This window comes from Malurus melanocephalus, unplaced genomic scaffold (assembly GCF_030028575.1).
Source record: "Malurus melanocephalus ecotype Western Australia unplaced genomic scaffold, MMel_1.1 scaffold_4, whole genome shotgun sequence".
NCBI classification, from domain to species: domain Eukaryota; kingdom Metazoa; phylum Chordata; class Aves; order Passeriformes; family Maluridae; genus Malurus; species Malurus melanocephalus.
The window spans coordinates 5,930,462-6,002,246 of record NW_026623236.1 but is presented as its reverse complement, the minus strand read 5'-3'; the positions used below and the strand labels follow the sequence as shown (position 1 = coordinate 6,002,246).

The following is a 71,785-nucleotide window of genomic DNA, read 5'->3' as shown; positions in this document are numbered from 1 at the left end:
TGTTGGACTGTTGCACACACTGTCAGATAGCATTGGCAATCAATGAGGCATTCACACTCTGTAAATTTTAAGTTAATCAGAACTTTTCATTTTATTCAAAATTCAGAATTCATCACTTACATTGGCTTCTTTTGTTTCCTATACTGGTTGTTCCTTATCTACCTGCTGTAGCTATTTTCATTTCTTTTGCATACCAGATTGCTTTGACTCTGTTAATATGCTGAGACCTGCTATTTTTATAGGAAATGAGTTTATTTTTTTTTTTTTTCTATAAGAACATTATATAAAACACCTGGCAGCCCAAGAATCCCAGAGATGCATTATGTGCAGCTGAAGTAAAAGGTCTGCCATTATTGCAATGGGCAGAAATTATTTTGGGTGCAATGCTAAGGGTAAATTATAGAATATGTTATTTTGCTTATGAGATAAATGAAATCCCAATAATGTAAAAATAGATAAAAGCATTTTTTTTCCAACAGCTTAGATGACTTGTTTACTGTTTCTTTTTGAAAAGTTAATGTCTTTGAGCATTTGCCATTTTTGATCAGGCAGTTTTTATCATGTTCATTTTTGCTAAAGTAACATTTCTCTAACCTCAGATACGGCACCTATTAAACTACGATAGACTTAATAATAGAAAGGGAATAACTCTGCTGGGTCAGAACGSATTTAAAATTACAGAAGCTGCTTGAATTTCAATGCTGATTCTACAAACAGCTCCATATGTTACATTCCTTTTCCTAGCTGCATCCCAGAAAGGGAGCTGCACTCCAAAATGRRCACTATASAGAGTCTATACAGAGACAGACTATTCTGTCTATACTGGGACATAAAGAGAATCAGCCCTGTACTAACATTTTTACCAACTGAAATACTTCTACTTACCCATTATTCTGTGAGAGTAACAAAATTCTAGATCCTTGGTATAATGCAGTGCTTATTTCTCAACACCTTGAGATAATTTTAATTTCTGATAACAGGTAATGAATAAAAAAGAAATGCAGATATTGTTTTTTTTTWMAAAAAAAAAAAACTCTCCTGTGTTTTTCCTCTGGAAGGCACTGATTCCATTCAAGCAGAGTTAGTGCTGAGATCTTTTAACCCATTCTTCTTCCTTACTAGTTTCTCACATCCATTTCTGGACTTTTCTGGGAATCTGGCTAAAGTTATTCACTGGATTGCACCACTTAGGTCAYACCATTTTATTAATGATGATGATGATGATGTTCCTTTTTGGCACTTTGGTATCTGAAATGTATCTACAACTTCCATGGCTCTCTGATACACCCCTTCTGGGCAAAGCAGCTCTTCAGTTTTTAAAAAGCTTCTGTGATAATATGCAAAGCATCCTGGAGACGTCCAACGTTATTCTTTAACTCACCATAAAGAGCAGCCTCTAGACAGTGTAACAGATGTATTTAGTGTTAATGTTTCACAGTAATCATCAGATTTATGAACTCAGCTGAATCAGGTTTTTTTTTAGTATCATCATTTCTCACAGGATAGCTTCAAAACTTACATTTTGAACAAGCTGACTGCTATAAATTTGTGCAGGCTTCTTTTTCCTTCTTTCATTGTTTTATCTAAATCCTTCATAAGGAATATTGGGATTTATCTTGCTTTAGAGAATTAAAATGTTGACATCATTTGGCACAGAGGGTAGATCTAATAGGAAATAAAAAAGTAATCTGAAGTAAAATGGCTTGTGAAAGGGGTCATGTCTGTAGTGCTTTGAGTCAGTCCCATTTCCTTAGCAGCATGTAGGAAGTCTGACAAACACGGGCATATACAATTATTTTTAAGCTGCATATATGTAAGTCTGAACTATGCACAAACACTATAAAAGCCTACTGCTGCATGTACAGCTGTAAAGATGAGTTAAAAAAGGACCAATCAGATACATTACAAAGTCACAAACCTGAGCTTTTTCTAGCAGCTGTAGTTTTATGGGGAGGCTGTCTTGTCCCCAGGAGGCAAAAGAATGCTTTCCTCTCTCCTTGGGGCAGCTGYTGATAGCCTGGTTTCCTCATTGAGAGGCATTAATATTTTTAGTACTCCTTTTTAATACTCTCACAGCATGAGAGATGCACTGGTAGCATTCTCTCTTGCACTAAGAGAAGCAATGACCTCYCTACCAATTTTCCAGGTGCATGAGGCAAATGCCTAGCACTTCAGATATATAGATATAGGCATTGCATTGCTGGCTGTGCCAGGTAAGTGTGCTATAAAGTGAATTAGTGCTGTTTGCTGGAGTGAGTGAGCACTTTGTTGAAGGCAACAGGATGACATTTGTTCATATGCTTTCAGGTAAAACTCCTTAAAACATTCTAATGGACTTTCTTTCATTACATAGCTAGCTACATTTTAGGATCTGGGAAAAGCAATCTTAGATGAAGTACACGAGGTCACTTCAGAAGTTTTTTTCTGCTTTCTTGGCTGATGGGAGAATAATCGTTTTGTTTATCTTGTGTCCTAGCAGCTGGTAATTCCTATAGCCCTTTCATCTCTAGATTGTTTTTTCCCTCCTGCAAGACAGATTGGAACCACAGACCTAMTCTTCTGCTACTTTATATCCTATCCAGCCACTTACAGGTGTCTGTATAGTTCACCTTACCAAAATGACGCTTTACAGAGACATAAATTAGAAGACACAAACAGTGAAAGCAATATAAAGAGCAAGACAGGAGATAATCAGGTCCCAAGGAGACAGAGAAACTATGTTTAAGTCTTATGCCATCTGGACACAACTTTTTGTGAGTGCTTATGAGTTTAAAATATCTGTAGGTGCTGAGGCATCTGAAAGTTCAGCAACATACACCATTTTTATGYGATGAGCAGCTGAGTCCCAGATCAGGGATTTACGAGCTGCTAAAGGGAGATACTCCTTAAAAGATRGAGCAGACAAATTAAGCTTCTTACTTTTCAGAAGCTGCTTTTATACAAGAAGTTTTCTGTATTTCCTTCCCGTTCAGCTTGTCCTTTGCATAAAGCTTTGCTGGCTTTGGTGTTTGGCTATGTGCAAGACATGAAAATGCTGCTGTGGAAGGGTATTGCCTGTACTGGTAATACAGAACTCTTTGTTGGACAGAGTTGAGAAAAATCTGGCTGTAATCTGTCGGGCTGAAAAAGACTGAATACAAAGATTTAAGTCATAAAGAAGCAGGCTACAGAAAGAAAAGGACCCTGAGGAGGGCTTGTAATAGCAATGTCCTACAGAGTAACCAGTGAATCATCACATTGGCTACATGATATAATTAAATCCATCTATTTCGACCTGTTTATTACAGAAATTGTGTTTTGTGTCTCATCCCTTTCACAGCTGTGCAACACCAGTCACTTAAAATTTCTTATTGGGTCTCTTATCTCAGAATACCACCTCTGAGTATCTTTTCCCCAGACTTGTTTTTCTGTGCTTTGGAGAAAGGATAGCATAATGCCACTGAGCATAAACCGTGCCTGCATTGGTAAGAACATCATAAAGGTTTTGTTGTGCTGCCATATAGCTGAGCCAAGACATAAGACAACGCTGAGACATTGCTGCAAACTCTTAACTTAGGCAACTAAAAGACAGAAATAATTTTTCACAGTTTGGCTCTTTAAGGATGCTATTGAATTACAGGGAAAACAGGCTCCTTCTTTTTTTTTTTTTTTTTTTTTTTTTTTTTTTTTTTTTTTTTTTTTTTTTTTTTTTTTTTTTTTTTTTTTTTTTGCTTGGGAGCTGAACCGAGTTTGCTTAATGAGCTTTGGCATGAAAAATGATCTTTGTTTCTTTCTTTCTATTATTTTCTACAAAAATAGAGCTGAGAGAGCAAGGAAAAGTACCTGAAAAACAAATGGGTATGTTCGGAGAGAAATGTCCAGTTTCCTCAAGATAAAGCAAATGTCAGGGCACTGTGGGGCTTGGGGCYAGAGTGGCAGGGTCCCCCTAGGGCATGCAAGGTCTCATAGCCAGGGATCACATGGCCACAGCCAGCCAGGAGGGCAGGCTCCTGGGGTTTTCTTAACTGTGTCACTGATAGGTGAACTGATACCCAGCTCTTACAGCTGAGAGTTGCCTCTGGTCCTTCTTCCTTTTAAAARMCATTTTAATCTGTGATTTTTTAAAGCATATTTTCCTGTAGTATTCTGCAGGACAAGGAGTCTGTACTCCTATTGGTCCCTATTGCGTTTACACTCTCATTTATGTGAAGGGCTGAAATTGAACTAGTATGGTGAGCCAACCTGGAGTTTCCTGTCTGCCATGGTGGTTTTGAAGTATTTTACCAATTATTTTGGAAATKTTACATACCTATGCTAAAACATCCATTTGCAGTCTGAGCAGCATTGTGGTRTCATTCCAGTGTTATTTCTGATAAGAAAGATGTTAGAATTGTGCAATGAGCTATGAACAGACTGTGGTGTATTCCATGGGGTTTTTTTCATAGCTGGCCTAAAAAATTCCTGCCTCTCCATCCTATTCTTTGTCCTRCACATTCATTCCCATGTCTGTGCTGAAGCTGTTCTGTTGGGCTCAAGMAGGTTTGTGAGGCTCTGCTGAAAACAAGATCTGGTCTGATTTGGATTAAAGAGTACTTTTGAAATACACATCACTTTAGGATGTAGCGTAGATCTAGTGATGTGGTCTACAATATCTTCATTGATCTGAGCAGATACTTACTGGATTAGTAAAAATTTAATCCAATCCTCTATGCAGTCTGCCCTGACAAAAATTTTATTCTGTTAAAAAAAAATTAAAAGCAGCAAGTAGAAAGCTGATAAGGCTGTTTTTCAAGAAGTAACAGCCACATGCTCTGCAAACAATTTACTGCTGACCAAACTCTTCAGCAGCAACAGCTAGGGAAGATGTATGCATGGTAAAAATTACTTTTAAAAATGAAGAATGAATGAATGAATGAATGAATGAATGAATGAATGAATGAATGAATGAATGAATGAATGAATGAATSTTTTTGCATTTTTTAACATCATTTTGAATTTCAAATACTACAGGTTTTAATTCATTTTTCAAAGTAGTGAGAATTCACTGAATTGCCACTTACAGATTCTGAGCACAATTCATTTTTTTCAWTTCCAAATGATGTCAAATTAAAACAGTCCCGTGTTTGCTCAAAATGGCATTGAAAATACTGCAGGGTGTCACTTTTTCTCAGTTGATGCTTCAGGTCAGTCTCCTGTTCTGCCAGCCTATCCAAACCTGGAAATGGTCCTGCTGTCTGCAGGTACCTTGGCAGGTACTGAACAATATTTAGCACAAGGATAGCTTTTCAGGTAGCTACCAAACCAAATAAATGTGGGCCCATGTGATATATTCTGAGTCAGGAGAACTGCACAYGATTAAGGGATAATTTCTGTTTCCAAGATCTAAAAATAGGATTGCAAATTTGCTTTAGTTGCAATCAAATAGCYGGATAGAGTCCTTCTACTCCACACTACACCTTCAGAGTAATGGGAAACTTTTTATTTTCTTCATTATCAGAAAAAGAAGGTGGAAGAATGGTCCAGCTTATCAGTTCCTTTCTTTTACTCCTGGCTGTTGGTTATTAGCTGTCTTTGATATGAGAAAGAATAGACGTTTCTCAGCTCAGTGAGGAAAGCATATATATTTCCAGATAAGAGAACTGGCAAAACTAGGGAAGAACTAACCATTCTTCTTGGCTAAATTAAATAGGAATCTCACATGCCAACTTCTCTCCCTAGTTTTGATTCTATAATGTTTGAGTAGGCATGTAATTAGGTGACAGAATTTTATTCTGTTTCTAAATAGTACCATAACTATTTAAACAACTAAATACAAAATTAATTCATTTTCTYCCTGCAATCTGAAAAGATATTTTCCCAATTCTGCTTCAGGAAACTATRCCTTATTCACAAAAAAAAAAATTAGTTTCTTCGATTGTATTTTCCCTCACGTTTTAAGAATAAGGCAAAGTAAGATCCAAAACGCAACTTAAAAAGGTATCTTGCCATTCTTTTTATTTGGTTTTCCCGGATACCTTCGGAACAGCGGGATCAAAGAACAAACGTGTCTCGACAGTGGCATCTAGTGGCTTAATACGTGCGATGCCCTTGAGAGAGCCGCAACCTCTTCTACACACTGATTAATGTTTKGTCCACAGATTTGTACTTTGGGAGGCCGCCCTGTGGGCGACTTGAAGGCTTCTCCCATCCAGAATAAACGACAGAACACTTCTAGCAGTTTGCACAGGAGAYGATGTTGTGGGGGAAGAGGTCCATGCCTTTAGTTCAGTTGCTAAGAAAGGTTTGCCTTTTGCACATCYGAAAATATTTCCTGTGTAATGAAACCATCAAGGTTTCATCTCATCTTCTGAGAAAGTATTTAAGCTAGTCTGACACAGCAAGTCAAACTACATAAGCATAAGGACTACGAATTTGTGCTGGGGAACTGCTGATGAATGTCTCAGCAGAKMACCMTSKGTGCTTAGAAAAAAGTGGGGRGAATTGCTTTTTYCMCCCTTTTTCCTGTTTCTAAATAGCTTCACTTTACTCATGGTTGTGCTGCTGTGCTCAGGTGTGTCCTCTACATTGACAAATCCAGCCTACCATCATAAAGATGTGGATCATCAGCTTTATTCATGATCTGGCAGCATGAGAGGTATCCTCTCAGTCAGAAGAAGAGAGAGGAGCATATCCTATAGACAGCCATGGTTATCTATAGGGATATAATCTGTATGTAAGCCCAGCACTGAAGAGTTTAGAATGACTGTATAGGAGCTAGCATGAYTCTTGAGAGCAAACTTCTACAAAAATGAGATACAACTATGAGTGCTGTGAGATRCACTACAATTGTATTACTTGGACTCCTGTTTTTGGAGGTCTTAGTCCTGGGGCATGGAGCCAGGTAGCCGAATTTACTGTCCATTTGGGAAGGAAAGTAGGAGAGAGTTGAGTGGTTTTTGTAGTACTGTTGTTCAATACATGCTGTCTCCTAGACAATKATGGTTTTTTGGGCTACAGTACTACTAAAACACCCCTTGTACCTGCCGTGTTGTACTGGATTTTCACATTGCACAATCAATGCTAGAAGAGGAGACAGAAACCTATTTCATACCTGGAAATATAAAAAKTTAAACATTCGTCAGAAACAATTACATCAAACTTGGGATTACTTTATTGAAACTTAAAAAACAGCATAGTGTATGAAATTCCTCAAATATTGTGCATCCTCTTGGTGAAACTAGAACAAATAATAAAAATTATCTTTTCCATTTATGTTCATTACACTGGCAGCTCACAGAAATGCTGCTGCTTAACTTTTTTTATTACAATCCTTAGCAGAAMCTCAAACAGATATATTGAAGTTGCTAGACCTAATGTTGAAAACTATGAATGAAAAAATCCCTAAACCTTTCAATTGTAAAAAAATTCTATATATTTTCTGATATATTCTGTCTGAAATACAATGCATGCATGCATGATCTATTTACTGTGGGCCTAAATGACAGCTGGGTGGGTTGGAGTTATCTATAAGAAGAAAAACTAACATTTCAGTTTTCMAGGATTTGTGGGTTTTCCCCCTACAACTTGCCATCTGTTGGACCTCTTGGAGTGAGTCCAGAGGAGGATGATCAGAGGCCTGGGGTACYTCTCCTATGAACAGAAGCTGAGAGAGTTGGGGCTGTTCWGCCTGGAAACGAGAAGGCTCCAAGGACACCTTATRGAAACCTCCCAGTACCAAAAAAGGTCTACAAGAAAGATGAAAAGATATTCTTTATCAGGGAGTGATAGGAAAAGGTGTAATTGTTTCAAACTAAAAAAGAGTCGGTCTAGATTAGGTATTAGGAAGAAATGTTTTACTGTGARGATGGTAAGGCACTGGAACAGGTCWCTCAGAGAAGCTGTGAATGTCCCATCCCTGGAAGTGTTTGGTCAAGGCCAGGCTGGATATTGTCTTGACCTGGTGTAGTGGAAGGTGTCCCTGCGCATGGCGGAGGGCTRSAATGAGATGATGTTTAAGGTCTATTCCAGCCCAAACTATTCTATGAGTCTATWTATTTATTTTAAAAATTGTAGAAAAAAGAGGCTCTATTCACCCCTTTTACAGTTTTACTTGTTTCTTCATTTGCACTTTCATCATACACTAAAACAAAACAATCTCAAATGTTAGGTATTGAAATATTTACTATTTCTTATACAGCCTTTCCTTGATAGGTTTCAACCCACTTTAGATAGTCCTGTTTGCGTCCCACCTTCTATTTTCCTCCAATACCTGAAGGGAGCCTGMAARAAAGAAGGGGAGAGRCTMTWTAMAAGGGCATGTARCGACAGGGCAAGGAGGAATGGCTTCAAACTGAGAGATTAGACAACAGGAAGAAATTATTTACTGTGAGTGTCTTGAGGCACTGGCAAAGGTTTCCCCATCACRGGAAATGTTCAAGGCCAGYCTGGGTGGAGCTCTGAGCAATCTSGTCTAGTGGAAGGTGTCCTTRCCCATGGCAGGAGGTTGGAACTAGATGACCTTTATGGTTCCTTCCAATCCAGGCCACCCTGACTCTATTTTGCTGTGGAGTCAGTGATTAGAAACAGCTTTGTACAAGGCACAATTTAAAACAGAAAAGTTAAGTTCTTGTTTTCAGCAGTCCTACTAGGGGTGCTTATTTAGATTGTGGGTGGAGACAGACCATGGTGGRAGTGAGGAAGGATGAATATTCTTCCCACTGACTGATGCAATATTTAGCGAGCCACTGGCACAGCTGAAACTAGGTCAAGAGAAATKCTTTGAGTCYCTAGYCTGCACTCCACAAGCTCACCTTGCAAAGGAAACTGCAGTGCCACAATCTCTGTTGCAGAATTGCCTGCGAACTGAACACCAGTGCTGTCAGCTGAGTGTTGCAAGACTCTATTGCAAGATAGAGTTTTCGACTCTAGATGGCACTGTAAGGTAAGTGCAAAGKTGTGTCCACTAGCTGTGGAGATTCCTTTCTCTTGAGATTTTTTTAATCTAGCAAACASTGATATCAAAAGAGCATTTCAAGACTAAAGACTTAAAAAGAAGTAAGGTAAGGCCAGAGGAGACCTGTCTGGAGGTTATGGAAAGGGAATGCCATGCTATCTTTGCTAACATACTATTTGTGTGCTAATGGGAACACCTCCTTCCCAACAGCAGTGAGTTGCTACAGGGCCATGGACACGAGTGGCGCTTCCAGTTGCTCCTGGCATCCCTGGTCATGCAGCTGGAGCAAGACAATTCCAGGCTCCAGGCATCACTTCAGCGGGGCCATGATTTCCTGCAGAGATCACATTGGTATACTCAGAGTCAGGCTGCCTCCCGCTGGATGTGTTGTGAGGCACATCCTGACCCCCAGCACCCTGCATGGCAAGGCCCTCTGCCACCCAGACCGGGTACAACAGGATCTGTCACACTGCCAACATGGACAGTATRTCTGGTGCTTAGTTCCAGAGAGGGTGTCAGATGCTTTGTTCAGGGATAGTACCAACATAACTGCATCTGGGCATGAAATGGACAGGAAAAAAATCAGCTGTACTATAAACAGGATGTTTACCTGGTCTTTACAAAAAATTTTTAGAAAAAGCAGTCTCTTTTTTTCCTGACATCAGAATAAGGCAAGAAAGGTAGTTCCTCTCTGTTCYCACAGGTTCAGAAGCTAGAAACAGATCCTCTTTTTCTCCTAATCACCATGATCTTGCCTCTTTCCTCTCTGTGAGACTGCCCCAAGACCAGCAGTTATTTGCCATGGCCATACAGTCTGAGAATTGCACTGGGAAGTCTGTATGAAGTCCAAGAGAATGTCCTTTATCCCCTCCCCTCCCCTCCCTTCCCCTCCCCTCCCCTCTCAATCACTTCATTAAAAGTCATGCTCACCTGAAAAATATTTCACATCACAACTGATAATACTACAATAACTTCACATGTACTGCAATCTCTGATTTAAATGAAGATTACATTCTAGTAACTGTCTCTTTACCAGGTCCCATAAAAATTCTTTTAGTATCTGTGGTATGCCAATATAATTTTTGTTCCATGTATCTTAGACACTTTACGGCAGGATTTTACACTTTTTTTCTTTTTTTTTTAATATGGGAATTCTGAACAAATGTGGGACAATGCATTCTCATCACATACCCAATCACATCTCATATCTCATCTCATCTCATCTCATCTCATCTCATCTCATCTCATCTCATCTCATCTTATCTCATCTCATCTCATCTCGTCTCCTAATATCACTGATAACAAACTATCCATTCTGTTATCTAGACTACTACAATAACAGAAAATCTACCTTGGGCATCAGAGAGGCTCCCAAGGTCTAATTAGACAAGCTGGAAAACCTRTGAGCTAAAGAGGAGATGTTGGCATTTCTGACATGGCACAGCCCCATGGAAGTGTTCCCAGACATGCAAGATGAAGAACCTGCTTTGCTGGAGCCATGGTTTGCTGAGAGAAAGCTCCTCGCCACATCTCCGTCTCCTACTTCACCTTCACAGGGGAACTCGCAAGTAGATTGATCAGAGTTTGGGGAGTTGATATCAATCACCATCCTCATTTCCATGCTGTTTGATCCTTGGACTTCTCCACAATTTTCTTAGATTGTTATATGGTATTAAATGACCCTGTCAGAGTAAGAGGATAAGCTCTGTAAAAGAAAGATGCACATAGATTTAATAAATGTGGACACACTTCTTTTGCAAGCTTGAGGTGTTACCTTGAATTTTGCTCTATTAGTTCTGTAGTACAARTTTTCCAGCATTTTATAATCATTATTTTTTTTCAAGTTTGTGAAAGAGAAAGATCATGAGGAACTTTTTTAGTAGCAGCAAAAGTTAAGCCTGGAGATGATTAATTTTTTCTTCAGCACAGTATTACTGCTGCCAATAACAATTACTAGTCAAGACTCCAGAGGACAATGGTAATAATTAGGCCAGCTAAGGCACATAAATAGATATGTGAAGGCAGAAATCTGTCACTTGACATTTAGTACAGCTGAAAAGGAAAAAATCAATTATTTTAACTTTTGATACTTAGACTGAACTTTTTGATTACTGGTTTAGAGAAATAATCACCCATTTTTTTTTTCAACATTCAGGATCAATTTCAGATAGAAAAAATCARAAAGTTCATTTCTTTTCCTTACTGTCACTTGCATCTTCTCCTCTAATTCCTCCAGCAGCCTAAGTCTGGTGAAAATTGCACTGGATGGATGGATAAGATTAATAGGTCACTAGAAAGCTGCCTAATGGGGTGATGTCCTCCCTACAACCTAGATTTATCCCCTAATCTTAAATGAGTACACACATTTGGAGCACAGTCAATCTATAATTATTCAACAGTCAATGAACTGAGAAGCATACTAAGAYAAAAATACACTCTGTAGGTTAGTTAAGTTGCTCAAAATTCATGTTCCTCCTCAGATTCTGAGGATGGCTAAGTATACTGGTTTTCCTTTTTAAGTGCTCCTCTTTCTTTTTTATGGATTTTTGGCTTAAAGTCTTAAAGTTTACTCTATAAAAAGTAACAACAGCAGTTAGAGACATATTTCTTTCCTATAATTACATGTTTATTTGTGATAATTCAGATCTTTTCATCACAGACTGAAAAAAGCCAGATGAACAGTTCTTTACTGACAGACACATACTATGTGTGTCAGGAACTTACAAATCTGGCTGTTGGGACTACCCAGTTAAAAATACTCTTCAATGACTTGTTGCTGGCTTTTCATCTCCGCATTCTGTAATTTCTTCCAAAAGGCTTAAAATAGTATATTTTTCTGCAACRGTGTTGTAATTTTCCACAGTAGAAAAACTCAAACCAAAACAAGTAATTTAAACAGAGGCTGAAGTTAATCTGTTCGAGCTACTTTTGTTTTACAATACTACTTTATCACCTCAACATAGCTCTGTAAATCAAACTGTATCATCCTGGTTCTGTGAATGATGTTCATTAGCATGCTGCTGCTTTGGCATAGGCAGCACAAGACAGCTGSAATTTTTATTACTGATCTGTAAGCTGGAGTCAATTAGAAAAACCTGAACAATAAATGACAGGCAAARAAGTTAATATCTTATTTTTCCATGAATATATTAGTAGTCCTACAAAGAAGATAAAACTCTCACATAGAAAACCATTGCTAAAAGCCTTTSGTTATTCTGTCAAGGTTTTATCCAACTCGGACTCTATCAGGTCCTATTCACATCTCTGTTATTTTCCCCCTTTTCTGTGTCCCTTGCTGCAGTTTTCTATTCTTCAYGGCAGTATTTATTATGAAAGATGTAAGGGACAGCCCAGCTTCCAGCTTCTCCTATATGGAACCTTAAGCCTTATTCTACACTGAGCTTCTTCACCTTTCCATCGTGCTCTTTACTGCTCCAAAGGATGCCAGTCCAGGCATTGTTTACGACAGACTTCAGCTGTATTTGGACCTCCTTATCTGCCCAGATGGTCGTCACTGTTCCCGGGCCAGCTGSCAGCGTACTTGGAGCAAGGCCACCGCTGATCTTTACTTGTGACTGAAGCACTAAGAGACTATCACTAGGAAAATCATGTATAAATAAATTTAATGTAGCTTGCAGGTTTAGCTCCAACGCTGAATGAGTGCYGGCAAACTAAATGTTTATATAGAGRAAACCAGAGMGCAGATTGTGTAGTTCCCATTAACTGAGTCAGATGGCACAGGTAAAAATGTTTGAGATTCACCTATAYAGAACTCATATGGAATCTTTCCAAAATTGAAGTGCTGCTGAAGAAAACAYGTAACTTTTTTTATTCATTGTTTTGTGGTTTTGAAAATAGCTAGGTTGTTTTAAGGTCATAATGTTCACACCACGTGGGATAATACTGTGGCTTTAAAAAACACATAGGAACTCTGGCCATTACATTAGCACATCAGATTAATGTATTGGAAAAAATACATCAGGTTTTTTTTTTATTTTTTTTTAAGAAGGTGATGTGTGTTTGTCTTACTCTGTATTTTAAGTTAGGTACTGCTTGTCTTGGTTCCAACTTCCTGCCCTAAAACAGTACCACCTAATCCTGTTCCAGATTAATTTGTAATCTGTGCCACCTATTGCATCATCCAAGGCATTCACCAAAAAGAACAGAGCCCTCATGGAGTGACCCACAGGTAGTTACTTTACAAGAGCAGTTGTCCAAATCCTTGAGCACACACGTTTGCTTAGAGACTGCCCCGAGATGGTGTCAAAAGGCTTACAAAAAAATCACGCTGTATCTGATTAATTAGGCCACTTTCTCTGTCAGACTGAGAAATTGCAGTGGCATAACACAGKCTGAATCGRCACAGYCTTCTCGATACTTTCGCTCCATTRTTTTGAAGGGACCTAYASGCTGGTTATTTAACTATTTGCTTTSGAGCCCTCCKGGGGTGAGGCGTTATCCTCCCAGAAACCCATCCTCTTTTTCGTAGCAGGACGCGGCGCTTCTCCCCACGGAAACTGCCAGAAGGAGGCACCTCAGCTCTCCCCGTTTCTCTGCTCTCCCGTTAACTCCAGCCCCTTCCCTGATCCGACACAAGGAGCACACCACCGCCCCACACCCGCGGCGGCCATGTCCCTCACACCCTGCACCCGCGGCCGCTCCGCCCTCAGGCCCCGCCCCMTCACCCCTGACCCCGCCTGTCACTCAATCCGGGTTTAGCCGCGGGGGCGGGGCCGAGTGGGATCGCAGCCAATCGGCAGGAGAGGTGCGGCGGCGCCGCAGCCAATCAGCGCTTCGCTTCTTCGTGGGTGCGGCGGTGGCTGTCGGTGCGCCCCGCTAAGAGCCGCGGGCCCCGCCTGTCGCCGTCGCTGTCGCCGGCGGAGCTGTCGCGGTAGCAGCCGCAGCCGCAGCCACAGCCACAGCCTGGCCCTGCCCTGGAGTCACTGAGGATGAGCCCTCGYGCTGCCCAACGCGCGTCCCGCCCTGCCCGCCCGAGCCCATTCATCTAGCGACTGGTGAGGGGCGGGCCGGTGTGTCCGGCGGGGGAGCGGCTCGGGGGACGGGTCCTGTCGGAGGGGTCGGGACGGCGGCGGCGGGAGGGGGCTGAAGGAATGAGGAGAGCTCCGGGCAGAGGTGTCAAGGAGGGTAAAGGGCAGCCGGCCACGTAGGATGGGAGGGGACCGGCTTCGTGGCTCGGCCGCCTGTGTCAATAAGTCTCTTGTGTCGCTCGTCACTCCCCGGCTACGTGGATGTGTGGTGGGAGTCGGAACGGCCCCTTGCCCCTGTGCCTGTCCCTGGCCTCTCTCTGGCTCCCTGAAACACTTCAGACCTTTCCCTGGCCTGACAYTGGCAGCAGCCTCTTGTCAGGTTTCCTTAGCTGTGGGTTCAGGAAAGCCTGTTGTGTTTCTCACCTTGGTGGTGGTACTTTATCTGTAGTTTTTGGTAGCARATCACAGTGCTGCTGGATTAGACCAGCACTTGTAAGCTCTGGAGAGCCAAGGTCCCGTAGATAGTTTAAAGAAGGATACCTCCATGCAGTCTTCCTAGGCGGAATACAACTCTATTTTTGGTTACGTGGTCAGTATAGTTATCTTGTCTTCATGGAAACTGACCACAGTTTGTGGTTTACAAAAAGCAATTATCGCCCACCAACATCTGGTGTGGGTAGTCTAGAATAATACTCTACTARAAATTCACAGTTAATTCAGAAAAGTCAGTTTTCCCAAGATGGAAAAATCCTTGATGCATTTATCGTTTGAATGTATGTATGTATGTTTATAGTTTGAAGTGTGGTGAAATTCTAGAGCACACTTGTGGTTCGTTGTKCCTGACTTGCTTTCAACATTACCTATTTCAATAAAGCCTATAGCAAGATCCTGATGGATTGTAAAAGTGACTATAGCTGCACTCACTGTAGTTTTGTCTATGCCACTTTATGCTTTAAATTTTTTAAATGGTATTAAGTTATTAAACACAATAGTCTTGAGTATTTCTAGATAAACCCAGCACAGTATTTCACAGTTTACTGTTTATGTACTATGATTCCTTGCTAATAGATGYGCTCTGACGTGTTGTAGCTGAATTTAGCTACCAGTGGTACTTTGGTCTGTTTTTGACAGACGTGTCAGCCTTTAATTGGCAGCGCTGCTTAGCTCAGCTGGGAGCAACTGAATTAGGGTTGTTGGATTGCTGAATGTCTCATTCTGATAAGGGTTATACTGTTGTCGCTGTGAAGGAGGAAGTCCGAAAAGCTGGACAGATCCTCTAAAGGTCACTTGTGCTGGGGTGTATCTGTGCCAGGCCGGGCACAGGGGTCCCAGACCAGCAAATGAGGGAGCTTGCATTTGCCATGGCCCAAGGGACATAGKGCACATGGTGGAGTATGGTGTCCTTCAGAGCGAGTTGGTTTTCCTTTGTAGCTTTACTTCTGGACAGGTCACRTTTGTAARCAACTTGAGCAGTTTGCTTATTGTCTAGCCTGTWTTGARGGACTCAKGTGGATTAAATTTGTCATTTGGAAATCCTTCCTGAAATATAATCTGAATCTTTTATGAAATKTGAGTGAATGACTACTTTGCCCACTGTTGGGAGTAAAATGAACTGGGGTGTTGAGTTTTCTTCTTTGTGTGACAGATGCCTTACTCAAAGGCTCTGTGTGGTCTGCTGAAGCCACAGCTGAAGGAGAAAATACATCCAATTTGCATGTACTCCTAGGTTGTTCCATAAACATTTTGGATCCCAGTGGTTCTTTCCAAGTTCTTTTTCTACTTACKTGCTTCTCTTAAAACTTGATATCCAAGCTAGAAGCTGGACTCTACCTGATGTTTTGTGCATTGAGAAGAGCAGAACCCTTGCTTTTTGTGTCTCATGTTGCCMTGCTCCTGTTGTACAGTCAAGAAGAGGCTGCTTTYTTTAAAGGTCTCTTAATTGGAATTTCAGGCTGCTGAACCACTCTTAGCTACTGCATAGCTTAGATTTACCTGTTTTTCCTTGAATATTCAATCACTTTTCTCCCCATAAAATATATTTGGTGTTCAATGGTTTTGCTCATTCCTCAACAAATGTGCAAGGAATTTCTGAACAGGTTAAACTATTTGTGGCTGTGTAATCTGTGTAGGAATTAATAGTCTAACTACTCTTTAAAAGCCTAGGACAAGGGGCTACTTGTGCCTGAAAGGTATACTTGCTTTGTTTGTCTAGGAATTCATGTGTGTTTCCTTGYTTAAAGCCAGTGCTAAGCTATTCTATTACTATCCAGCTTTAATTTTCTAGTCACTTTTTTCAGATTCTAAATTATTGCTTTAATATGTATTAGTGAAAGTTGCCTTKAGGTAAGACTATAGTCAACAATCCTGGAAAAGTGATAACGTGATAGCAAATTCCCATGGCTTTAGTTCTGTAAGCCTTTTTTTATTAGCTTACTAATCAAGTAGTATGTGTAGTGAAGTTTGAGTACAAATATTTTCAGGATTTGCATGCTGTTRTGGTTACAGGTCTTTCGTGGTGTTATGAAACAAATGCGAATGGACCAACATGGAGAAAGTCAGCATGCTTGTTTCAAAAACAATCCRCTGCCATTCCACACTGGAAGTATTTAAGATCTTGCAATACCCTTATAAGGATGGACTTGACCTTCCTGAAATCTATGGTGTTGCCAGTCATCTCTTACTTCACTTAGCAACTTATTAACAAAAGGAAAAACAAATTAATTTAGTACCTTCAGAAAAGCCACATTAGTTTTACTTATTTTGTTTTAAAGGAAGARTATTAGGAAAGCTCTAGTCTTCTTTTATATGGAAAATAGAAACCATTACTTAGTRCTGTTTTAGGAGACCCAAATTAGGGGAACTAGGTGATTTGTCACCATGTGCATATTAGATGCAAGTGATATTTAGTAAAATTAGTAACACTTAAAAATAAATTAATAAACCCCAACAGAAAAGCAGTGAATGGAATGAAGTTATGTCAGTTTTMAGATCTTGAGAAATATGTTTTTACTAAAGCAGCCTGAGGATCGGWTTCAGGGCCATGTGACTAATTTGACAATTGAGTTACTTTATTGCAGTGCACATTAAAGATGCAAACCCAGYGATCTGTCTTTGAGTGGCACTGAATTTTGAGTAGCTGACTCTCTTCTGTATTCTCTTTCACTTCCATATAAGACCATTGTCTATATTAAATGAAAGAAGGCACAACAGCTGCTACTGGCCACTGTCTTGGTACCAGTATCCACATCCTTGTTAGCCAGATTTTGGGAGATTTTTTTCATCAGGAAGAATAGGAAGGACCACAGATGGGTGTTCTAGTATCAAATCAGACTGTCTGTCAGAAACATACATTGACACTGCCAGCCATGAGGTGAGGGTTGGTTGTTGTTTCCTTGCTCCTCTGAGGCAAGAACACACAACCTCTGAGGAAATGCTTTCTAGAAAAAGAGAAAATTGGGAATGCGTGGAGAGAGAATATGATGGACAGAGAGGTTTCTGGAATTTCATAGTGGGAGGCTTCTACCAACCCCGTTCATTTTTCCCAAATGTTGARATTTCATGTCTGCCGTCTGCTGCTTGCAGGAAATGAAATCTATCACCATCATCCTTAGTCACTAAGGTATTTGCAGAATCTTTGTTCACTTCATACTCAGGAGAGGTGTGACAGCATTGATTTGTGTAGTGACTTCTTGAGAGAAACAGATTTTTGAGACAAGCACAGTAGGCAGAGAGCTGCTTTTTTTCAGTTGTAGGAGTTCTGCCTCCGTAGGGTCAGATGACACATCTGACACACTCCTTCTTGGAGGGTGTCTGACAGCTCTGGTGCAGTGGTGCTTTGCCTTCTCTGAGGGGGAGAGCTGAGTGAGACAGCTCTACCTACCCACTTGCGGGAGGCAAGATACCACAAAGACTTTCTTGGTGCTAAAGAATTGCTTCCAAATTGGTTGACATGTTTTAAATTTTCCTGGGTGGTGAACATGTATAATAAATAGCTCATGTCTCTGAGGATTAGAAACCCACTTGCTGCTGAAATAAAATATCTTTGGGATACTCTGAGCACTGCTCCAATTTCTCCACTTTTTGTGACTTTTTCTATAATAAAATGTTAATTAGGAATGAATTTTTAAAAATAATTTGAATTTCAAATAATATCTACTGTATCATAAAAGTTAAAAATGTTGTAGCCTTATTTAGTTTTTTATGTCTTTTGATAATTACAACATTAGGAAAACACTGATATTAATAACGTGAATGTGATTTGTGCTGAGAAGCCTACAGAAATATCTGCAAATAAAAGTGGAGACASATAAGCAAAAGGGTACTGTATTCTAGATAATATAAATTAAAAGTTTAAAAAAATTTGGTGCTTCCTGTTTTGTGCTTGTTTTAGGTGCTCACTGTTCAGCTGGGACTTTGTATACTAGAAGTAAGCATTTGACATCAGTAAGGTTTTCACASAGACCTGAGCTTCAATTCACAATGTGAAAGTTTTAAGGTTTCGCTTAAGGACTTTGTGTAACAGATCTGATTCTCAACCTTTTTCAGATACTATAATAATGTGACACTATTTGTTACCAGTGTGACAGTCTTAATCGTGGAGAAATGAAAATTTGATCTACAACCTCCTGTCTTGAGCTCAGAGTGTACATATCATTGTACTAATATAGTATTTAGTTTTGTAATGTTTAGAGTAAAGAAAGGCTGGGTTGGAATGACTTATAAAGAAATAATTCAGCAGAGTCAGGTTTCACATAGCTGCAGTAAATGTCACCATGATGGAGTTAGTGTGARGTAGGCAGGCTTGTATTTCTATTTAGTAGCAGACTTTATCTTTTAATGTTTGATTTGTTGTTCACATTATTTTGGTGTTTGAAGCTAGAGCTCAGGTGCCTTCTATAAGATTTACTCTGGCCTCTCTGTTCCTTTCTTGTAAAGGCACAAGTCTCARGATTTGCTTTCTTCTGGATCATTTTCTCATGCAATTCAGTGCCTTGGATAGGTGTGTATGTGCACAAGGGAAGGTATGGCCCAGGGTACAGCAGGAGTGCTTCCTTGGGTGGTGGTGTTATTTCATACCAGTTTATCTAACAGATTAGTCAGCCTTATTTTATGTCTCCTCTGAGTGATTGTTCTTTATGTACTTTTTATTTTTACCTTTTTTTTCTTTTTGCTGTAACACTAATAGTAATGTTTAAACAATGAGCTATATTCAAGATGTGCTTTACAAGGYATGCATAAATTTTTTATTTCTTCCACAACATTCTACCTAGTGTCATGTTGATGAAATGTGATAAACTTTTCCTGCACATCTCCAATTTTTTTGAATTATTAGTTTTAGAAGAGTGTTTGATGTATCRGCAGTCTGAATGTGCTAATGGTTGCCTATCACACTTTGATTTATTAGATCAACAAGTCAGGTTATGTTCTTGAAATCAGAGCTTTTTTTTTCAAGCCTGTTACAGTGATTTACTTCTCCTTATAGTCTGAGGCTTGAGAAGGTCAGAGGACARAAGTCCATATATGATAAACTTCCCGTGTTACTGCTGAAGTTTGTAAATTGTTTGGAGAATGCACAGTAGAGTGAACTGAAGCTTGTGGTGACAARCGTAAGCTGAACAGTTGTGATCAATTCTAGTCTCAGAAAGATTTCTGTTTTTTACTTGGTCAGGGATGAGGGACTAAATGGTAGTGAATAAAAATAATATTTTTTCCTTCTTCATTTGCCTGCTCTTTGAAGTAGTTTTGAAGTTATACGCTGAACAACTTCTGATCTGTAGATTTGCATTCTGAGTATTTCAACCCTTCTGAATGAGGTGAAAAAGTAATTGTTGAAGGCTTTGTTATGTAATATTTAAATGAACACTCTTGGACTGATTTTTTTTTTCTTTAAAGTTTAGATTCCACTGCTGTTTGCTYTAAATTGATTACTTGCAGCTTTATGTAAATCTTGATGATGATTCTTAAAACAGATGGAGAACGGGGATTTCTCCTTTCCAAACAAAATCATATTTTTCTGATGTGTCTTTGCAAATAGAGATACTAAGAAAATATGGTTATGCATCCAGTGGCTGAAAAGCAATGGAAGCTAAGCTCAGCAGGCTTTTTTAATGAAGTTGGTGTCAAGGAATAGGATGTGAACATTTATAATGATTGCTAAGCTGAGTAGGGTGGGGGAGTTCTGTTATGTTTCTTTGTGTCCCTGTCTTATCTCCCCCTTCTCCCTCATTCCCTGCACTGAGGATTTGTTAATATTTTTATTTTTATTGGTCTAGCTTTCATGATAGCATTGTTCAGCTTCTCTTAGAATACTTTACTTACAGGTAAAAGAACTTTAAATTACATTTTGCACAGCTAACAAAAATGTGAGCTGAATACTGTTCCGCTCGGTTTGAAAGTTATATCTGGAATATTGAAGTGTGGATTTTTTGGGGGACTTAATAGCAGTTCACGTTAAATTACTGATGTATGTAGTCCACTTTTTCTGTTTTCTGGGTTTATGTGTGATGTTTATATATTTCTTGTGACATTTTTGACTATAACTGCACACATTTCATAGGCGAGGTGAGTGCTTCTGTCAGGCCTCCTTTACTTTTGAGTAAAGGGATGCCAAAGAAAGATGTTATGCTAAGATAAGTATACACAGCTAAGAAAAAGTGCTGTATGCCCTATACTGTGAATATATTTTCATGAAGGAGAATTCTTATTTTTGTCTTCCTCCCTTACCCCTTCCARCTGAGACCATCATTTCTTCTTGCCTGTTTCAGGAGATTTAGACCTTGGCCCTTCATGAATGYTAACAGCCTGAATTCATGTCTCTTGTACAAGCTGCTTTTATTTGCTCTGATGCCATCCTTTCTCCCACCTTTGTGAGCRTCTCTGGGAGGGGCAGAGAGGAGCCTTCCTGTTGATTCTGCAGAATTGAATTAGTAGGGACATGGGTAGTCATTCRGGCCAGGGAAGAGAAAGTGGGACATAAACCTTTTATTGCAGTGGCTATGAAGACTGGTGGTCCCTTCTTCCTTCTAGATATTACTAACAGTGCCTCTGTTAGCCAAGATGTGCTCAGCAGCTGAGGGAGAGCAGTTTTGGTGGATGGCTTTCCTCCCCTCCCAATCTTTTAGTTCAGTTCTCTCTTTCTAATCACAAAGTAATGACACAATCAGGCGTGAAASAGTCAGGGTCCTGAGGACTATAAGGTTGGGAAAGCAAACTTTTTTTTGATCTAGTTTATGTTGTAGCCTAAACAATTTATGTCAAAGAAAGGTAGGAGGTGCCTTTGGAAGGTAGGGTGGGGAAGGGAGTAATGTTTTTTTAAGATGACTGAGTGTGTGAGTGTAAGCTCAGATGGCATGGGGAAGGTCAGTCAGCACTTGTCACATTGTCTTGTCCTGTACTTRCTAGTTTGATATGCAGTTAAATCAGTACAGTTGCTGGGGAAAAGGGTTTCTGTTAGTACTAATCTGTTCTGGTTTGTTCTCTTTCAGGTCTCCCTTGCAATTATGGAGTTTTAGAAGAATAAGGTAGTGTGGGGGGGGAATCCCCCTCTGCACGCTAGAGGTCRTTCACTTTTGGAATTTTCTATGGACAAGAATATTTGTTATATAAGATGGTGAAATAAGACTTCTAAAAATATATATTTATAAATATTTATTTGGATCAAGTGCCAAACATAACAGTACAAAGATTTCTAATGGCAGCTCAATAAACTTCAATTTACATCCTTGGAATTACAATTTTTCTAAGGCACTGTGCTGTGTACTGAATTTGGAGTGCCTTGATACACTTAAGGGTTGTTGTTCCCCTTAAGGAGAAGAGCAGCTTTAGAAGTGAAGATGAATTCTTACATGCCAGAGTGTACTTCRAAGTGTCGATCTCTACAGCATGCTTTGGATGTTATTTCTGTAGTCACCAGAGGAAGTGAAGGCCAGATCAAGGCCTTTCTCTCTTCTTACTGCTACAATGCTGCAACTATCAAAGACGCCTTTGGTAGAAATGTTATACATCTTGCTTCATCTTGTGGCAAAAAAGGTGTGCTGGACTGGTTGGCTGAGACCAAAGGAGTGGATCTCTTGGCAAAAGACAAAGAGTCTGGRTGGACAGCTTTGCACAGAAGTATATTTTATGGATACATTGATTGTGTTTTGTCGTTACTGAAGGTGAGTGATTTTCAGCAGCAGTTTTCCTTGGCATCTATGATTTTTAGAGTTGTATTGATTATGTAGAAGTGTGTTTTTAAAATTGATTAAAGCCTATTGAGGATTGTCTTAATACTGTGTTTAGATTGCAGTGCTTTGATTTACTTGAAGGTTGTCTCTGTTCATACAGAAGTCTGCCCCTGCAGGAATCAGCACTGAGCAAGGATCCCTGATTAATTGTGGACTTCCTTGAAGAATTTTTTATGAGGATGATATCAGGTTTAGGACCTTAAAAGTAGAGAGTGATCAGACTAAAGATACTCTGAAAACAGACGCAGCAGTAATTATACCAATTGATGTTAGAGAACATATAATAAGGGAAGATTAAACGGAGTTATAATTAGAAATTAATCTTCCATTTAAGAGATAAACAATTCAAGATGTGGAGTATTCTATTAAGTGAATCTCCATTTCATTAGTATTTCAAACCAGGGCTTCTGCTCAGTTCCCCTTATTCCTTTCTTATGATTGCTGTTTCTTTCCATCCACTTAACAAGYTGTATATTTTTTTGATTGATCTTCCTTCTGTTCTTCCTTTCCCAAGTACAGTAAAGAGAAGAGATGTTTGTTTGAGATGCTCAGAGTCTCTTTAACTGTGTAAGAAAACGAAATATTTGTGATCCAGAGTTGTTTAAAAACAAACTTTTTAAGGTAGAGAATTTTCCATTTTGAATGCAGTCTTTTAAAAATGCAATGACATAACTCTGCTTTCTACAAGACTTCAAGCAAAAAGATGATGGATCTGGTATTTTTTAATTCTTGAAGGTCTGATAATTGTTAAATATGTATCTCATGTGCTGTCCCCTTACATAGTAGGGAAGTTTTCATTGAACTTGGCAAGAGTAGGTGTTTTTATAAGCATTATACATATGATTTTGTTCTCTAGAAAATGGGAAACTGTGTACATGATACATGAAAACGTATTCAGTCCTAATACATTTGTGTATATCTGTAACTTTAATATTTGCTTACAGGAGGCATGTACAGGTTTTCCCCAATGTCTTTTATTTTTCTGCCAGTTACATTARTGAATGAGATTTTTTGCTAGTCAGCTCTGCTGATGTTCTTCAAAGAAGCAGAATGAAACAGCTTATGGAGGGTGCTCTGTCTTCCAGTTCCTTAACTGAAGCCTGTCTGCTGTACCGTGTTATAAAAAGGATACGGTAATAAGTTATAGCAACAATTGGAATGGATTATAGAATARAATTATGAAACAGCTGAGTAGAAAGAGGTCTCTGAAGGTTGTCTGGTCCAGCCCCCATTCTCAGGCAAGGTCAGGCAAGCTAGAGCAGATTGGCTAGGACTRTGTCYGGTTGGATTTTGAGTAGAGCATCCAACATCTTGGTTCCAATGTTTTAATATCAGTGCAGTACAAATATGTTTTAGATTTAAACAGAATTTCTTATATGGTAGTTTGTGCCCTTTGTCACTTTTTGTGTCACTGAGTATTGCTGTGATCCCCTCCCCTCCATTCAGGTATTTATTATGCATGATAAGGCATGCTGTCGCTCTGCCCCATCCCAAACCTTCCCTAGGCTAAGCATTGCAGCTCTCTCAGCTTCTCTTTACATGTCAGATGTCCCATTCATTGTTTTCATGGTATTTTGCTGGACTTGCTCCTGTATGTCCATATCTGTCAGGGAGTCCTGGACTGAACCTGAAGCCAGCACTCCAGCTGTGGCTTGCCAGTGCTGAGTAATGCTTGCTGGCAACACTCCCACCTGCCAGCCTGGATGCTTTCACCCTTCTTAGCTCTGAGCTTGCTGGCTTGTGGTTATCTGATGGTCTGCAAGAAGCCCTAAATCCTTTTTTCTAGTTATTCAGCCTCCTGCTGTACCTGAGTTGCTTCTCCCCAGGGCCAGGATTTGCATTTCCCTTTGTTGAACTTTATGTGGTTCCTCCCAGCYGGTTGCTCMRGCCTGGCAAGGTCCCTTTGAATGTCAAAGGGATGACAACCCTGTGACTTATTAGCCACCTCTCTTGGTGTCATGTCATCACCTTTGCTGAGGGAGTGGCGCTCTGGCTTGTCATCCAGGTTGTTAGTCAAGATGGTTAAACAGTACTAGCCCCAGAGTCAGCCCCTGGTGTCCTAAACTAGCATGGATGATGGACTTCTGCTGTGGGCTGGAGGCAATCTTGGCCTATTCTCAGACTGTGTCTAACTACAAGATTTGCAACTGGGCAACTGAGTTTTACTTTTACAAGTTCGGACCATGTGAATATCCCTGCGGCCTCTGTCTGCTTGTGAATATTTTAAATGACTTCCAAAGTGAAGAATATTCAGCTACCTGTTAAGCCATAAAAATAGGTCAGTCTTTCTGTCATATAGTGAGTTAATACCAGCACTGTTGCACTAAGGTTGTCTTTACATTTTAGAGAATGGATGTTGTTCTTCTGGTGAGTGTATTTCCAATGGAAGTTGTTATATTTCATATGTTTACCTCTTAAGTGTGAAGTTCTATAAGGTTTTCCTTTCTGAGCCATGAACTCAGTTACATAGGTGCAGCCATATTAGCCTTTGGGCTCTCTTTGAGGACATCKGCAGTTCTTTGCTTTGGAGAAGTGATTGATGGCACTTGACTTCCTTCCTAAAACCAAGGCTGCTATAGCGGCACTCTTTTGTATTGAGAGAAAGGTATTTACAGTTTTCTATATCTGTCTGAGTTCTCAAAGAATGAGCTGTTCATGCTTTGGGTCTCTGAACCTTACTAGTGCTCTCTTGCTTGGCTGTTCGTGTCCTCTTGCTTTTTCTCTGTGAAAAGGCAACTGTGAAACTGTTCTTTCCTTGTTTTCAAAGTCATAGTAGGGTTTTTTATTTGCTCACTTGCCTATCTTGTCAAAACTGATTCTGTAAAATGCTGGTTTAAGAAAATACGCCCATTGAAGCTGGTAAATGTATTTTTGGTGAATACTTGCTAGTATGACACTTAGTGTCTATATGACATCTAGATGTCAGTGCTTTATCTTCAAGTCTGTTTCCTTTGTGTTTCACTGATTACATCTCATTGCACAGTGTTGAGACAACAAAATCCATGTTAATAGATGAACAAGATGTGCGTGTGGCTGAACAGAATTGCACTGGGTGGGGTTTTTTCCCRATTAACTTACARTTTATTTGAATCTGAAGATTTTCTYATATCAGTATTAAACTTCAGTTAAAGATGTGTTTAGCTCCTTAAAAGTTTACCTGTTTTGCTTCAAGCTGTGCAGTTAATTTTAACTTCAGTTCTTCTCTCCTCTTTCAGCATGGCGTTAGTCTGTATGTTCAGGATAAAGAAGGCTTGTCAGCCCTGGATCTTGTGATGAAAGATCGGCCTATCCATGTCGTGTTCAAGAAAACTGGTAACAAATAAAACAGCTTAATTTGTATTTTGCAGTGAGATCTGTTTCAACAATGTATTGATGTATGTACCAGTGTTTCTAATTTGGGCTTCGTAAATTGTGAAATACCTGATACCAATGTTGATCATCTGTATAATATTATTAAAATATTTTGTAACGGCACCTTATTTSTTCTAATATTAAACTTTTTAAAGTTCAGTTTTAGGTAAAATAAGTTTTCCTCTTCAAATTTTAGATAAAACAGTTCTTGTTTGTGAAGTTGATGTGCACAAAACTGGTAAATTTACAAACTTCAGCRAGGATATTTTTCATTACAGATCCAACTGAAGTCTACACCTGGGGAAGCAATATCAATTTTACTTTGGGTCATGGTGGTCAACAGGGTAGACATCATCCTGAGTTGGTGGACCTTTTTCCTCGGAATGGCGTGTATATCAAACAGGTATTAACGTATTACATAGGTACCTTTCTTGGTRAGGGATATGTGAGGAAGAAAAAGCATCCAAGAAGCTATCAGGTGTTGAAAATTTGTATGGAAAAAATGGTACTTGATGCTTTCCCCTCTCTGCCCACCTCCTCCCCCCACTGTAACCCCAAACATTATTAAGGAAGTTGTGGTTCTCTGTTTCAGTGGGGAGAGTAGGGAGTTTTGTATGATTTACCTTGGATATATGGCTTGTATACTATTAAGTACATTCAGAAGCTTGATACTGCTTTAACTTTTGAGGTGCTGATTTCCTGTGCAATTCCCATACTAAACTGAAGTGGAATAATAAATGTGTTTGGTACACATTGAATTAAAATTATCTTGTTTCAAAGCRTGTTCTGTTAAGCACATTTCCTGTAGCAGTGCCTTTGTCTCTGATAATTTCCTGGGACCTCMGTTTGAGAATATTTGAAAGTTTAAAGTACAACTTGAATAAACATTCAGGGCAGATAGTCTGTGCGACAGTCTTAACATATTTTTTTTGGTACTTCTGAGGCAGTATTGTGGYCCTTAAAACTCACTCTTTTGAGTTTTTCTTGGCCTGTGAGGCCATGCTTGATCTTATTTTAATAAACTGAAACTGTTCATCTCTTTAAGTAGGTTAAGGCAGTACATAATATMTTTAAAGGAAGTATTTTACGTGTCCTATGATTTAATACCAATATCTTGTATTTTTGTGTACATATCTTATTAAAGCTGAACTTAACTCACAAAGCCCTTATGGCACGTCTTTTCAGATTATCCAGGAAAATTAATTTGTCCTGTGTTGCCTTTTCCCCATCCCTTTTTTGCTCTTTTTTAGGTGGTACTCTGCAAATTCCACTCTGTGTTCCTTTCCCACAAAGGTCAAGTGTATACATGTGGACATGGACAAGGAGGGCGCTTGGGTCATGGTGATGAACAAACATGCCTGGTATGCTGTCTGATGTTATCTCTTGTAGTCTAGCACTAAGTTTCTTTAATTTCTAGTCTATAAAGGAATTAGAGTTTCTAYCCGTCTACTTTCAAAATGAGTCTGCTGTTGATTTTGAACCAAACCCTGTGCTTTTCCACAAAAAAGCTTTTCCAGTGCTAATCATGAGGTGGCAGAAAGTAGAGGRGAGTGCCTTTAATTATAGTTTAAAGATAGCTAGATGCATTGATCAAACCTGTGTTATAGCTGAGTTGATTTAAAGGCTAGCTGATTCTGGATAAGTGGAAGCAAATGTTTTTTGGCTGGGTTGTCTCCTCAAGTAAGTTTGTGATGCCTTCTGATGAGGGCCAAGGCTGGCACAGAGAAACAGCTGTGAAGCTGTAGTAGCAGGAAAAGAGATGGTAGGGTTGCTTTTTACTAGACTTAAGCAACTATTAAGTGAAAACTCACTGATTGTTTTCATTTGAATAGTACATTGTAGCAATGCACAAAACTAAAATTTGAGAAGACTAAGATATGATGACAATATGATTCTTYGACTTAAGCTTTTAATTCTTCCTGATAGTGTGCAATTAGCTTGCAGCACTTAAAAAAATTCTAATATTAAGTATCTGGTAGAACTTGATACTCTGTTGGTGAATGCTGTAGTGCAGACTGGAAATCAAATTTTATTTTTTTTTTTTTTAAGAAAGTAATTCTGTTAAATTTGGACTTTATTTTTTTTTTTCAAATTGTGGTATTATGTAGTTGAATAAAGGAAAACTTGAGAGTGCATGTGGAGTCAGATATAGAATTGCTTCCTTGTTCACTGAAGTTTTATTAGGATTATCCTGTGTTAAAGGCAAAGACTTTTAGTGGTTGTGGTATTTAGAAACAAAGAGGTGATAGGTAATATTTGTTCRGCTGTCCTGGAGATAAAGTTTCCAATCTAATTTCAGAACAGGTAGTTTAAAATTCATCTCCCCTGATAGCAAAGGATGCATTTAAAATGAAATAATGTAGTTAATGTATGAAGAATGTAGTTAATTTTACTGCATTGGATGTGGTTGTTATGTTAATGAGTGTGTTGTGTGTTCAAGTGCATTTTTATCTTTATTTCAATATTTGGTCATGGCTTTCTGTTGGTRGAATTCTAGTTTTGTAGATAGTCACTGATTAATAACAATTCAGTATGCTTTTATATATGTTTTTATTTGTTTTCTTACTCAGGTTCCAAGACTTGTGGAAGGCTTAACTGGTCATCAGTGCTCCCAGATAGCTGCAGCTGAGGATCATACTGTTGTTTTAACAGAAGATGGATATGTTTACACATTTGGTTTGAATACTTTCCATCAAYTGGGTATTCTTCCTCCTCCCTCTAATTGCAGTGTTCCTAGACAGGTAAAAATAACATCTGTCAAAGCTTGTTTGTTGTGGTGGTTTTGGTTTTTTAGCAGAATGTAAAATGTGAAGATTATGAAAATAACTTCTGAACTTTTTCAGAACAGCAAAGTTTAATGTGAGTTCAGGTAAATCTTGATTCAGTGTTATCAGATGTCTCAAATCTTAGTTGTGTTCCAATAAATGTCTTCATTAGTAACCTGAACACTATCAGAATTGGTAGTGTGAAGTATGATAGAATTGCCAAAACAAATTTTCTTTCCTAAATTGTAACTGAGGTGATAYGAAATTACTAGGTATGTGTCACTTGAGATAAGGRCTCTAAATTCCTTTTGAATCATTGRATGATGGCTCTCAGGGTTTCATTGTTAATGTTCTTTGTAGGAAACGCTGGAGTCAGTGCTTTGGGGAGAATAGTGACAGGGGAGAGGGGGTATGGGTATCAGCAACTTAACTATATTTCTATGCCTAATTTCTAAATATTTGTGAGTAAGGAGGCTTTATGTTACTTTTTGTTGAAAGAAAACTTCATCTGAAGTAGAGCAACACTGCATTATCAATGCTGTGAAAGTAAGAAAGAATGATTGGCCAAAATGCAACAGGATAGTGTTTCGGGGTACCATGTCCTCTTCAGTAGTGTAACGATAGCTCTATATATCCACAGTATTTGCTGTATTAGAGTTTTATTATTTTAATCTGGAAAATAAAGTTAAATTTGTGGAATTAGTAGTGCCGTRTTCTGCAGTGTAGGCCATTAGGATTTACAAGCTGAAACTTCTAGCTGACATTTTGCAGCACCTGAGTCTTCTCTGGCTGTGCTATGCATGTTCTGTTCAGTCTCATTCAACATCTTCTATATGAAGACAGCCTAAGGAGACTTGACTCTACTTCTCATTAGATACAAAAAATACAAAAAATTCTTTTTGTCACTACTGCAATAGTGCCACACTTGACAAACTTCTGAAATAATCTGATTTATTAGACTGTATGTGGATTGGTATTACTGCTTCATTCTTAATGGCTTTAGGAGTTAAATGTTGTCAGAAGTTTGTACATGTGAAATTCACCTGTTGCTACTTAATATTAAGATGTGCTTTGGATTTGTGCTTAGGTTCAGGCAAAAAACCTGAAAGGTAGAATGGTGATTGGAGTGGCTGCAGGCAGATTCCATACAGTGCTATGGACTAAGGAAGCAGTGTATACCATGGGGCTGAATGGCGGCCAACTAGGTAAGGTAGAAGCATTCTGAAAGTAAAACCCAGCCATTGAAAGATGTTGTTCGTGCTTAACCTATCATCTGCTTCTTAGAACAGAAGCATGGGTGAAGCTTTTACTTTTCTCTCTTTTGTTCTTTTTTTAAAACCAATCTGATGACATCAACCCTTCACACTTCTTTCGAAGAATATTTTTCATTCCTACAGTTACTTTCACATTTTGAGATGATAGGAGTGAGATTTAGCTCTCTCATTTGAACTTACAACTTTCACCTTTCATGTGTCTTGTATGGTCTGGCTACTGGAGACTTTGAGGAAACAATGTTGCTGTTTGTGTTGGAAATTACTCCCAGGCACACTTGCCTCCTTCCAGCAATCTGTTTGGCAGTGCCCTTAATAAATTATAAACTAGCCTTCAGCTTTCCTGCCTATGTCCTTTCATCAAGCACTGTAAACATGCTACTGATAACTTTTTCCATAATTACTTTTCAAAGTGAAGTACTTGCCTATATCTAGATTTTTTTCAGCAATGCTRTTACCAGACTCTTCACTTAACTCTGTATTATTAACTCTGAAGTCAAAAAAGAACCTATTAAAATTATTATCAACTAGTGAACTTGATTTGTTGTATGAATGGGACATTTTAAATGCTTTTATCTTTTTTAATGAACAGGTATTGCTATRTTGGTTTGGATTTTTTGCAGTTTTGTGTCTATGTGCAAACAAAACTGTTAGCTAGCTCTCGTATTTAATCTGCATCAGCTCTGGCCACAGGTTCCAACTGTATTGTGTTTCTATTTTGAGGTATCAAAGGTATGTGAAAAAACTTGTATTTATCAGAGARGTATCTTACTAATGAGTATCTTATTTAGTTTTGCCTTTTTTTTTTTATATGCATCCATCACATAAGCTGTTTTTATGGTTGTTTGTGTTGTTGGGATTGTTCTGGCTAGCACATGGCCCRTTGCAGTACCACGGGAGACAGTAGTTGAATGCTAAATGGTCTTAGTTGTGTCAGCATGGTAGACCTGTGGAGGTAAACTTTGTCTCCATAAGACGTTTGAGCATAACCCTGCACTGTCCTGTGGCAGTGTTGCTTCCAGCTGTAGAGGTGGCTCTGCTGCTTGTTCCTGAGTATCTGTATCATGCTCTGCTCTGTGGTGCAGGCCTAAGTGCCCTGCACACAAAACAAGATTATTCTGTGTAGGAGATTCCCAATGTTAGGTTTTGTGTTGCAAGAGAGCAGCAATGACCTGTTTTTATTTTATTTTTTTTTATGTTTTCAGAGATCTTGCATTACAGCTCCAACCTTTTCTGTTTCATTAACTGCTGCCTTCATGCTTACCTGCACTTACAGTAATTTTTTGGCAAGCTTTTTTTTTTTTTGTCTTCCAGTGTCTGAAATAATCTGTAGTTTTATGCCTGTGTAATAGTATTTCTACTATCTTGAAATGTGATATGATGAAATAAATATTCTTTTCTTTGAATCAAAGCAGTGCCACCACATTAAATAGCCTTCCTGTAGAATATAACTTATTTTATTTTTATGCATCAGATATTGAATGTTTTCTTGTATCTGTAGTGAACTAAGAAGTATTTGTGGTGGGTCTTCTATCTGTCTGAATATTTTGAAGATAAATTATCCAGCTACCCTACAAAATCTTTTGGAATTTAAGGGTTCTTCAAAGTAATGTAGTGTAGAAAATTATCCTTTAAGTGTACAATATGTGGAATGGCAAATAATGTTTTTGGGATGTGTTGTATTTTCTAGGTTATCTACTGGATCCTAATGGAGAAAAATGTGTAACTTCACCTCGCCAAGTTTCTGCCCTACACCACAAAGACATCTCTGTGTCCCTGGTCTCTGCAAGTGATGGCGCTACAGTATGTGTTTCTGAAAGAGGAGATATTTATTTACTTGCAGACTATCAGTGCAAAAAGATAGCTTCAAAGTATGTGTTACTTTTTTATTCTGTCATGAAGAACAATAGGTGAAGGTTTCAGTGTAGTTGTATACTTGCAGGCTATTTTAAAGGTTTTTGTGCATATAGTACAGATAATACAGTGGACCCCTGTGTTTTCTTCATTTGCAGTTTTTTCATRTGAAGTAGGGCTATTGTTTTTTGTTTTTTTTCTTAATTTGTTTGGGTTTTTTTTACAAGAGGCTAAGGTGCCATTTGCTGTTTCCCAGATATTTAAGAAAACATATTWGGAGGAAATACTTTGTTCTATAAGTTTAAGAACATGGAAACTGGTATTTTTTCTTTGTCTGTTARTCTGAATCTGTGTAAGTGCATCTTGGTAGATAAATTGAAATTCTACTGTTTATGTTGTTATGATTCTGAATCAGTAATTTGGCATCTGAATTTCATAATTAATTTGTAGATACAGTATGTTATAAAGGGTAAATTTAGGTTGCAGGGAGGACTTTGTAGCATCATCTGGTCCATATGCTAAAACTTGGATGTAAAACCAGTTGAAGAAGCTGGATTCTTGACTCATGAATTTAGGAAATTATTTAACCCTGTTGTCTTTTACTTAATTTGCAATAACAGGTTAGAATTGATTTTTCAGATTTCATTTTGTCCAGCTAACTCCCACCTAATTTTTCAGCTTCACTTGAAATTATAACAGTATTTATTGACATAGCTTAATGATTATTTTACACTTCATTTTTACATGGCTGTATGGGAAGGTGCTGCTGCTTGTAGAAACTTAATGCAGTGTCCTGTGCTATTATACTARGAGACTGAGAAAAGATAACAAGTATGATTTTGATCAGCTAAAAACCAAGACCTAGCAAACCCCTGAGAAACGATCTGYGATAAGATAGATCTTTTAATACAAGCAGCTGAATAAATTTTTGTAATGATAAAATCAAAGCTAAATCATTTACTAATTTTCACTCATGGAATTTTGTTAAGCACTTATAGATACAATGTGACTTAGTTAAAAACAAGCAAAAATTATAGTCTGCTATAATATTAGCAGTTATGGTAATAGTACCAGTAGGGTGAAACTAAACATAAGTAATTTTTCAGTGTCACTACCTCAACTATATTTTTTGCGGCTTCTCTAAATGAAAAAGTTAACTGTTATAGAAACTAATATAAGTACACAAYAGTGAAATACTAATTTAACCTTTTGTGTTTTTTTCAGACAGCTGAACCTTAAAAAAGTTCTTGTCAGTGGGGGATACTTGGAATATAAAGTAGATACCCAGCATCTTGAAGAAAATGGGAGTCAGAAGACTTGCATTCTGGCACTGGATGAAGCTGGAAGAGTAAGTTGTCATAATTATACAGCAGGCTGCGTAGTGACTAATGAATTTTTAAACAGGACAAAATTTTGCATAGAAACTATCCAATTTCACAGACTCACAGAATATGYTGAGTTGGAAAGGACCCACAAGGATCACTAAGTCCAGCTCCTGGTTCTGTGCAGGACCATCCCCGAGAGTCGCACCATGTGCCCAAGAGTATTGCCCAAATGYTTCTGGATCTCTGTCAGGCTGGTGCTGTGACCATTTCCCTGGCAAAGCTGTTCAGTGCCCAGCCACCCTCTACATGAAGAATCTTTTTGCAATAAACCTCCCCCARTGCAACTTCAGGATGTTACTTTGGGTCCTGTCCCTGCTCACCCCAGAGATCAGTGTCTGCCCCTCCCCTTCATRTGGAAGTTGTAACTGCACTGAGGTCTCCCCTCAGTCTCCTCCAGGCTGAACAGAYCAARTGMCCTCAGCTGCTCCTCACAGCTTCCCCTCAAGGCCCTTCACCATCTTTGTTGCCCTCCTTTGGTCACTCTCTAACAGTTTAATGTCTTTCTTACATTGTGGCACCCAAAGCTGCCCCCAGCACTCGAGGTGAGGCCKCCCCAGGTCAGAGCAGAGYGGGACAATCCCCTCCCTTGCCCGGCTGGTGCTGCTGTGCCTGATGTCCCCCAGGATATGGGTGGCCCTCCTGGGTACCAGGGCACTGCTGCCTCATGTTAAAKGTSACATTGACTGCAGGACCTCCAGGTCCCTTTTCTTGGCGCTGCTTTCCAGCATCTCRTTCCCCAGTCTGTCTGTACATCCAGGATTGCTCCATCCCATAAACAGAATTCAGCACTTTTCCTTGTTGATTTTCATGTGGTTGGTGATTGTTCAGCTCTCTAATTTGTGGAGGTCTCTCTGCAGGGCCTCGATGCCCTGGAAGGAGTCAGCAGCTCCGCCCATTTTTGTATCATCTGTGAACTTTCTCAGTATCCCTTCAAGTCCCGTGTCCAAGTTCTTTATGAAGATGTTGAAGAGCACAGGGCTGAAGATGGGGCCCTGTGGAATGGCACTAGTGACAAGCCACCAATCTGATGCCACCCATTCACTGTAGCTTTGTGCTCCACCCCTGAGTCAGTTGCTGACCCATCCCATGATGAGATTATCCAGTTGTGTGCTGGACATTGTGTCCAGAAGGATCCTGTGGGAGAATAGCTTTCACTATTGAAAGCTCTGCTGAAATGCAAAAGGATTACATCAAGTGGCTTCTCTTGGTCAACTCTGTGGGTGGCCTTGTCATCAAAGGAATTCAGGTTTGATAAGCAGGATTTTCCTCTCATGAAGCCATGCTGGCTGTGATCAGTGACTGTATTGTCTTTCAGGTGTTTTTCAGTAGCTCCCRGAATAATCTTCTCCACAACTTTAGCAGGCATTGGAGTGAGACTGACAGGCCTGTCTGTAGTTTCCAGGGTCCTCCTTCTTGTCCTTCTTGAAAAGTGGGACAACATTTTCCAGCTTTCAGTGAGCTCCAGATTCCCAAGACTGCTCAAAAATCATCAAGAGAGCTTTTGGGATGATATCAGCCAGCTCTTTGAGTATTCTTGGGTGAAACAAATCCATGTCCCATGGATTTGTAGGGATCCAGCTGAAGCAGCAGATCTAGCACAATTTGACGTCAACTGGGAGTTGATCATTCTTGCAGTCATGGTCYTCCAGYTCAGRGCACTGAGAGCCTCTTGGTCCATCATCCATATGGAAGACGGAGGCAAAGAGTGTGTTATACACCACGCCTTGTTGCTGTTTATGAGGTGGCCATCCTCATCCTGTAAAGGACTGATGTTATTTTTGCACTGCCTATTGCCATTAATATATTTGAAAAAACTTTTTATTGTCCCCCAGTCAATTTGTTTCTGTAGAGCTACTAGTTATTTTTTGTTTAATTTCTMGGACTATGGGAAGATTATAGAAGTAATGTACAGTAGTTTACTTTTAAATCTATGGACTTCTAATGGCTTTTCAATGAAGGTGTAAACTTTGTCTTTTACATACACTTTAGTGGTTATATAGTGTATGTGGTTCAGGGGTTTTTTGTAGGTGGTGGTTTTTTTTTCTTCCCATCTCTCCTATCACCCCACTTACCCCAAGTACCTTTACACCTTTCAGAGTAGTCTCTGCACTTGAAGTTTTTAGAGCCTTTGGTGAAACAGAGCTGTTTTGTAGATGCAATGTCTATTTTATTGTCAAAATGTTGCACCTAAACCTGCTGAATAATTTAGTATTTAACTGTTAAATGTAGATGCTGTGTTGTCTTAGAATTGGAATGCCGTGGTGAATTTATTGTTTTCTTCCCTTGCTCTTTTCTAAGTACTGTATTACAGTAGCCTACAAAATCCCAGCCTTTTCTCGATCCGTTCACTGGTAGTTCTCAACCTTCACTGCCATCTAGTGGTGCTTGCAAAGAAGGTTTTCCTACTGAAATGCCTTCTTAAAGAATGTTAAAAACCGAGCTTGTGTATCAAAATAAGGAGCAATATGGTTATCTCCTTTTCTTTCCTCGCAACTGGCTGAATTATGTTTTGAGATATCTTATCTTTTCATTGGGTCATCATTTTTCTCAGAGATAATATACTTCCAATTCAATATTTGATCATGTRAGGTTTAGTCTYTAGCATCTGTAGTATTGGTAGTGCCTCTTCAACATCTTTGGGACACTGCTTTAGCTGTAAGAAACTACTAGATCTACCTGCATCAGAGGATCTATGTCCATGTACATTTTGTATCTTTCCTGCTGAATTCTGACAAGTACTGGGATCTTAAATGCTTTTAGGCATTGCAAATTATTGAGTAAGGAGAGGGATGGGATCTTGACCCTTTTATTACCTGAATCAGTGTTTCCTGGTCTGGTTTGATTGACTTTCCTTAGGGGAGTGCTGTTTAGCCTAGCAAACAAAAGTCACAAAGGGAATCTTGTGTATACGTACTTGAAAGGAAGATGTGAAGAAGAAAGCCAGGCTTTATTCAGTGGTGSTCAGAGCCAGAATCAGAGGCAATGGGCACAAATTGAAATAAAGGAGASTCTCCCTGAATATCAGGAAGCACTATGAGGGTGATCCAGCACTGTCACAGGTTGTCAATTAAGGTTGTGATCACTATTGTTGGAAATACTCAAAAGCTGGCTGGACATGTTCCTGGACAGCTGGCTCTGGGTGGTCCTGGTTGAACAGTGGGTTGGATTACACTACCTCCAGAGATCCCTTCAATTTCAACTATTCTGTGATTTGTAGGGCTTTAGGGAGGGGAAAGGAATTAGATTACTCAAGTTTTTTTGGCTCCTCCTTGTGTAGATGCTAAGAGACCTGTGCAAGGTCCTTCAGTGGGACAGAATGAAAGCCCAACTTTARCACTGCTGATGCCACATTTGGCTTTTGCCTTGCTTGGGGCTGTCTTTCAGACATGTACAGTATACTTTGYTGGGGTCTTGCTGTGCATGCAGTGCTTCATATTCCTGTTGAAGGTTTTGAAGTTTGTGTTTGGTMATGATCTCCATTCCAGACCTTGACTGGTACAGAGAAATTTGAGATTTTTTTCAAACAATACCATGAAATGGTTTAAATTTCCAGTGTGCTAGCTTTGATTTTTGTCTCATTTATAAACAAACTAGTTGGACAAACCTGTAAATTAAGAACTTGTTTCTTGCCTTGACACCTTTTACTGTCCTTGTTGAGAAGTCAGTAAAACCTGTCCTATGGATGACTGCTTGTCATTAGATGTCTTCAGATGACTGAAGATATTTGAATATTTGGGGAAGCTTTTTGAGTGTCCTTCATAAGCAAATGAGTCACAATAGATWTTCCCTGTTTTACTTGTTGGTTCTCTGTAACAGATACTCATAACACTTTGTCCTAAAATTTTGAAGAATTTCTTCTTCCTTTTATATGCATCTTTGAGATGGTATGTTCTTGTGTTTAAAAAAGTAGTGGGTAATATGTAACTGCCTTTATATGATATGAAGATTTGCCTTCTCTTTAAAAATTTGATATTACAGGTGTTCTGTTGGAAATCATCTAACAACTCCATGAAGCAGTGTCGTTGGGTGTATGGCCGGCAAGTCTTCATGTCTGATGTTGCGTTAAATGGGAAYGAAATGATGTTTGTCACACAGGATGGTGAAGCCTTTACAGGGAAGTGGCTGGAAGAAGGAAAAAAAAGCTCAGAAAAGAAAGGTTAGCCGTGGTTTTTTAGTACCTTAAATCACAAAAAAAGTTTAATTGAATCTTTGCAGTCTCTAGCAGTTTTATGGGGTGAGTTTGTTCTTTACTCTGTGACTGACAGTTTTTAGCATTGCCTGCTACTGCACTCTTTCCTCAGTAATGCTAAGATTTACTTTGCAGCCTTCAGTTAACCTTTAGGTAAAGATTTCTGTGAAGAGTACTTCTGAAGAGTATTGTAGCACAAGGGTCTAGTGTAATGGTCTTGTCACATATTAGATGATGAGTCTAATTCTAAGAGAATTGGTATTAGCAAAAGAAGGACCATATACTTGCTGTACYGCTGTGTCTGTGAAGCCTATTTCCCAGTCCCTTACCTGGGCACAATACTGGGTCTGAAGCAACTTCCACCTTATTAACTTCTCCCATATTGCTGAAACTAGATCCTGATGGTTTGTTTTTCTGCAAGGAACATACYTGTCTACTACAGGACAAGATTTTAAGTGAAACTGCCAGTTCTTTCCATGTAGGGGTCTTAAAACTCTATAAATAGAAATTATTTTCCTTCCAACCTGGAATATGTTTGAACTTTATAGCTGTTYGGTACATTTCTACTTCCTTTGCTACTGAGATTCCATTTTTAGTTCTCTTTTAGTCTGTTTTTGCATTCTTTCACAGTGAATATGTTTCTTCTGTTTCTTATTTCAGAGTTTCATACTCTGTTGCTACTTTCTTTTATTCAGCACACAGCACAGGATATAGTAGTTTCCTCATTACAGAAGCATTAAATGCATCTCCTTTTTGCTTTTTTTTTTTTTTTTTTTTTTTTTTTTTTTTTTTTTTTTTTTTTTTTTTTTTTTTTTTTTTTTTTTTTTGTCCTGGAGCTGGTAGGTGTCTGTAGGTACTCTCCTTCATGCTTCTTGCTATTCTTTTTGTAGTTTTTAATAACTTCAAGGAAACTTCAATGTCCACACCCATTGACTAGTTAGATGCCTGGTTGGTCACACACAAGCGTGCATACACAGAACCATCAAGGTTGSAAGAGATCTTCARGATCATCTAGTCCAACTRTCAACCTGGCACCACCATAGTCATCCTCTAAACAATAAGGGGTGTGCCACAAAGTGCCACATCTAGGTGCTTTTAAAAGGTTTTTTAAGAGGGAGATGCCACCACCTCCCTGGGCAACTTTTCAGTCTTTCAGCGAAAAATTTTTTTCTAATGTCTAACCTGAACCTCCMTTGGTGCAACTTGAAGCCCTTTCCTCTCATCTTGAAGAACATCGACTATTGTATTAATCCCTGATTTGTAAGGAATTAGAGCGTCTGGGTATTTTTGTAAGGTTTTAAGGAGTGTCATGAATGGGATGCAAATATTCAGTTATCCAGGTCATRGAAAATTCTAGAGATGTATTCAAAGATATATTCATAATATCTAAATAATAYTTTGTTAGTTTGGGTATAATTTAAACAGATATACTATGAAGTMCAAAGACAATTGTGTTATTTCTGCTGTAATATTTGACAGGAAAGGGAACAGTCTTGCACTGCTGTATGCTGATTCACAGCTTATTTCATTCCACAAGAATTTACATTGAATGTTAGGTGTAATATTCTCCCTTACATGATGAAGTGGCAAATCACTTCCACAAGAAATTCTAGATAAAAGCTCTTCTCCTAAATGTGCTGTAAGTAAACAAGCTGAAATCTTCATCATGATTTATCCTYATTCAATTACTCCATCAATGAACATACAGAAGTCCTATTCTTGCCTTTTTGTTGTATYATTTGCATTTTAATTAGCAGGATCTTTCTGTGATGTGTGTTCACTCTCTTTTTTAACAGAACTTATATCAAGCCTTCAGCATCCTTCMTGTGATGTGTCTTGTGAACATGATACAAACAGTGTGTATGAAAGAATTCGACTGCAGAAGCTGACTTTTGTCCACCGAGCTGTCAGTATTGCCACTGATCCTAGCGGCTGCAATTTTGCTGTATTACAATCAGATCCGAAAACCAGGTATATCTAAAATAACAGCAGCTGTAATATTCCCCTTTTTTTGTGTGTGATTGCAATTGAATCATTCTTTTCAAAACCATTTTTTTGGCTCATACAGAAGTCACAGTAAATATGGTTATCCGTACTTTTAGAGAATAGCACTTGTTAATAATTATGTTGAAGTTATCTAAAGTCCTGAACTTATATATTTGCATAATAATAGATAGAATTGATATTTTAGCTGAAGTATCTAAGGCAAGCATTGGCCATGTATTTCCTAATACTCTCTGAGTTCTAAATACTKCAGAAATTCAACCCTTCAATAATTGCCATAATCAGCTTTTTAAAAAAAAATGAAAAGTGAATTTTTATTTGTTTGGAAAGAAACATATAAGGTACAATAAATAAGTAGCATACTGGACCATGTTTGTTATGTTCTCATAATAGTTGCCAAGATATCTGATTATTAATTGTATGTTAGCTTTTTTCTTGTTGCTTTAATTTGTAATGTGAATATMACAAACATTTCTGTGTTTTCATGTTGGAAAAATGAGGTGAACATAAGATAGTTCTGGTAATACATATATATTTGGTACAGTATAAAGGCAAAATACTATATTTGCTATTCTGAAGCTAGGTAGGTCTTATATAATTTAATTGCTTAAATACCATATTAATAGTTATTTGTGTWAATAATAGGACAAGAAATGTTGAGCAGTGCAGCAGTGTAAGAAAAAACTGAAAGAAACCAAATGGAATCAACATCATCCTATTCATTAAGCATACTATGTAAAATGTTATGAAGCTTGTAAATAGTGTTTAATTCTGCATTTAATTTTGTTCTAGCCTYTATGAAATTCCAAGTGTGTCACTATCAAATTTTGGAACAGATTTTGGCAAACTGTTAGATGAAACAGATGAAATGGACAGCATCCATGATGTGACTTTTCAGATTGGTACAAGAATGTACCCCGTGCACAAATACATCTTGGCTGTACGCTCCGACTTCTTCGAGAAGCTCTTTGTTTCCAGTAACAACCAGCTAGACACTCCAGACATCTACCGTAAGGATGAAGATGCTGTTGGATGTGATCTTTATGTAATAGAGAAAGTTCATCCTGATCTGTTTGCATACCTTCTGCAGTTCATATACACTGATACTTGTGACCTTTTGACTCACGGTTATAAGCCGAAAATCCCATATAAAGAAAAACCAGATGAATATCAAGATACTTTAATTTCTAATCTGAGCAAAATGAGTTTTGATGAAAATGTTAATGCAAAGTCTGCATTTGAGATTTATAGAAATAATCAAGTGCAAGTTATAAATGAAAAACAGAAGAGCAAATCTAGAAAAGGCAAAGCTGGTGAAGAAGCTAACCTCATTAAAATGTTGCAAAGTGTAGCGAAGAAATTTGGACTTAGCAATTTAAGTGAAAGGTAGGTGCAAGGAAGTGTGTTTATATTTTGACAAGCTGTCCATGGAGTGTTTTTATGTAAGCYGATCTAACTGTAGTTGTTATGATAATAATGGAAATTAAGGCACTGATGTTAGACTAGAAACTATGGGGTGGTGATGAGGGGATGCAGCTTGGGAACTGGCTGGGCTTATTTCCAGTACGTATGGGAGTTTCAGGTTGGTGGGTGATGATACACCATTGTGCATCATTTGTTTTTGTATATGCTAATTCTGTTAGCATTATTATTATTTTCYATTCCTTTTCTGCCCTGTTAAAACTGTCTGTCTGAATCCATGAATTTTACTATTTTTCCCCAGTTCTCTTCCCCATCCCACTGGTGGCTGGTGAGGGGAGAGTGTGTGAGTGAGTGGCTGTATGGTCTTTAGCCAGCCGAGTTCAACCATGACAGTATCTTTTAAGGCGTGAGCTCTGTGGGGTTTGATATCTGATACAAATCATCRGACTTTCCAGAAATGCTGTCATTAAACATCAATACTTCTTATGTTGGAGACAGCTGATCTGAGTTTTGTGTTGATTAATTTCTGTATTGTGGGCTGTGGTCTAGCAGTTTTTTCACAGACAGCAAACATGTTTAGTATAAAACAGCACAAAGCAAARTTAAATTCTTGTTCAACTGACGTCATTTTTATGTTACATGATGAAACAAATGGAATTGAGATTAAATGTCTCTGTAGAACTGCATTAATACGTTCATTTGGGTTTTTTTTTCTGTGTTCTTTCAAGAGGGAAATGAGTATAGGGCAGTTTTCTTCACAGTACTTGTATGCCCTCTAGCATGTGAGGCTGCTGCTAAAACTGTKTTCCTAAGTAAAATATCCATGGTAAAATACTTTGCCTGTAAACATGTATTACTTTGTGGGCCACCAGCAGCACTCCTGTGTCTTGACTGTTCCATTCACAAGCCTCATTCAATGAATTAAGATGCTAAAAAAGCCTGTGCTGAAACTTGCATTTCTTCCCAGCCACTGTCTTTGTTCAGTTTACTTACTGGTAGCACTATATATTTATCTTCTAGGTTTTTCACCCTGTAGAATTGAACTTTGGCTTAACTGTACAGTATAGCTTTCATCTAAGATAATAAATAAATATCTAAGATGCAAAAAGAATGTCAGTTACATTTTACACCTGCCTCAAAGACTTTTCAAGTAACAACTGGCCCTTCTATTTTTGTATGATTCATTTCCATATTCCCAGTATGAGTCCACTGAAGTACTGTTACTTTGTGAAACTGTTCTTAATGGTTTGAACTGTACACTAATTRTGTTGCTTATTACTAATGTTAATAATTTGCAGGTTGGATGGAGTGAGATTAGAAAATGGAAAAATTAATGTTGTCAGCAAGAAGAATGGGAACAAACCAAAGTTAAATCAGAAGAAATGGTAAATWTTTTTAATCAAGTTTTCCTTACCCCACCATCTTCCTCTTATGTCATCTCTACCTTTTAAGTGTGGGCTAAGGTTGATCGAACTGTATTTTAACTTCTGGTGTGCAATTGTCTCTATCATAGTAATAGTAAAGGTTTGGAAGTTCTCCATAGATGTTTATAGACTGATCTGTGAATTAGTCTATAAGTGGGGGTGGATTATGCATGTATATTGTTATTTCTTTTTACTGAACCTTAATGTGTTCTGTGGGTGGACTCTGTCATAGAATGCTAATGCCAGGAGAAATATTATGGGTAATCCAGTCAAAAGCCATTTGACTTCTTTAAGTCTGCTTGCTGTGACAATAAGACTACATGGATTAGAAATAAGCAAATGCATAGKATGTTTTCTAATTTCCTTTTAGCAATGTGATGTTTGTTTTTTAATTCCATTGATGTGATYGAGTTACTTTCACCTGAAGTCTTGMATAGTCTATTTGCAYAGTACAAGCAACATTGCATGAAAGTAGCTTCTTCGTAAAATCTGGGTTACTTCATTCTTAAAATGTATCATCAAGGCCTGTGGTGCCTCCTGATGTTGAAGAAATAGGGAACGTTACATAGATCATTTAAGGTTGACTAAAATTAGCCATAATTAATTTATTTARTCATAGCAGTTTTGAAACAGTACTTGACTGTGTTTTGAAGCAAATATTTCGGGTGGAATTTTTAAAGCTCAACTTTGAATAAAAAAAATTCTCAGTGGAAAGTATTGTGCCAGTTCTGGGCAGAATTTGTTTTGGGTTCATCTTCCATGATATTGTTAAAGGTCAGGTATGTTTTATTTCAAAAGATAAATCATAACTTGTTAAAGTAAGCATTTATTTGTAGAGTTTGCAACTTGTAGCTCTTCTGAATAGTCACAGTTCTGATCCTGCTAAATATCTTCCAGTTCATACCTCTGCGATGTGACCCTGAAATCTTTAGATGGAAAGGAATTCCCCTGTCATAAGTGTGTACTTTGTGCAAGACTTGGTATGTCTGTGTATTTTTATATATATAACACAAGTTATATTGTCTATTTTAACTGYCATTTTATTGCATCTTGAACTGAAATGCCTTTCTTTACAGATTATTTTCACAGCATGTTAAGCAGCTCATGGATTGAGGTAAGTTTCCCAAAACCGTGTGTGATGGTATGCGGTTTTTTTTGCATCAAATAAGTGACAGCTTTTCAGTTTTTCCTATAATAGCATCTTCTAAATACTAGGGAAAAGGGTTGGATTCTGTTTGCAAGAACAAACCCCACAAGCCTCAYTTTCACTATTGAGATTRWKTAKTMWRWYWKAMTAMWYAATGTAATACTGTATTTCGAAAGAAATTACTGTTYTTGTTTTAGAGGTTTAGTTTGAACTAGTTAATGGATTTATAAAAAAACACAGGATTGGTCTTCTTATGGGATGCTGCTTTGAATTGAATTTTCATTTTCTTTCTGTAAAAACTTTTGCAATTTAAATAGTGTGCAGTTTGGAGTAGCTTTTCATTTGTACTGAGTGCAGGAGACAGCAGGATCAAGAGTCAGTGTATAGAACCTCCAGCTGACTTTTGCTGTAAAGTGAGAGAGAGGATATCAGGGWCTATTCTACTTAGTCACCAACTGCTGTTTCCAAATGTGTCGATCTTTTAATTTGTCTTGGTTCCTATTTGCTARATGCATGTCAATGCCCTGGTTGTTCCAGGACATTGTAATTTTGCTGAATATCTCTGTTTAACTATCTGAGTACTATTGATAATCTTTATGGAAAGAGAGAAAAGATGTAAATGGAGCATTTTTCTGAGACTGAAAGCCAAAGCAGTGTGCAGAAGTTCCTCAAATTTGTTAGCTTTCTGAAAAYGCATTAAGAGCCTGGTGAAGTACTGGCAGTTCAGTTCTATTGTGAAACAGAACTTCACCTGTCTTCAGGGTTACTATGCTGCYTTTTCCTCAGTCATGCCTGAGAAAACATATCTGAAACACACTAAAGCAAATTATTGATTTAAGGGTTTTTTAAGTGTTGGGTATCCATTTGTATTATGCATTTCTGTATCATTGGTATGTAGTTAATAAGTTAGCTTTTATTTTGTAAGTAAATCTAAATCAATTTAAATTAATAAGTAAATATTTTGTGAAGCAARGGCTCTAGATATTATATAAAAATCTTAATGTCTGTAAGAAGTTTTTAAACTTTTGAAGGAAAATGCATCAGTGCTAGTAGAGTGTTTTAAAGAAAAATAAATATTTTAATATGAAGCTTTACTTGAGTGCACCTGAAGCAAACCAAAGTTGCTCAACAGTGATGTTGCATAAACACAAATAGTGACAGTTACAGGGTTTAATGGCTAATGTTTGCTCTTACAAAAGCTTTACCTTAATGGTTGGGATGGTTCTTCAAATGGAGGGCATGATGAGGACCTTCTTTTCAGAGGGATTAACAGTAATGACTACTTCARTACTACTGTTGTTTGTGAACTTGTGATTTCATTAGATGTTTTGACCTTGCAAAGAAGACAGTTCAGTACTTGCATAGAGGGTTCCTGTAGTTTTGCTTTTAGGGAATTAAAAGTAATATAAATTTTAAAGTAAAGTAATATAATCAAGGAGGGTTTTTGGAGTAGGTGGTGAAAGTCATCAAACATGAAACTGTTTCATAGCTATTTATTCAGAAGCTAAGCGCTCTGCTACAATCAGTTCTTAATTGAGAAACTTGGACACATTTTATACAAATGCTTAAGTAATTGTTTAACTGTGAAAATGTGACCCTCAATCTGAGTAATTTTCTTAATATAATTGCTGTCTGAATTTTGTGTTTTATTCCAAGTAGCCAGCTTCTCTTATTCTTTTTTTTTCTTAAATACTTTTGCCTTTTAGGCTACCTGTTCAGCTCTGGAAATGCCAATCCATTCTGACATACTACAGATAATTGTGGATTACCTATATACAGATGAAGCTCTTGCCATAAAAGGTGCCGTTAATATATTTTCAACTGTAGCTCTTGCAATTTTTAACTGCAAAATTTWAAAAAATTGTATTTTTAAAATAGAACTTCAAAACTTAATATGCTTGTGTTGAAGTTTTATGTAAAAAAAATCAAACTTCTTTGTTCTTGCTTTTGAGTTTGAGGTGGTAGCAGTACCCCAGGCCTTGTTTTTCCTTTCCTTTAGTTCCTCAAACCACAGTTTTCCTTTTTCCTCCTTCTGATGCTTCAAAAAGTTGACARTTGATGCTCTTCTAAGATATTCCTTGTGCTGTGAAAATCCCATCAAAATTTGAGAAGCCATTATATTTGTGCTTCAGTAAAATCTCRTGGAAGCTTTATGTGTTATAGTTGCTTTTGGTTTGCATACAGTGCTTATATGATGCTTTGTTTTCCAGATTCTCAAAATGTRGAATTCATGTGTAATGTTCTTGTGGTGGCAGACCAGCTTCTTATATCCAGACTCAAAGAAATCTGTGAAGTAGCCATTGCAGAAAAACGTGAGTTCTTCCTCTGGTATTATAAAGGGTTAGAGAATAAAAAATGGTATTTTTAGATATTCTTGCCTTTTGCAGCACAGAATTTGTTTMTATTCCTTTCAGCTGATTATATTTTGCTGTTCGTTGCATGTCTGCTAATAGTCGCTTCTTTAGTCTGAGCAGTATTCTAGGTTAGCATTATCTGCCACTCCTTATGCATCAAGGACTTCATCTCATGCTGTTTATTAAAAAAAGTAAAAAGAAAAAAGCTARCTGCCAGACCCCTATAAAACTCTTACTTCATTGAATTCACATTTCTTCTCTTTAAAATACAATTAAATTAATTCTGTTTCTATTTCTCTTCTTGTATTTAGTGTTCCCTCTTTTCTCTTTTACTCCACTTATTTTTTTCTTACTCCCTACTAAATTGGAACATTTGGAACAACTGTTCATGGTCTAGCTGAAACTTGCTGCTTTTAACTTCTTTCTTCTGCTTTGTTTTGTACTGCTGAGTTTTAATATTTTGAAACTGCTCAGTTTGTAAGTAGGGCTTTTTAGTTCTGTGAAGCAAGCRTTGCATACAAGCCACTGCAGTTAGATGGAGCTTCCTATAGTTTATGGCCATTTGAGCATTAGCTTTTTTTCTGGAATGGTGTAGTATATGATATGTTTCAGTAACTAGATCATGCTGTACAATAAGTCTTAAAACATCTGCTTGATACTACAGCAAGTTCTCTCATTTAGTTTGTCGTGTGTTTTCTCTGCAGTTACCTTAAAGAATGCTGCTGAGCTGTTGGAGTTCTCAGCAATGTATAATGCTGARCAGCTAAAATTGTCCTGCTTGCAGTTCATAGGACTCAATATGGCAGCTTTGCTGGAAGCAAGGTAAGCAGGAATGCAAATGTATTAGGTGTAAAATTTAAATATTCCAAAAAGGAAAAAAGTTTGGAAGAGCTCATATGGACAGTTAAATGTTAAAATGCACCTGAATACTTCTAGTTTAAAGGTAGGCTCATTTTTGCTAGTTAGGGAGAGAGAAATTAGTTAAATATTTGTGCATACTGTACCAGTTCTGTAGTACAAAACCATATGTTTCAGTCTGGCATGAACCTTGCTTTAATTCAGTGGGCTTTGACATTAGTCCTAGTGTTTTTTTGGGTTTTAAAAGTGTTTTTGCAAATTTATAAAACTGCTGTGGGGTTTTTCTTTTCCCTCCATTTGAAGGTTCTTTTTCTGGGGGATGTGGATTATTGTGGGGGTTTTTTGTTTGTCTTACAATTGTTCATTTGTGGGTTTTTTTTTAACATGGTTGTTATGATACATATTTGATTTATTTTAAGTAGGYTTGTTATATAGCTGCTGCATTTTCCAAAGAGGATGGGCCTGCCATCTGGTAGTMTTTTTGCTTTAGGTGTCTGTGGTGAGAGCTGAACAAATTAATTTATTATCCTTGCTTTCCACAGTGATTCTTCTAAAGWTCTGAGAAGTTGAAGGTGTGTTGTGGCCTTCCTTCTCTTGATGCTTTTGGACAGGCCTTCAGGTTGCCTCCTAAGTACATGCCATCTTCTCAGAGCAAACCTTGTCAGCTCCGATTGAAGTTTCTTTCCAGCAAATCCTTTAAAATGATACCACAAAAACCCAGCCAAAGWAAAATCCCCATCTCTGTTGTTAGCTCTCTGTCCTTTTTGTCAGACTTCTCATGTGTAGAAGTTCTTAGAGATCTGAAACAGTGCAGAGTACAGTACTTCATTGCTACATCAGACAGCAGCTTTGCTTATATCACAGATACAGGAATTAATTCATATTAGCAATTTCCCTCTTCACATCTTTATAAAATAAGCATACTCACCTTTAGTTTTGGAGGGAAAAGTAAACATCTAATAACATTGCCTTACATATTATTTGGAATTCAGATTTGTTTCATCTTAAGCCTAGAAAGAGCATGTAACATTCTTACTGTGATTGATTGTATCTACATTTTAGTGAATATCTGAAAATAATAGTATTGGGTAGATACTAATTTGAGACAACTGAGAGACCTGGCAACTTTGTGCAAGGAGAAGTGACTGATGGACAAGGCAGTTCTGTTGAGTCAAGTTTGCTGCTGTATTATTTTTTAGCATAAATGTCTATGTTGTGTGTTGTGTTTGAGCTTTATGGAGAAATAGGTAAAGCAATGACCAGTTCTTGTTAACTATGAAAGTCTGTATTGGCTGTGACCTTAAGTAAAGGTGGGTGGAAAGGTTTTTTGTTTAATCCTGCCTTACAACATAGGCACTGATTGGTTTATATTTTGTGTTTGGTGTCTTCCTTTAGACCTGACCATGAATAGCTGATAATTCCTGTAGGTGATATTTATCCAAAATGTTCATTTGAATTTTTCATGGGTGTAATTTTTTAATAAGCTCTTAAGATGAATTTGTGTTTTAAAAATTAATATTTTTTATTTTAGGACTCTGGATGTCTTAAGTGATGAAGTTGTAAAGGATCTTTCTGTTTATTACAGAAAAATGGTAAGTTGTACAACTTCAGAATAAGCTGATTAGGTGAAAAATGAGAATAGATGAGTGATAAATACGTACCTGYAGAGTCTGTAGGCGACAGGCTAAATGTGGAACATCTGACTCAAACGATAAAGTGGGCTGCTGCTATTATCATTCTCAAGGAGCTCATATTTCATTACTCACTACCTACTGCTGTGAGTGTTGTGTCTTTTTAAGTTAATTAATTGTGCACATTAAACATATTAATGTTCTGTAATTAACAGTTGTTGCTTGAAACAGTGCAAGCAAAACATTTGGGAAAGAGTATCCCTTACTTAGAAGAAAGGAGAAGAAAGCTGAAAAGTTCAGGGTGATTGTATAGATGCTAAAATCAGTAAGAAGAATAACATGAAAGTTGATCTGTRATGCAAAGGTGAAAACCAAGACACGTTATAATCCAATATTTTTTAACTGTAAAAGATAAATGTTTTCAAAATCTTGAAGCATTTTTTGCCGTAAGTTATAGATAGGCAAAACATGCATTTTGAGTKTGTCACTTAAAATTGTTCTCCTATTTTGCTTAAAGATGTAACTTAGGTTTATAAGATTGTTAAGTAATTAATTACCTGATCAATGAAAGTGTTTTAAATGACAGCTGCTTTTGGTCCTTTTACATAAATTTGCTAGCATACAACTTAAGAGAAACTTAATGTATGGCTTTTACAACTATAGATTCCAGCTATGGTTAGGAGAGTAATTACTCCATATCCGGATGGACCTGACATAAGTTCTTTTGAGCCTGAAGATGGAGAGAACTTTGTCTTTTTAAGGGAAGAAATGAATACAGAACAAAACTCTCAGTAAGTATCTGTTTTGCATCAATATTTTTAACGAGATGAACTATGTGTGATGATGCCTGACTGCCTGTAAGAAACATKAAAAACTGGACATTTTAAAGACTGTTCTCAGTTCCCCTAAGTATTTGAAATGTTGCAAAACTGCAGTGGAACCCATTCAATKTGTAAGTAGCATGTGAGTAAAGATTACAAAACAAGCTTTCATAGCAGTGTTTGGGATGAGAATATCTGTGTATGTGTGAGACCAGCTGTGGAGTTCATTGAACTTCACTGAATTAGGAGAAATCAAAGGAGAAAAAAACAGACTTGAACGTTCACTTCTGTTTGAGATCTATTTGAAAAACTGTGATAATTCACATTTCTTGTTATTAACAGAATTGTCAAGTGAAATACAGAGCTTTGTAGTGTGATAGAATGATGTGGTAACCGGCTTCTAAATAGTGGGATACAATGTTGCTGTTCAGAAGAAACCTCACCTGCAGCATTGTGTACTGCTCTGTGCACTTGTGGCAGGAAAAGTTGCAGTAAAGGGAACTGAGAGGCTATTTTGTATTTGACTTCAAGCCTTTCCTTTTTCAAGGCTAGGTGGTAGCTTCTAGGGAATAGGGCAGTCCAAGGATTAAAAAATAAACCCCCCAAGCTGTAAGGTAGGGATGCAGGAATGATTAAGTATTTATGTAGTTACTTCACAGAAAGTTGCTTAAAGCAGCTTTGTAATAGGGCACAGAAGCTGCAATTCATATAATTCTGAATCTCTAGTAGTTTTGTTAAAATGAAAGATGCCTTTTATTTGATTTCACTCTTCCTAGTAGCATGTATAGGAACATAGGACGTTGAAGTAACGTCACCCTATATCTTCGTTGTGAAATTGGTATTATCACAATGTCAGTGTTTGTATTGGGGAAAAATGAACATTTTTCTAAGCCTTTTGGATAGCTTATGCCAGCTATGGCATTTATTGCACTTCGGTAATTTAGGAGAAATCAAGAGAGAARAAAGTGGAGATTTGTCTGTAATTTGATTTATGTCATTGCTGTAATATGTAGCAGGTTAAATCTGACCTAGGTGGCAGTGCCAGCCTGTGCAGCAGCAGTACCTTTCACTGTCTCAGCAGAAGTCTGTGTGCAATACAACAGTCCAGAGGCTAGTTCTATATTGAAAGGAGTTTTTTCTTTTCCTCCTGGATTCTWTTTTTCCCCCAAAATCGTTAATGAAATAGTTGTCCCAGTGCATAAGTAGAGCAGGAGCAAGCAGCCAGGGCCAATTGGTGAGATCAGGTGCTGCTGCTGACTGAAAAACTTGACACTGACTGAAAGACTTGACACTGACATGGGTAGTTCTGAGGCTCAGTTTCTTTGTCTTTAATTTATTTTGTTGTTTTGTTTTTGTTTTTTTTTTTTTTTCTTATTAGGGAAGCCCTTTTCAAAAAAGCAAAAACTAAGGCTAAAAAGAAGCCAAGGAAACGGTCTGACAGCTCTGGAGGATATAATCTATCAGATATTATTCAGAGTCCAGCCTCTACAGGTCAGTGGGAAAGAGATTCCTTTCAGGTATAAAAACAGAACATAAAGTGTAATATGCAAAGCAGTTTCTGTAGTTCAAGAAGGAAATCTTAGAAGATTATTTCTTTTCTGGTGAACACTATAGTTAAATAGTGAATTCTAAAGATTAAGTATTTTTTTGAAAGGATGTTTGTCATAATGGAGTTTGTTCCTGAAGTTCAGATAAAAGCATGTATTTTATCAAATAAAGACAATATACATTTTCTCATGTGGTTTTTAAGTGGAACATTTCTATTAATGCATTGTTGGGTTTTTTTCCCTGGAATATAAAGAATAAATTAGTCACTTTTTATTGAAAAGATGGTAGAAGACTTCAAAGAAAAAATGTTGTTACTTGTATAAATTATGAGATTTGTATATTATGAGGAAGAAAACTGGGAGTAATATTCTAAAAAAATACTTAAGATGGTCTAAAATTTGCTTATACTTACTACATTCTAGTATTCTGGACTCKGTAGACTTCTGGTTATTTTGTATCCATCATATKAAGTGAATTATTTTTGTGTTTGTTAAGCCTTTAGTCTGGCTCTCATGATTTAATAGTTCTACTATCTTTTCTTATTTCTAGGCTCAGTAAAACTGGATAAAACTAATTCCATAGAATCACTTCCAGAACTCCTAACGTCTGACTCAGAAGGTAGTTACGCAGGATTGGGTAGTCCCAGAGACTTGCAGTCCCCTGACTTCACCAAAGGATTTCATCCAGAGAGGACTGAGGTTGGATTTCTTAGCAATTTTTTTTGTGTTTATCTAGTCCATCAAAGGCAGAGTTTGTATTTTGGAGTCTTTCTGTGAAGCTGTTTTACTTATAATGGAGCAGACAACTTTAAGTAGTTATTGTTTATTTGATTAAGAAAATTAAATTAGKGTTTGTAGCATTTATTCAACAATTTTCTGCCTGATTTTCAGATGAAGGACAAAGTATGCAGTCAGGGTGTGAAACCCTCTCAACCTAACAAGGAGATGAAGTCATACAAGGGAGCATCAGCACTGACACAGTCTGTTCCACAGTCCATTCCCAGTGCCAGACACAAYGCTGCAAGCTCTCCCAATTGGGTAGCAACCAGTTTCAGGTGCAGTAATACTTATAATCACTGTTCTGTACTTGATAATGAAATTTAATAATGTTCTATTCAGACTTTTAAAGCTATGTGCTCTTCAAAACAATCATACATTATCTGACATGTGAACTCAAGATTTTGGTAATTTAATACAATGGGTACATTTTTAAATTATTCATTAACAAAAGCAGTGCTATTGATATTTRTCTTTTTTTTTAATTGCTACCAATMTGTATTTCTAATACCTGTYTTTAAAACACCTACTTTGTTAATACTTTGTAAAATGCTTGAGAGTTTTTTTAGAATCATATGGTTCTTGAAGCCAGTAGAAGCTCCATTGTTCTTTAGATTTTTTGGGCCTTTAGACTTAAACGGGCTGTAAAAGTCAACACCACGTGTTTAACTAGTATAGTAATAAAAAAATTGAGTTGAGTATTTCTTTTAATCTGTAGGGAGAGATGGAGGAAATGCTGCTTATATTTTATTTCAAAGTCTGTCCTTGAGTCAAGTTGTAACACAATTTAGTATAAAGATGCCTTTAGGTGGACACATTTAAATTAATAGTTTCATGTAAAGCTTGGGAATATCTAAATTTGATTCATACACATTTCGGTGGAAGTTTAGAATTAGGTCATCTATGAAAAAAGACTGACTGCTAAAGTTTGAGAATGTTACTGATGCTTRTGTAGAACTCTGCAGAAACTGTTCYGTTWATCWTGTGAAATAATTTTAATCTTTTTCTTCAAAGAGAGATTTAATTCAACCTTCAGGACAGAGCTGTGAGCAGTGCCTATCTATTACTTAGCATGAGCATTTGACTACTAAATAAGTATCCTGGATTTAAGTATCTAATTTTTTTAAAGTAATCATAGTTCACATCTTTTTGTTTCATAGTATCATGAGTCTTGAAAGTATTTTTATAGTGTGCTCTTAAATATGTATGTATTTATAAAAGTTTTGTCAGAAACATTTTATTTGAGGTTTGCCATAATTGAGGAAACGGACATAAATTATACAACCAGTTACCAATCTTATGTATGATTTAGAGAATTTCAGTGAAGGCTGGAACTGTGGAATGTAAGTAAAAATCAGTGCTGTGTAAGGTAACTTTTTGCTTTTCATTTAGCCCTGCCAGCCCTCCTGCTATGGATYTGAGAACCATCATGGAAATTGAAGAAAGTATGCAGAAATGTGGAACCATGCCAAARGCAAATTCAGGGTTGGTAAAAAACCAAAATCTATAAAAAAAAGTGTGATAGGCTATGTTGTTACGAATTTACTTAGTGGTTTAGGCCTTTCAAAGTTTAAAAAAAGCAGGAGAAAAATTGTCCTATTTGGTTTTGAGCAGCTCTGTTGACTTCAGTTCATTATGTTGTTTTTCTGTGAGCATACAAAATTTATTCCCTTATTTTACTCTAGTCTTTTTTTGTCAACTACTGCAAAAAAGCAAGCGAGCTAGTAYCTTAAATAAGTGGCTTGCTCTGCTAAGCCTTTCTGTTTCCAACTAAAAATAATTATTTCCTGTCCCTAGGACTTTGGAAATTACTTGTGGATGAATACTGTATTTGAGAAGTTTGTTTCTTGTCTTGCATTCTCTGATCTCTCCCAGCACCTATGTCTTCATGTTGACAATGTTTCAGACAGAAGCAAGGGTGTTTCTTTCTTGTGGAAACATCCTAGAAGACACGGGGAGAGAAATGTACTTTTTTACAAGGCAGTGTATTAAACCTAGTGTTTTTGAGTGGTGACATATGGAAGGTGGAGGTGACTCCCATGACCTTTGAGGTGTGGCATTCTTTTGAAGGAGAGTTAGGATGGTACTCATGGACCCTGGTAAAGGCTTACTTGCTACATAGATTCAGAAGCTGCAAATAAAACAGCCAAAACTGAATAATCCAAATAGCTTAGAAAAGAAAATTACTACAGGTAAAAGAAGTGGCTTTTTGCTGTTGTATACTTTTTTATTTTTAATGTATGAATATATTTGGTTTAAGGGAACCACACTTGACAGTCTCTAAAAAATCACAAGATTAGAAAGTAGTCGTCATTGGGTGGTAGTCCTTCTCTTTTGGAGACTTGRTTCCTACTGTGCGTGTTTTCATTTACAGACATCAGTTGTGAAGAATACTTTTATGATGCTTTTCTTTCTGTCACTCTTGGTGTTAATTGTTCTTTTCGTTTCCTACCCATCTGAGGCCTCCCTACCCTTGCTTTTTGTCACTATAAAACAATGTATTTTGGTCTAGGAAAGAAGTACTTCTCAGTTTAATTTGTAGGATTAAAGGTAAGTCCTCTCAAAGGACACTGATCTTACAYCTCCCTTCTTTGCAATGTCCATTTACAGCAGAATGGTGTCTCATGGAATCAAGCTTTCTCAGAAGCAAAGGAAGATGATTGCCCTGGCAGCAAAAGATAATGGATCAGTAACCAGCAGCCCAGAGCCTACCACTCTGGTAACTACACCACCTCCACCCACGAAAGTTGCAAAACTAGGGAATGCATGGTATGTCATAAATCAAATATCAATTCTTCTTTGGGGGGGTTTTTACATTGAATAGCCTCTTGAAAGCAGAACTCTTTGTACCTACATTTGGTAGTAATGTAGAAATTCAAAGGGGCAAGGGAAGTGCAGTGGTTGCAGTTTAACAGTTCTTTGAAATTTTGCTCTGAGTCAGAAGACTCCATCCCTTCTGGTGCTTTCCTCTGTACGATGTGGGATTTGCAGATGGTAAAGTAAAGCATAGAAGGTTGAGCACAAGCACTGAAACTTAGTCAGGAGGACGTTACTGAAAACCATTACGAATTTCCATTTTTCTCTGTCAAAAACATAAAGAAAAATGTTAACTCTTCCTGGGGGAAAGGTCTGGAATGACTTAGGAGTAGAGCAAAGTTGACCAAAATTAGAGATACCTAGATAACTTTGTTATCTCAGAGCTGGAGGGAACATTGGATGCTTCTAAAAATTTTTATAGTGGAAGGATGGATAGGAGGTTTGAAATTACTTTGAGTGCTGATCACACACGATTTAAGTGTTAGAGTTAATATGGTAAATATGGTATTGAATACAAAAATAATTTATCTGTTCAGTGAATAAAGTTTATAACTAATGTAATAAGGTACTAGCCCAAGTCATGCTTTGTTCTTCATGTTTACTGTTAGTATTCGATTAAAGCATAAACAAAGAAGTTTCAAGCTATGTAAATTTAATGCGTTTAAATATTACAGGATAAATATCTATTTGCAAGCTCTAAGCTGGAAGTAAATGTTGGCTGTTTCTCCAGTTCTCACTGTTCAAGAAGGTCTAGACTTTTATTGCAGCTTACTTTCATATTGTTACCCTAGAAGTTATTTGCCTTAGCTAATGGAGCTGTCACAGGGCTGTTACAGCTCTGAGGCTTAAAATGTGCTTGGAGAAACTGWCAGTTGAGTCACATGTTSATRARTACAGCAAACACTGATTTATTCTATCCTTTATTATATTAAAAAAATAACACTCCATTCACTATTTTGAATCTTACTACTAATGTAGCTGTCCATAGAAAGTAAAGACAAAATTGTTTATAGAAATACAATGAGGGTGAAGGAGAATCTCCATTGTTTGTCAGGTGCAGTGACCCAGCATGRAGGAAATCCAGAGGCACCTGATCTCTCCTTTGTGTCAGTCTTCCATACTAAGACCAGTCATTCTCCTGGTCCCCAACCCCGTGGGCTGGAATGAAGCCCTGTAATCCATGGGGAAATAGTCAGTGATGTGCTACACCRCTTAGACACACACARGTCTATGGGGCCAGATGGGATCCACCCAAGGGTACTAAGGGAAGTGGTGGAGATGGTCGCTGAGCCACTTGGAATCATTTACCAGCAGCCCTGGTCAAATGGRAAGGGCCCAGGTGATTGGAGGTGAGCCAGTGTGACACCTATTTAGGGAAGGATCAGAAGGAGAATGTGGGGGAACCACAAGCCTGTCAGCCTGACTCCGCTCCAGGGAGGCTCATGGGGCAGATCATCCTTACTGCCATAACATGGCATGTGCAGGACAACCAAGTSGTCAGGTCCAGCCAGCATAGGTTTAAGAAAGGCAGATCCTACCTGAACAGTTTGACTAATTCATGCTATTATCTCTGATAGATAATTTTTTACCTGTCAGGTGTTATTTAAGCTACCAACTGCCTATGAACTGTTCATTGCATTTAAAAAGCAARTAAGTACTGTTTCTTGAATATCCCAAGATAACTGTCTCCAAGAAATATATTGTGCTCTTAAGGTTCTGATTAAACAGTTTTTGGAATGAGCTGGGCCTACTGTGTTACACAAACTATCTTAAGTGGAAAGGCTAGGGTATATTTCAGGAGGATGGAATCCAATCTAATGCTCATGTGGTCACCACACATGATTCCACACATTCCTCTCTTGCGTTCCTCTGGCTGCCGATTTGGAAAATGCCGGTAGCTCAAGAGTTCAAGCAAAGAACCAGTGGGAGCTATATGAATTTTTAAAATTAGCCCTAGCTGCTGGAACGGAGCATTTATTGAATCAACTTYAAGCTGCTTTAGGCAAGCCATCAATTATTTGATTGCCCCTGCTAGTTGTTCAAAGTATTTTTGTGTGTGAGTTAGAATGGTGTTACTCATCTACTCTAATACTATATTTGCAAAGTTAATCTGTAAATTGACAATGGACTATTAAGTGTATTTGGCAGTYGATTGAGCTTTCCACACATGCAATGTAGTCAAAGCCATAGAACTTGTGTTCCAGTGAAATCAGATATTCGTCTTGGATGTGCGGTGAGCAGACTTGCCAGAAGGGTGTGGGACCTTCTGGCTCTTTTTTGGTCGACTGAAAGACAGAGTCTGTCATACATGATGGTCTATCTTTTTCACCAAGAAAAACCTCCAGTTTCTTAATTTTTGGGAAACTAAAACTGTATTTCCTCCTTTGAAGCAAAAATTAGAAGGGAAAAATAAAATATTGTACTAGTGATGTTTTGAAAAAATATCTGAAGTTAGCTGTATATTGACTTTATTAGTCTCCAAATCTACTTTGACTGAGGGAATGGGGGTGTTGCTTACTTGTTTTGGGCCTTTTTTAAGCTCAGGAGAATCTGTGGCTTTTCAAGCTTAGGGAAACTTAGTCATATTTCACTTTTTTTTTTAAGATAGATATAACTTAGTTTTTCTAATTTTGCAGATTAGATAGAAATGACAGTGTATCAGGCAGGATAAGCTGAAGTTAGAGATGTTACTGATAGGAAATTTGGTGCCAGTTTTCAGACAAACCATTTTAAGCCCCAAATAATTGTTTTGGATAGATTCACAAACTGAGAATGACAGTTGATTTTTTTGGGACATGTTGTTTTGGAGTTTTTGGGTTGATATTTTTTTTTTTTTTTTGGTTCTCTGTTGCAAGTGAATCTGATCACAGTACAGAATTTTCATGAAAATGGGTAGGTTATTTAAAATGTTATTAGCAAAAGAAGCTTCGCTGACAGCAGATCCCATAGACCATTTGCCTGCTTAATATAATGTGTTTGGGCAAGTTCTGGTCAAACACTTGCCTGAATTTCTATGTGCCAGCTGATGGTAGGAATAGAGGATGTGCAAAGTGACTCCTAGCCCCTGTATCTGGAGGTTTCCATTCTGCTTTCTGGGTCTTCTGTACTGCTTCTCTAATATTTTAATAAAAAAAAGAAGACCCAACCCAAACATAAGCCAGGTCTAACATCAAACATCATACATAGCTTTCAGATTTTTTTGTTGTAAGATCTCAGATACAATGTTGTAATTTTGAAATTCCTCCATATTTGTTATCTTAAATTGTGCAGCACCTTGAATGTAATTTGAAAGTCTTAGCAGAYGTTGCTCTCCTTATGCAGCTGCCCAAACAATTGACATTGTATAAAGAGCTTGTTTTAGTTCAGTAATGTCTATAAATTGTTTCTTGTTTCTTTGCATAGATTATAAGCAGTGCCGTTCTTTCAGAGTGTATTTTGTGTATTTTGCAATGAATGGGACTGCTATGCTTTGTAAAGTTAGACATAAGCAAATATATGAAGAATTAATTCCAAAGCCTTGATGGGTAAGAGAAGGACTACTGGTGCCTATTTCTGTAAATATAAAGGCTGTGGGTTCAGAAAGTGTTCAGAATACATAAGATGCTAAATTGCTATATTTTCATAATGGTTTATTTTTGAAAAATAATGTGTAGGCTCTAATTCAGTCACTTATGCTTGGACAAGTAAAAGAAAATTAGGGACATCAGTTTTACTGAACTTCACTAGTGGATTAACTGATTTATAGAGCCTCCAGTAGGTATGAGTAATTCAGTATCTTGGGAAAAAAAGTTTGGCTATACTTTATTTTCATGGTGGAAAGCTGTATTACATTATGTGGAACTGTATTTGATTGACAGTTCCTGGAGCATTGTGTGATTTATGAAAATACTTTTTGAGTACCAGTACAGTTAGAAAAGGTACAGCTTGTCAAAGACAAGCCATTTATGAAAAGAAATTGCTTTATAAGAGGATGTGTTGGGGGGAATAGGTGGAGGGGTGGAGTTTAGGTTTCACTGTTGTTGTTGGTGTTGTTTGTTTTTGTTTAATTCTAATGACATTTCAAAACTACTTATTTCCTCTGTTCTCGTAGATGTTTGTTTCTAGTTCTTTATATGACCCAAAATGACTTATTTTAGCAAATGGGGTCTAGCAGGAAAATGGTGATATACAAAACCTAAGTAATTTTTTATTTTTTAGTAAGTAGAAAAGCCTCTTTGCTATCTGAATCATGGAATAATATGGAGTCCTGGAAAGAGCATGTATAAAATGAATTGGTTTTGTTTCTTTTTTTTTTTTTTTAAAGGTCATCTTCATTACATTCTGCCTCGCCAAAGTCATTCCGTGATCTTGTAATGGAAGAAGAAAAATGTATGAGTCTGAATAATTCACCTGGTACTGGTATTAAAAGATGTGGATATAAAGGATATGAGGATTCATCAGTCCAAAACACCGCAAGGTAAGAATGCTTTTTTTCTAATTTGTCAGCCATTATACAAGAACCACAATCACCTGTTAAATTATGCTGAAATAAGAAAGAACAAAATTWAAAAAATATTTTAAAAAAGGTTCTTCTAAGCATTCTTCTGCCRATTCTGTTAATAAGATTTTATGAATAAAATACTCTTAAGAATGGGAAATTTAAAGACTAAAGTAATGCCACTGCTAATACTTTGTTTCAGRTTCAGAGAGCTTGTGTCCATATAGATGGATGTGTGTGTGTGCATATATCTGTCTCAAGACTTCAGGTTGCAAAAATATGTCTGTATTTGTTTGTTTTTGTTTATATGTATGTATAAAATGATAAACCTGTATTTTCTAACCTCTGTAGGAATTAGGCATTTGTGAGCAGTCAGATACATGGGCATTCATGAAATGTTTTGCTAAGGACTATTTCTGTGTAACTACTGAGCAGATAAAACCAGTTCATCCAAGTGTTTTTCTGGCATTTCCTAATCTGAGTTTTTTTATAAAATGACTTAAGTGTTTAGGTGCAGTTTTTTTATGGATTAAGAGGGCTTACAGAAACACTGATGCACTGGTTATGTCTGTATTATAATTATTGTGGGGCTACAGTTATAAAGACAATCATAAGGCACGTGTGAATTATATATCTAGTTATTAGACAATGTTGGTCTTTGGTCAAAATGTTTTAGTCATTYATCCTCTTGCTACCTCCCATAAAATTGCTGTTTAGGGTAAAATAACTGCCTAAGATGAGGAAAGAAATCTCAGCCTTATTCCTGAAGGTCTGTACAACTGAGATGCCCACCCATCTGCATCTTTCTTCTGTCATCAATAACTTTGAATGCTAGGCATTTCAAATGTATTTACAAAATAGAGAACCTGAAAATCTTCAATTTTCCCACTTGCTATCCAGCAGCAGTGAAGGCCATCTGACCCACAGTGGTAGGGAAGCCAAGTGTGACAGCAGGACTGGCTGAGTGGTGGCTTCCCTGGTAAGTGCACAGCCCCAGTGCCAGTGAGGTGATGAGGGCAGGCTCTGTGACAGAAACCAGGATGAGCTCCAGACAGGTGCACTGGGATGAGGCAGGGTTGAGCTCAAACCTGCAAGTCAAATCAGGCCCAGGAACAGCAAGGCTGGGCTTGGGCATAGCTGCAGCATAGCTCAAGAAACGCCTGAGTTTCTGAGCTTAAATACCACCCTTGAGTAAAGAGGGGGCGCTTCTGTAATCCTTCACACAACTCTTTCAACTCAGCTTTAGAGCAGCCTGACTCAAGTTTATACAGCTGCACTGAGGGAGAAGTTTGCAGAGCACTTGGTGCACAGGGAGGGGTCATTATCTGCCCCTTTTTCTTATGAATTCCTGTTCCATTCTCCTTCAATAACTGACTTCTCTGTGAGGAAGAGAAAGTTCTGCTGGGCCTCCTTTTTGGTTGTTCAGCTTGTATAAAAACTGGTGTTTCTCTGGGACAGTAGTACGTATTTTATTGCTAGATAAAGAACAAAATGAGGGAAGAAGTGTAGGAACATTGTGTGTGGATGCTGTCTGAGGAGAGAAGTAGGAGGCATTTGAAGTGTGTGTGATGGGGAGGCATTCTTCAGGATCAGAGGAAGAAAGCTGAAGTTATTGTACATGAAACAGATCTGCAGGAGCACAGGTATTGTTCATTTTGTTGCTAGCACAGTAATAAAACTTTCCATCAGATGGGAGATGCCAAGGGCTGGTGATAAGAGAAWTTGCACTGGATGCTATTATTAACTTTGTCACAATAGCTTTGTAATCTTAATGAAGTTATTTCTTTTGCTTTTGCATTGTTCTGTCTAGTCTGTGCAGTCTGGCYAGTCTGCACACTCTCAGAGTGGATTATTTGTGCTAAATCCAAGTCTAATACATTAACTGTCTGAAAAATGATACATTAGGCTAGTGGAATGCTAGAAGATGGCTAAATTGACTATCATCACTTTGAAAAGAAGGCCCTTCCAGAGCTATTTCAGGAACTGTATCTGAAGATGCTTATTTATCTGTATTAGGTGTAAAAAGCCTAGATGACTAGTTCCTCCAGGAGTTGAGTTTCTAGTTTGAGGTAATTTTGGTTCTGGACTGTACAGTTCCTGTCACAGTAGGCTCTGATTTTAGACTTTGACATTCAAGGGCTATGTCTGATTAATTTGCCCACACCCTTACCCCTTCCTTGTTAAAGGAAGGAAATTACACCAGCATAGAGCATAAGTAATTTTCACCTGTTGGTGTCAGACTTGCTGATGGGACACTGAAGGTACTTGCATGGCTTAATGTGACTGCTTTGTCTTTCTSCTTTGAATAAACTGTGCACTAATGAAACAGACAGTTTTCTTAGGTCTCTGGATGAGGGGATTTTGGATGGTGGCATAAGCACTCTTCAATGTACTGTCACCTTCTGATTTATGCRATACAGAATTTTATATTAGGTAAACCATGTTATGAAATGTGGTGATGTGAACTGAATTTAATCCAGAGGCAGATCATCCCAAGACCTGGGGTATGTGGATGTGGCTGCATTGTTTCCAGGGGCACCTCAGCCTTGGGAGTTACTCTGCGCAACTGTGCATGTGTAGCTCACAGTCCAAGTTAAAAGCATAGGTGTGGCGTAAGTTTGTTGTGGCAGCCTGCAATGTCTTCACTGTGTTACTCCAGGGAGCGGTGAGGAGTCTTAGTGGAAACAAGTATTTGGGGCTTTGTGTGGGAATGGCCTAGTTCTGTCATGGCTAATAATGAGCTAACAAGTAGCACATGACTCAAACGGTATAGAAAAACCCAGGAGGTTCTGCGGGAGACCAGGCTTTATGTTCTTTTTCTGAGAGCAGTTATTAGATCAGGGAGGCACCAAACCTGACCTGGCTTCTCATGAGCAAATACTCCAGAAACACTGGGGAGTTAAGGGCTGGGACGYTTTGGTGGCTGCAAAAGAGTCAGGGCAAGTTCAGCCAACTGAGTTAATCAGGTTGGTTCAGTACTGATGATATTTGGCTGGTTTATTTCCATGCAGAACCATTTATGTCTCTACATCAGTCTTTAATTTCCAAGACTTCCCAGTTTCCAAGTTCTATATTTTTGAAGCTTTTTTTTCCATTTTTTCTGTATATGCTAGCTTCACATCTCCTGTCTATTCAATTTCTCCTAGTTATTTTGATGCCAGCTGAGGAATTAATTTAACATGTTGAAATATCTGCACTTGATTTAATATCTGGACTGAATGTCTTGCTAGCAAGAAAYACAGATGTACATATGTACAAACAGCTTCAAAATACCTGGACTGCTTCCTACRTTTTAAAGCCACATTGGCTTTTATTTACCTTGCAATTGATTTCTAGAGTATTCTGTGATGCTGGAACTATTAACTCCCRTTTTTGGAAATTCCTGTTGAGGTGATTTTTTTGGTTATTGTTTGGAATTTTTGGCTTGTTTGTTTGTGTAGAAGTCTTATTCTGGAAAGAACTTTTAGTCCATACTGCAACAGGTTTGTTAAGTATAACAGTTGACTTGGGTTCATTTACAGTAGTGCTGTGAGTTCTTTGGATTGGGAGTAGAAAGAAGAGTGTAGCTGTCAGATTAGTTATTGTCAAGTGGGCAGGAAGGTGAGTATAAAACAAGTGGAAAGAGAGATAAAATTCAGAGATAATATAAGTATAAAAGTACAGAAAACTGCCTTCGTCTTCTCTTCCTTCTTTGGTTCTTTCCTGCTTTTTAATGTTGTTGTCTTTAAGTGCAGTAAAAGCTGGAAGCTAATTCGTCATAGAATGGTTTGGGTTGGAAKGGACCTTAAAGATCATCTACTTCCAAGCCCCCTGCCATGGATAAGGAYACCTCCCAYTGGACAGGCTGTTCAGAGCTCCATCCATCRTGGCCTTGRGCACTTYCAGGGATGGGGTGTCCACAACTTCCCTGGGGAGCCTGCTCCAGTGCCTCACCACCTTCACAGTGAAGCAGTTCCTCTTAATATCTAATCTAAACCTACTCTATTCCAGTTTGAAGCCTTGCCTGTCATTACATGTGCTTGTARAAAGTCCCTCTCTGTCTTTCTTGCAGGCTTCCTTCATACAYTGGAAGACAATTAAGTCACCCCAAAGCCTTCTCTTTTCAGGCTGARCASACCGTATTCTCTCAGCTTTTTTCTGGATAGGGAGCTGCTTATGTCTTTAATCATCTTGGTGGCCCTTCCCTGGACTCACTCCAAGGTCCCTGTCTGTATTTTGCACCAAGGACCCCAGAGCTGGACRCAGCTAAAAAATAGTRCCCTGCTTTGAAATCATAGAGTAATTTAGATTCTGTAAAGTTTAGCCTCCCACTCAAAGTAAGTCAAACTAGATCATGTTGCTCAGGATGTGGTTTAGTTGAGTTGTGACTGCTTCCAAGTTTGAAGATACTGCAAACTTCTTGGGCAACATGTTTCGATAATCATCTCCCCATGGAATTTTTATTTTTGGTTTTATCTATCTGGGATGTACTATTTTGTCTTTTGTGTTTATTGCCTCTATTCTGTCATTGTGAGCCATTAAGAAGATTTTTGCTTCATCTTTGATATAGTCAGCAGTTAGGTAGCTGAAGATATCAAATGAGATCTCCCATTTAGGGAGATCTCCCTCTCCTCCCTTTAGGATTAACAAAACACATGCTTCCTGTTGCATGCTCCAGCCCTAATCCTGGRCTTGTTCCAACCTGACAGCATGCTTCTTGTRTTGAGGAGCCCRAAAYTGAGAATGAKACTCTRTATATTGATGCACTACAACATAAAGGGAAGAATCACTTCCTTTGCCTGCCTTGCTACACTATTGCTAGCACAGCCCAGCATGCAGTTGGCTATTTTGCTGCRCAGGCACTTGATTGTAAAATCTACTTCTTGCCAGCCAGGACCCTGCAGGTTCTGTTTCCTCTCTGCAGAGCTGCTTTCTAGCCAGTSAGTCCCGGCCTGTACTGCCTCGTGGGGCTGTTCTCTTCCAAATACAGGACTTTGCACTTGCCTTTGAAATTCATTGATTCTCAGCTGCCTATTTCTCCAGCCTCTTGAGGGCTTTGGAAAGGCAGCCTGGCATCCAGAATGTTCACTGTCTCCACGTCTAGCTGTGGCCTGCTGAGGGTCTGTTCTGTTCTGTTCTACCAAAGATGCTTAACAGAATTGGTTCCAGTATCAGTCCCTGAGGACCACCACTAGTTCTTGGCCTTTGTACAGCGAATCCATTTCCAGACCATTTTCCACCCATCTCATTGTCCGTTTATCAGTCCATATTTTTCAGACTGAGTACAAGGATGCATGACCTGGCAATGTGCATTGTTTACTTTGTGGGAAAAATTATGTGTTGTGACAAAAAGCTCAACACAATTCATTTAAATCCATTTTTGATGATGGATGTTGGATTACAGACTTTTTGAGATCTTGCCCTTACCACTTAGTGGTCAGAATCATGTTCTTTGTTGTCCTTGGAATTGTGTTCTGGGGAAAATATTTCAGAGAACTTGGTAGTTACTGGAATTCTCTTAACTTTCTATAGATTTTTTTTTCTGTTTCATCCAAGAGTTTGTGGTCACWTACAAAGGATTAAAGAAAATTGAGAATGATTTATTGAAACAGCAACACCCTTAGAGTTGTTTGCAGTGCCATAGAATAATTAAAAAAATATTTGCCAGCATGTCACAGTATGCTGAGACACTTTTTTAGGGTTCTGGAAATTGCAAAACTATTCTGTCAAAGATAGGTATTAAATAATGAGAATACGTCCCTCTCTTCGTACTGGTATAGGATTTTTCTGACAGGTATACTTGTCTCTCAAGGACTACAGTATACCAAATGTGACTTCTTTTTGTTGAGAAGTTAACATTTTGCAACTGAGTAAAATACCTTTCTGTTGTGAACTCTATAAATATTTCAAGACTTTTTTCTTCTGTTCTCTTAGTTGTAGTTTTATGCTATTCTTATGAATGTGGGAGGTGGTTACAAGGTATTTACTGAAAGTCCATAATTTCTGGGCTTACAGCTCAAAGTAATTTACTCTAGTACTATTGTAGCACTGGCTCTTCAGCATGAGACACTTGATTTGAATGCAGGACAATTGCTTGGATTTTTTTATCTTGAATCTTTTTATCACTAATATTCTTTCATATTAATTGCAAACTTTATAGGTACTGCTGCTAGTCCATAACTCAGTTGGGTAATTTACATATAGAAAGCCTTTTTAAAAAAAAATAAACTATCAAAAATTAAACTCATTTTTTCAAATGCTCAGATGTTAGGAATGCCAGAATTAATGCCCAAGGTGAAATTTCATTAGTCTGGTAGTTAGAAATGAGAATCAGCATCTTCTTCAGTTGCAGTAGCACACTCAAAAGACAAATTCAACATTACATCCTAATGCCTTTCCACTGGGAAGACCTTAYACATTTGTTGTAATTGCCTACTGTAAGTTTGTATTGCACAATATGATGTAGGAGAATGCTCTGTCTGAGGCTTTTACTTACCTTTTCTACCTTTTTCCAGGTGCACCACTAGAAGTAACCCCAGTCTGGAAGACCATGTTCTGGATTCTCCACAGCTGGAGAATCATAAGTAAGTTTGGTAGCGGTTTAGATTCTGAAACTATTTTCTGTATCTTGTKCTGACCTTAATGTTTCCTCATAATTTTGTTTTGGGYTTTTTTGCAGTCCTTGGTCAGCAGCATCACCAACCAGCTCTCCTGTGATAGCACCTGTCATGTTCTCAGCTATTGTAGAGGAAGAGCTCCAGCAAGAAGCTGCTCTTATTAGGAGCAGAGAAAAACCTTTGGCATTGATCCAGGTAAAGTGCAAAGTTACTGTTGCTCTAAAGTAATACAAGGAGTTWCCAATTACTCTTTTATAGGTCAGTTATTAGTATTAATTATGTATTAGTAAATTTCGTTTACATAATGATATTAAATATCATTTAATAATAACTTCACTTTGCTGTTTGATAAGGTAGATCTCTATTAAAATGAAATTGACTTCTGAGTCCATGATAAATGTATTTKCAGCATGAGAGAATGGTTCAGTTTGGAAGGAACCTCTGAGAACTGTTTTAATCCAAACCCTTGCTCAGAGTAGGGTCAGTTTAGAGCATGTTTCTTAAAGCCATGTCCAGGCAGCTTTTGATTATCTGCAAGAAGGGAAACTAATGGCTTCTGTAGGAAGCCTGTTCCAGGGACCACTCTCACAGCAAAAAAAGATTTTTAAATGCAATTTTCTGTTTTTTGATCTGTGCCCATTGCCTCTTSTCCTGTCTTTGGGTGCCACTGAGAAGAGCGTAGTCTGTATTCTCTCATATCAGGTATTTATATATTTTTAGATGATTCCCCTAKGCCTTCTTTTCTCCACACTRAACAAACACAGTGTGCTTGGCATCTCTTCATTGTTAGATGCTCCAGGCTCTAAATAATTTTTATGCCATGTCACTGGGCTGTTTATATCTATGTTTATATCTATGTTTCACTTGTACTGGGAGTCTAGAACTGGACCCAGCAGTACTAAACTGTCTCACCAGTGCTGAGTAGAGTGGGAAGGGTCATCTGTCTCATTTTGCTGGCAGTGCTGTCCTTCACAAAGCACAGGAGGCTTTTGCTGTTTTTGCCATAGGAGCATATTGCTGGCTAAAAGGCTAAATTGTCCACCAGCTTCTTTTATGCTAGGCTGCTTTCCAGCTTGTCTACTCCCAGTGTGTACTGGTGTCTGGGATTACTCTTCCCAGGAGCTGGACTTTGTGTTCCCCTTTCTTGAATTTTATGAGATACCTTGTAGTCCATTTTTCCAGTGTTGTCCRGGCTTCTCTGAGTGGCAGCACAGCCATCTGGTATATCAGCCCCACCTTCCAGTTCTCTACTGCTTGCAGCCTTGCTGAGGGTGCACTGTGTCTCATCCTGTGGGTGATTGATGGTGTTAAACAGTGCTGGCCCTAGTCTCCGTCTCAGTTCTGGTGCTAGTGACTGGCCTCTGGCTGGACTTTTTGCCACTGGTCACAACACTTTAAGCTCACCAGTTCAACCAGTTTTCAGTCTGTCTCACATTGCATTTGTGAGGTCTGTTTTTCTGCTTATCCACTTAAATTCTTAGTCAACATGTGAGCCCTACCATTTTCCCAGGGATTACCTAATAGTCGCTCAGATCTTCTTGCCCTTSTTGAAGGTAGGAATGACATTTGATTTCTTCCAGTCCTCAGGAATCAACCTTACTGCAACAATTTTTCAAAGATTTTTTTTTAAGGGTGGGCTTGCAGTCATTTTGGCACCTCTGATCTTCAGGGCCTGGCATTGCTGGAGTCTGATCTTACCACTAAAAATAAAGATGAAGGTCCCCAGCCTTTTCCATGTCTTTTTTCATTCACCAGTAAATCCATGTTRTCTTTTTTACTGCTGTAGAAGCCCATTTTGTTGCCCTTCGTGTTCCTTGCCAGATTCCACCAGAGATGGGCTTTGACTTTCTTAATCCTGTTCCTGTGTGGTCACAGTGTCTCTGTTTTCCTTCAGTGCCATTTTTCTCCTCTTCCACATCTTGTGTGCTTGCTTTTTGTTTGAGTTTTGTCAGGAGTTCCTTTTTTTGTCTGTGCAGTTCCCCTGCCGTTCTTACTTGACTAAGAAGGTCATTGGCATGGCCTGTTCTTGAGCTTGGTGGAAGTGATCCTTACAAYCAACCAGCTATCCTGGACCTTTCTTTTTTTCTGGGGCTAAATCCCATGAATTTTTCCAAGCAGATGCCTTTGCAGTGTTCTTTTCTGAAGTCCCAAGTTGTTTTCTATTTCTCTTCTTCCCATCTTTCAGGATCMTGATCTCTAGCATCTCATTGTCATTGCAGCCAAGGCTGCCTTCARCCTTCTCATCCCTGACCAGTCCTTTTTTTTCTAAGTATGAGATCCATTATAATATCTCCCTGGATCAGCTCCTTGATCAGCTGTGTTAAGAATTTTTCACTAATTGAGAGACCTCCCAGAGTGCTTGTGTCTAGCTGTCTTGCCTTTTCAGCAGACATCAGGGTGGTTCAAGTTTCCCATGAAGACCAGGGCTTGAAAGCATGAGGTTTCAAGTTGTCTGAACAACCATCATCTGCTATTCCCTCCTGATTGGGAGGTCGGATGCATTCAGGACCAGTAAAGTCATAACCATGCCCATGGTGTAAATGTAGACCTGATGCTGACATACATGCTTTTTTTTTCCTTCCAGATTGAGGAGTGTGCTATTCAAGACTTATTAGTCCACTATGAAGCTTTTGACAACCCTGATGAATTTGTGACCGTTGAAAGGGCTCCCCAGGGACCTATAGCAGCACCTATGTGGAACAAGCACTAATTCGTACCCTTCACAGTCGTCCCTTCCACAGTTTTCACAGTTGTATGTGCACTTTTGAAATTGTAATCCTTCTTACTAGTAAAACAGGACTGGAAGAATAAGAATCATGTAATTTTTAACATCAGCATTAAAACACTGCCCATAATCAATAGGTATTTGTTAGAGAGAATGAAATAATGTGTTCACTGTGTCCTTTACCCACAGTATCTATTGTATGTATGTTTTGGGAGAATTTCTTTAATGACACATATTATTAGTAATGTTACATGAGGCTGTAGATTGGGAATGTATTTGCTAATCTTAAGTTGTTAAATTTACAGGTGGCTGAAAAGYGAGTGTTTATTTTGTGATTTAATGTGAAATTAAATGTGCAGAATTAAACACCATTTAAGTTYGGGGGGTGGTGTGTTCTTCAGAGCATTCTTACAAAATTGGGAATATTGGAAAAAAGTTTGTTCTTGAACTTCATGTGAAAGTGCAGTTTGGCAGCGCTGTCTTTCTTCAGTTACGTGTGCAAGTCCTGGTTCTCTGGCTGCTGCAGACAGCGCCTTTCCCTGCTGTGCCCCAGGCTGTGCCTCTGTGCCCGGCCATTGCCTGTGCTCAGCTCAGCTGTGCATGTTTGTCACTGCTGTGAGTGAGTCTGACCTTGGAGCAGCCAGCTCTGTCTTGGAGTAAAGCACACAGCTCAAGAGAATGTGGTGCCACTTAATTARCCCGTTTATAGTCTCACTCTGGTAAATATGGTACAGAACTGCTGTGTTTGAGGGACAATTCACTTGAAGTGCTGAAGAAATAAAAGATCTGTCTATATGTTGTTAAAGCTATAGGGATGAGTGCTTGACTGGGGGATTTGCAAACACCTAACTTGCAAAGATATTATAGATGGCTTTGAATATTGTGTTCCAAAGTTCTCTGTGCCTGGTTGAAACAAATTTGTATATAAGAAAAAAAAAAGAAAAAAAAAAAGTAGCCTTATCTGCAATATTCTGTCTAGTTTGTCTTGTTTGTATTGGTGTGTTTGAACTTGTACTTTCTCAATAGTGTCAGTACTCATGAACTCTGGAAAACTGGAATGGGGAGATCTGCAGAAAATGAATGTAGAGAATTGATCACTGTGTGATAAAAGAATCTTGAAAAAAAATGATGTAGATATGTCTTAATGATTTCARGTCAAGCTACACCAAAAAAATCCCCCACAAAAATTGTAATCAAACGCAATAAACCATAAAATCTTGATTATACGAAGTTAGTAATGCTTTTATGTGACATCTGTATATAAACAATGTAGGCATCTAGAGTAATCTGTAGTAATCTGTATGTGGTATGTGTCTGAAACAAGAAATTTAGACATTTCGAAGCTACAYGGGCAAAGAAAGATGTAGGCTTGCATTCTGTTTTAAATTCTACTGGTAATTCATTCGCTAAACTGATGATAACTGGCATTTAGGGCTTTACTTGATGCACTAAAGGACCTTAGGGTGTGCAGAAACTATCCTTCTAGTTTAAAAGAAAGCTTATGTAGTGTGAGAAATATCTACAGAAGCAGTGGGCCTTTCCAGATGTGAACCTAATTTTGTATCAAATGTAAAGTGATTATTAATTTGATTTTTTCTTTCAAAATATGCTGTTGAAAATCTCATTCTCCTGAAATTTTAAGAGGATTTATGTTTCCACCATGCCAAGGAGCCTGACTGCTTTCAAATTGTAGTTTTATTGTCACAGTTTGTTTAGGCATCATCACTGGTTATGTGTAATATTCATAAACAAAAGTGAGGAATAATCAGTGTACCACTCTTCTGGAGTTAAGAAAGTTAAATTGCTGTATTACAACAGCTTTAAGGCTAAAATGTGTCACAGAAAGCTGGCATTTCTAGCTCAGATGCCCAATTTTGTGGCCTTTTTCTGTAATGCCAAGCATGAATTCTATCTTTGCAATAACATTTTGCCATTTCTGGGCTTGTTAACTCCTTTAACTTGCAGCAAAACAGGGYGGAATTCCCAGGTTCTAGTGAACATAAAGCAACACATTAGAGTTTGCAGTAAAAACCAGTATTTGGCATAKAGGTATGTAAATTCAAGGAGATGTATTGTAGCTATTTAGTCTAAGAAATACATTAWCAAAAGGATTCTAGTGAAGTATTTGTTATATCTCAAAGACAAACCATGCAACCTCCAAAACAGTTTCCTTGAACGACCCTAAGCATTTTCATATCTCCTTCGTCATTCATTATCCCCAAATTCAGTTATTTCTTAATAAATAGAGAGATAAGTAAAACTTGCTAATGTTTTCACATTCCAGTGGAGAAAAAAAAAAAAGTTAAAATTTTAATATTACTGCACTAYCTTCAGGACTTGGTGTTACAGTCATTGTGGTAAGGAGTTTGAGGAATGTCTAATTTTTTTACATTGTATATTGAAGTGAAAATGCAAGTAAAGTGAGAGAATTCAGTCAATTATAAAACTTTTGCTGCTTTTGTTTCTCAGGGATAGAGGTTGCTTTTAGTGAATAATCTGATAGTATTGTTGAATGGAATTTCCGTATAAGGACTGACTGTGCAACCTTTCACAGAACAGCATTGACAAAAAAATTACCGAATTTCCTAATTTAACTTGTGGTACAAATCTTGATGATACCTTCCTACCATATGTTTTTAAACTGAATTCCCCATCCCTCACCCTATGGTTAGCATAATTTATAAATGGCAATAGGATATTATAGCTGCATATTCTAAAATGACATTTTGGACTTCAAATGTGTCCATTTTTGTCCCCATGCCAGCCCCCCCACCTTTTTTTTTTTTTTAGGTAATACAGAAAGAGACTCTGAGCTCTTTCAACAATGTTCGACTTGTGTTCATTGATTGTTCTATTAAGGTTATATTCTGCAGCCCTTTGGCAGCCTGAACTCTCTGCCTTACCCAAAGATTTTCTAGCTCTAATGCAAAGAAAGGTCAGAACAGAACACAGATTCGTTGGATCATATTCTAAATATAAAGGTAAAAGATTTACACTGGAATAAAGTAACTTGAGCCCTTAGTCCTTGACTTGCAGGATGTCATCAGAGACAGTTACTTTGCAGGAACTGGTCAATTAAGGTATCAAATTATCTCAGAATGGATTCTTGGTTTACTCCAAGAAAAGTTTGTAAAACTTCACTGAAGAGCCTGCTAGTTGAACTGAAGGGAAAGGGTTTCTTGCTGTGTCCTCTGCTGTGCTGGACACTGGTCAAGTKAGATGTTGAGGCATCCAAAAGGTGAATCCCTCCTATCAAGGCTCTAGCAGTGGCAGACCTCAGAAATGCAAGAGGGAAGGGACTATTTTTGTAGTGTTTCAGGTGTCTAACCTTAAGAAAAACCTTATTAATTGTGGAAGACMAACRAATTCACAGACACAATATATGTTTRAAATAAGGGTTTTAGCAGTGATGCAGCAGAGGAGTTTTTGTGAGTTCACAGAGTCCCTCTGATGGCTTGTGTGAGATTTTTCTTGTATGAGAGAGAGGTATCTGACACAAGCACTACCTAGAAAGTTTTTGGTTTCCAAGAAAGTTCTTCCTCAGCTATAGTTGGTGTATCATGGCACCAAAACCACCATTTTCATAGCAGCTTTCAGGTTCCTGCATGAACTCATATTGCACTAGTCTTTCAACACTAGGAGCTCCTGGAGGCTTTGCCTGAAGCAAGAGAGTTGGATGTGAAGAATCTGCAGCCGATTAAGACACTCCTCAGGTGAGCTGTCTTTATTCTAGCAAGAGTTATGCTTTCTGTTCTTTTCCTGTTTTTTCTGGTTTTTTACCTCTTTTTCTGTTCTTTGGTTTTTCTTTCTGTTCTTCTGTTTTTCTGTTTTCATTTTTCTCTTTGTTTCTCTGTTTCTCTGTTTCTCTTTCATTCTCTTTCTTACATTCTCCTTTTTCTCTTCTGCTTTTATTTCTCACATAGAATACTATTTATTTAGCATGACATGTCTTTTATCAGCTGGGGGAAAACAGAGAGTTGGTTTTCTCCCTCCTAATAATTTTTTTTTTTTTTAAATCATGATTTTCATGAGTAATTCTCAAATAAGAAAGTAAGCAGGGAAAGTGGTCCARAAGTTTTTATATCATTCTTGGTACTGTAACATTTCATTTTTTTTTCTTTCCTCCCTTCCATATTCCTTTAAAATTTGTTTCAGGAAGATAGAGARGGCACAACACTTGAGGCTGGATTCTCAACTAATGTCTCAGTGGTRCAATATTTTCAGATTTGTCTCCTCAGACTGCCAT

The 71,785-nt window shown here is 38.0% G+C and overlaps 1 protein-coding gene across 1 annotated transcript; it reads left to right on the top strand.

The window, feature by feature from the left end:
- The first annotated feature begins 13,714 nt into the window (after positions 1-13,714).
- Positions 13,715-69,355, top strand: IBTK (inhibitor of Bruton tyrosine kinase). Its single transcript, XM_057369497.1, has 29 exons — positions 13,715-13,926; positions 21,384-22,055; positions 25,340-25,436; positions 25,754-25,878; positions 26,726-26,836; positions 28,046-28,216; positions 29,328-29,445; positions 31,202-31,382; positions 32,590-32,713; positions 36,729-36,906; positions 38,736-38,910; positions 39,736-40,329; positions 41,664-41,750; positions 42,687-42,769; positions 42,866-42,903; positions 44,643-44,736; positions 45,147-45,248; positions 45,995-46,112; positions 47,680-47,740; positions 48,443-48,570; positions 49,979-50,091; positions 50,698-50,846; positions 51,039-51,202; positions 52,317-52,409; positions 53,535-53,693; positions 58,045-58,197; positions 64,713-64,781; positions 64,877-65,009; positions 67,399-69,355. Exons 2-29 carry the CDS (start codon positions 21,732-21,734, stop codon positions 67,522-67,524), a joined length of 4,068 nt encoding a protein of 1,355 aa, XP_057225480.1. The 5' UTR covers positions 13,715-13,926; positions 21,384-21,731; the 3' UTR covers positions 67,525-69,355.
- Positions 69,356-71,785: the final 2,430 nt, after the last annotated feature.